This window comes from Vanellus vanellus (genome assembly GCF_965231255.1).
Source record: "Vanellus vanellus genome assembly, chromosome: 22".
NCBI classification, from domain to species: Eukaryota; Metazoa; Chordata; class Aves; order Charadriiformes; family Charadriidae; genus Vanellus; species Vanellus vanellus.
The window spans coordinates 8,771,722-8,842,333 of record NC_138927.1 but is presented as its reverse complement, the minus strand read 5'-3'; the positions used below and the strand labels follow the sequence as shown (position 1 = coordinate 8,842,333).

General features: G+C 46.3%; 3 protein-coding genes and 1 long non-coding RNA gene across 4 annotated transcripts; 3 read left to right on the top strand and 1 right to left on the bottom strand.

Annotated features, from left to right (window-relative positions):
- Positions 1-15,890: 15,890 nt before the first annotated feature.
- Positions 15,891-21,326, bottom strand: LOC309680672. Its single transcript, XR_014269968.1, has 3 exons — positions 21,223-21,326; positions 17,904-18,002; positions 15,891-15,989 (listed from the first exon to the last, which is right to left on the bottom strand). It is a non-coding gene; the product is annotated as an uncharacterized lncRNA (long non-coding RNA).
- An 11,324-nt stretch (positions 21,327-32,650) lies between these two features.
- On the top strand, positions 32,651-34,213 carry GJA9 (gap junction protein alpha 9; the record flags this gene model as incomplete). The annotated part of the gene is made up of 1 exon (XM_082494129.1): positions 32,651-34,213. One exon carries the CDS (start codon positions 32,651-32,653, stop codon positions 34,211-34,213), a length of 1,563 nt encoding a protein of 520 aa, XP_082350255.1.
- Positions 34,214-36,851: 2,638 nt separating this feature from the next.
- MYCBP (MYC binding protein) lies at positions 36,852-42,185 on the top strand. The gene is made up of 5 exons (XM_082494013.1): positions 36,852-36,899; positions 37,083-37,155; positions 38,841-38,889; positions 39,646-39,775; positions 42,092-42,185. The coding sequence occupies exons 1-5, from the start codon at positions 36,885-36,887 to the stop codon at positions 42,134-42,136; spliced, it is 312 nt and encodes a 103-aa protein (XP_082350139.1). The 5' UTR covers positions 36,852-36,884; the 3' UTR covers positions 42,137-42,185.
- A 2,009-nt stretch (positions 42,186-44,194) lies between these two features.
- Positions 44,195-56,299, top strand: RRAGC (Ras related GTP binding C). The gene is made up of 7 exons (XM_082494287.1): positions 44,195-44,467; positions 49,577-49,780; positions 50,485-50,684; positions 51,541-51,655; positions 53,159-53,301; positions 54,649-54,797; positions 55,823-56,299. The coding sequence occupies exons 1-7, from the start codon at positions 44,210-44,212 to the stop codon at positions 55,972-55,974; spliced, it is 1,221 nt and encodes a 406-aa protein (XP_082350413.1). The 5' UTR covers positions 44,195-44,209; the 3' UTR covers positions 55,975-56,299.
- The last annotated feature ends 14,313 nt before the right edge of the window (positions 56,300-70,612 follow it).

The window sequence follows — 70,612 nt, the reverse complement described above, 5'->3', positions numbered from 1 at the left end:
ATTTCAAAAACCTTACAGAGCATAGACATTTCACCTCTGTATCAATTTACACACAGACATAGATATATTTAGGGTAAATATAAGCCTGAGAAATACCAGAAAGCCTCGAGGAGCTGAAGAGAAGAGACAGAGCAGGCAAAGAAAAGGGGGGGGGGGCAGCCCGGCAGAGTTAGAACGATAGAGACAAAAATGGGCTCTAGGACACACCTCTTTATAGTCCAAAATCCTTTATGTAACAGAGTAGATCTAGGGTTTTATTTTGAACTCCTCCTATATAAAGAAATGAATATCCATTTATTAATAGAGACTAAAATGTGAGATTTTTCTTTATTTCAATGCCTCACGCCCATATTCATGGGTTTTAAAGTTTGCTAATCCCCCCCTCCCCCTGACTTTTCAGACATTTTGGGGCTGTGATCCGCCTCTTTTCCGGCAACCCCTGCGTTATCCCCCACTCACCTGCTCCTCCGCCGCATCATCCCCGCTGCCCCTGCAGACCCTGGGCTGCCCCAAACGACATCATCACCCACACAGACACACACGCACACACCCCCTTTTTATTCCCCCCCAAAAAAAGGCACAAAGCCACCGGACCCAGGGCTGGCCCCATCTCCTCTGGGCACTCAGCCACCGGCAGGCAAACCTGATGTGGGATCATTACTGGAGGTGACTTAGAAATTCAGTTATATTCACATTTTGAAGAAAAGTACAGCATGGATGAAACTTTCTGGGGCAGAGTGCAGCTGGTGTGCAAAGGACACATTTCACAAAGGCGCCCGAGGCAACCTTAGATGTTAACGACACTGGGGGAGGCCGGTGCGCTAACTCCAAGGAAAAACACTGTAGAGGATGGAGCGCAGTGGAGACACGGAGGCCAAACTCTGCGATTAAATGGGAACTTGAGGGTCAAATGGAACCCCTGAAGGTCTTACGGAACTGATAAGCTGCCTAATTGTTACCCTGAGCCAACGATCTGTCATTTTTGGACAAAATGCTATCCTTTGGGTGAACTTTGCTCATTATAATGTCGTTATAATACCAAGACACACCTCCATCCCAAAAGCTACCCATCTCCAAGGTGTGACCGCTCCTCACGGAGTCCACGCTCTGAATTTTTCATAGTCTATACCTTTAAAAGCCAAGCGAGAGAATTTGACACCGATCATAACACAAGTAGGTGTGACTAGAGTCCATCAAGCTCCACCTGAAAGGAAAAAAACAAAAAAAACAAACAAAAAAAAGTATAAAAATAGCTTCAGAGAGGAGGGATGTCAGGGAAGATACCAACACGGGCAGGGAAATGCCATGGCTGACCACCCGTGACTGCTGCTGGGGTCCGTCAACGGGCTGAGCCTCTCCTCCGCCCCATAAGGACACATGTGGGGAGGACTCGAACACTTGGCTATGCCAAGTGCTTCCCCGGGAAACTCAGAAATCTCTATAGAGTTGTTTTAGAACTTAGCGCATTTGTAGCCAGGCTGTATTACTAACATTTTTAGTATTTGCACGTGCTTTGCAGACAGTCACTATCACCGGCGATCCAGAAGAACTTGTGCCTCTGTTGCTTCAATAAACTACACTCTTCACTAATCTAGACGTGGGAGTTCACAGTGAACGCCACCCAAATCCTTACGCGTGGCCGTGCTGGTTCACGGGACGCCGCTCGATCAAATTGGGTATGGTGCTATTAGTGCATCTGTAATTGTGATAGTTCAATATACATATTGAACACCAACGGACTTTAAACGCCGAATTCGGCGTCACTCAGACTCTAAGCCTCGCCGCCCTCAGCCCCTCTGATACAGGCTGGAACGCAAGGGGGTTTATTTTCTGCCAAATTACTTTGCCCTTTAACACAACACCAGGGCAGGGGGGCGGTCTATTGAGCATCGCCAGACCCGTACGGCGAGAAACCCGAAACACAAAAAGCCCCAATTATATTTCAGCAGATTAACAAAGAGCACAGAAGAAAGCAGAGGAATTCCCTCACACTGAGGGACGGGGCAGCAGCTGAGCTACAGGAGGACTCCAGGGAAACAGCTCAGTGCGAAATACAGCACAGCCTTTCAAAGCCAGAGCAACTGGAACTCTTCCAGTCAGTATTAAGACTAAGCGTTGCCACTCTGAACACGTTCTGAGCACGCCAGTAAACCCTCTGGCTGGCCCTGGGAAACCCCTCCTCCCTTCCTCGCAGCGCTGCCGCGGGGACATCCTCCTGCCAGGCTGCCGCAAAGGGCTGGGCCGTGAACAGAATCGATGCAACGGACACCCCCACCCCCCCCCCCCCAAACAGCTACAGCCCTCGCGCCGCTGCTGCCGCCGCTGCTGCTGCTGCACACCTTGCTGGGTCAGTACAGCCGGAAGGGAAGGGTAAAACTCTGAAGAGTGCAATGAGCAAGAAAGAACAAAGCTCAATCCTTCACTCTATGCTGAAGAGGTGCACGTATGCTTAGAGAGATCTATCTCTATCTCTCTCCCCAATAAAAATACTTACACTACAAAAGTATTTGACTTTCCTTTGGCACTAAATGAACTTGCCCAGCTGTCAATCCATACCATTAAACTAGCCATCTCCAAAATACACAGCTATAATTTGACTCGGGGGTTTTTGGGTGCCGCACGATTAGCGGGGACATCTGGCCAGCTGCCCGGCCCAGGAGAGATCATAGAATGGTTTAGGTTGGAAAGGACCTTGAAGATCATCGAGTTCCAACCCCCTGCCACAGACAGGGACACCTCCCACTAGACCAGGTTGCCCAAGACCACGTCCAGCCTGGCCTTGAACACCTCCAGGGATGGGGCCTCAACAACCTCTCTGGGCAACCTGTTCCAGTGCCGCACCACCCTCAAAGTGAAAAATTTCTTCCTAATGTTTAATCTAAACCTGCCCTCTTCCAGTTTAAAGCCATTCCCCCTCCTCCTATCGCTACATGCCCTAGTAAAAAGTCCTTCCCCAGCTCTCCTGTAGGCCCCCTTTAGGTACTGGAAGGCCGCAATAAGATCTCCTCGGAGCCTTCTCTTCTCCAGGCTGAACAGCCCCAACTCTTTCAGCCTCTCCTCATAGGAGAGGTGCTCCAGCCCTCGGATCATCCTCGTGGCTCTCCTCTGGACACGCTCCAGCAGGTCCATGTCCTTCTTCTGTTGGGGACTCCAGAGCTGGATGCAGTACTCCAGGTGGGGTAGAGGGGCAGAATCACTGCTACAACTGAAAACCCAAAGACCGGCAATGCCACTAAATTCGGAAGATAGGCTGTGGAATTTAAAAAAAAAAAAAAAAAAAAAAAACCAAAAAAAAAAAACCAAAAAAAACCCCACACCCCCCAAAAAAAAAAACCAAAGAGAAAGACAAAGAATGCAAAGACTTAGTGCCGAAAAAGGCCATTAGGGAAGCAGTAGCTCACCAAAAACACATCGGGACTCGCTGTCACCACTTACAAGGCTGTCAGTGCTTCTTGGCAAAGCCTGGAAAACTCACAGAAGCCACGCCGCCTTGTCCCTGTCTCTTCTCTGACCTCGATTGCTTTGCGTACAGAGGCCAGCATCTCAATAAGGTTTTCCAATACTACTGGAAGACATTTTAAAAACTTGTGGACTGAAAAAGCATAGAGCTTTTACCACGGAAACAAAGTCTCTTTCTTTGGAACATCTGAACCCTTGCAAAGGCTTTCTTGCCTCTTATTCTCACAGTGCCAGTTAACTGGCACGGTAAGCACACAGAAAGAGAAGATTATGCTTTCGGGAGGAGAAAATAAGCGGAGGGAAGCAAGCTTTGCATGGGCGCAACGTGCTCCGGAACACACCTTATTTCTAGTATTCGTGTTCAAATATTTCATTGAAAAATTACGGGAGGAGCGTCGGCACATCCTTCACGTTTAGCTTCAAAGCCCACACGACAAGGACCTCAGGAAAAAGGCAGATGCACAGGGGAGACATACCTGGTCCTCGCAGACCACTCTGGATCCTTTCCGTCTGTCCCGTACCGTCACGGCAGAAGAAAGGGCGACCGCAGAGCAAGGCTGGCCGTTGACAATCTGCCGAGAGAGGAAAAAACCCTTTAGCGTAAAGCTGGGGAGGAATCTCAAGCTGCCTTCTCCATTAAGGTTTGCCAAGACAACAGCTGAGCGGAGGGAAAAGTACTTGGCATCACCTTTGGGACGGTTCTTGGGGCAGGCCACGAGAGCTCTTGCATTTTTCAGACAACCCTACCTTTCGTTGACTCACTGGCAGCTTCAGTTGCACTAGAGCCACCTTCCCGGCTGCACGCAGGTGACAGTCACGGACAGGTACGTTTTCTCAAGCCTACGTACAGCCAAGGTTTCCTCACCCTAGACGGCCCAAAGTGAACATTTTTGTTACAGGGTACAGCAACCCACCGGCCCGCTGAACCGCCTCCTGCCAAAAAGGCAATGATTTTTTCCAGGCTCTTTCTCCAGATGGTCACGAGCTTTTAAAACTGCCATTGTGCCACCAAACCTGCTCAGGGTCCCTGCCAGCTTGCGACTGCCCCCGGCCTTACCGGGCACACGCTCTCTGCTGTCTCCCAAAAGCAGGAGTACGGCACGCGCCCAGACCCCAGCCGTGCCGGTGCCCACGCGCACCTCTCTCTTTGCACGAGGAGCCCCCGAGCACCCCTGCGGGCGCTGCCGCACACGCAGGATCGGCTTCACCTACTCTGATTTCAGGGGATGCTATTTCTGAAGCTTTAAACCGAAAACCGCCTCCTGACACTCGGCCACAGCAGAAGTCATCCATAACGAGAACTCCACAAACATGCAGCAACGCAAATTGCAAACCAGCAGCAGCAGCTTCAGAGATATGTAGACCAGAAACAAGGGAGAAAAATAGAACAGCTTCATCTCGTGCACACAGGAAAGCCGCAGACAGAGAAGAGGGTCTGCCTGTTTTCTGTCAGGGCTGAGAACGCTTTCTCCTTCCCTTCCGAAATCCTTCTGTTAGGTGTAAACATCTGTTACGGTTTGAGAGACCCGTAACAATTTTCTGCCGTTGAGACAATCATTCTATCACCCGATGACCCCTCCCCACCCGGGAAAGGGCATCGGGAAAAACAAGGAAACCCGGGAGGCGAAGTATAAACAGATTTAATAGAGTAGGATTCAATAAACAGCATTAATAGCGCTAAAGAACTAGTATTGATCCTGATACCCATACAGAATACGCAAAAATTATACTCAGCCCATTCTATCCGTAGGAAGCTGTGCACTCCCAGCAGCGGACAGCAAACATCAGACACTGCGAGTGCTATGACTGCAGGAGGAAGGGAAGGCCTCGGGGCTCCGGCACCGGGGCACAAAGTTCTCAGGGTCGCAGCCATCAAGGGAGAGAGAGAACTTCCAGCCAACTTTCTAATTTATAGGGAATGTGACGCTGATGGTACGAAATAATCCTGTTGGCCGGCTTGGGTCAAGAGCCCGGCTATCGCTCCTCCTCATCCTCGCACCTGGCGAGCTCGAAAACACCGAGACCTTGAAACCCACACCACCATAGCTGGCTAGACAGTAAATATTTTCACAAACTCAGACACTAGAGTCTTCTAAAAGTGCAGTCTTCCCAAGTATTAGAAGATAAATTAGTCCCGTGTCGCTCAAACCAAGACAATATCGTAGCACCACCGTGCCAATACCCAGAGCGGGGACCGACCGCCCCGCCGCCGGACGTTTGTGGAGCGGGGCACGCAGACAGAGGGACGCGTTTTGCCACACACAACCCTGAATCTCCTGAAAATTTACGTTTACCAAAGAGAGCCACTTGGAAGGTACTGCCAAACAACACTTGGCAACAAAACTTTCACGGGTTTGACGCGCACACAATTCGGGGGGAACTCGCTCTTTGCTTCCTGCTGCTGTTGCTGTGCTGCCTTCAGAAATCCTACTTGCAGCCAAGTTTCTCACTACCGGTTCAAGCACTTACCTTCCTGCTATTAACAGCACATTTACACAGGCAAGTTACTTCATTGCTCTGCTCAAATTAGCCAAAGGAAAGTTACAGCCCTGAGAGAGGAGTGAAAAAGGGGAGGTCAGGCAGCAGAAGAGCTCTGCAGGCTGCCACCAGGCAACACCGTGCTCTGCTTTGGAAACCACGTGCACGCCCCACACAAACCCACACGCCGGCAAGAAAATAAAAAATAAAATAAAATAAAAAAAAAAAAATCCCAGCCCTGAGGGAGCTGGGGGGGGGGGGGGGGGGGGGGAAGCAGTGAAAGGGAAGACCAGCAGCTGCAACGTTAAGTGACATTTGGCTTTAACGCTGACCGTGTACTTCAGCAACTCTCCGAGCCTACACCCCAATCTTTTTATATATATTTTGAGAATAATCATAGAATGGTCAAAGAATAGATGTAATTGTATAAGGTCAATTAACAGAATGCAGGTGCTTAAAAACAGTATGACCATTGTACTACAACTTCAGAAGAGGAACTGAAACGGAACGACAAGAGCCAGCTGAAAATTAATGAACTTTTGGAACTACTGAAGAGTGAAGAACCGGGAGACTTTAAAGAAACACTGAGAGCTTGCCAGACAGAAGTATCAGTTATGTAATGTTGTGTAGAATCGTATCTATAGAAGATGTATTTTGTTAGCCACTCGCTGAGGTGATGGCCCAACTCCGAGTTGTTAATAAAGCCAACCTAGATGTACCCACAGGCTGGCGAAATTCTTTAACAGTTTTGGCGACCCAGATGGGACTCTAGGACACAGGAGAGGAAAAGCCAGGTATTCCTCTGCACAGACCTGTTACCAACACTCGAAATGCCGGCAGAAATATATCAGGTGAGTTCACCTAAGAGGCTTGGGCACGGGTAATTCCAGATGGAATTATACTGGGAAACTCTTGTGTTTAAAAACTTGCATAAATTCTTGAGGAACGGAATTGAAAAGACGGGGTCAGCACCCAGCGTTGAAAGGGGGACGCCCCTTGCTGAGGTCTTAGAGAATTGGAAAAAGATACCTCTGGCACAAACATTACAGAAAGGCAAATCGATCACGTTGTGCCAGGAGGAATGGCCATTCCTGACAAGAGTTAGAGGGGGAGGACCAGTGGATTTATGGCCTCCCAAAGGAACTTTTATACCCCATAAGCAACATTTCTTGAGAATAACTTTGGAGGACTCGGGGAGTCAAGATATTGATTATTGGTGTATTTGGTATACTTGGGCACAACAAAGGAAAAAGGCTGCTTTGTTGAAAACTGACAGGAATCCCTTTCCCTCAGCTCGGGAAACCGAGTCTCCTCCTACTGGTATTGGAATGTATCCATTGCGATTGGAATACATCCCAAACCCAAGAGCAGGCCCTGGCGCACCTCCAGAGGTTCCTGCAGATACTGCAGTTACGAGGCATGAGCCTTGGAAACAAGGTGATTTAGTGGCCTGGCAACCTAAAATGCCTCGCTTACAAGATGATGCTCAAAAATGTGCTCAATTACTACTACTACTACTACTACTACTACGGGAACTGTCACTGATTATACCCCTAATTGGAATGATATGCGGACTCTGCTACGAGAGTTATTCCAAGCAGAGGAGCGAGAGAAGATTTTTCAGAAAGATAGAGAAATTGCCCAAAGAGGTCAAGGGCTAAATCCCTGGCCGGAGCAGGACCCAGAGTGGAATCTGACAACCGCAGAAGGGATAAGAATCTATCGGGCTGCGATCCAACAGCTCACAGAAGCAGTTCGGCAAGCAGGAGAAAGAATAACTAACTGGTCAAAAGTTTCAGAACATAGACAAAAACCTGATGAACACCCAAGCGATTATTGGGGCCGATCGAAAGATGCTTCATTGAAATATGGGGGATGACCCGTGACAATTTCCAAGAGCCATTAGCTATTGGTGGATTTGCAGATCAATCTGCGCCTGACATTAATAAATATTTCAAGAAGCACGTGCCAGGCTGGCAAGGTGAAACATTAACTAAAATTTTGAGTATCGCTGCTTTTGTTTTCAACGGAAGAAATGAAGAGAAGCGAAAACAAGACGACGACGACGGGTTAAAACTTGAAAGAACGCGGGAGCGGAAAGAGAAAGAAAGAGAAATTGGGTTGCTAGCTGCTGCTGCTCTCACCCAGACACATAACCCGAGAGGAAGAGGTCAGGGATATCGCCGAGGGGAGTGCAGGGGAAGAGGGGCGAGAGGCAGAGCCCCTCCTATTTCTCGATATGCTGATTCTTCAGAATGTTTTTATTGTGGAAATTTAGGTCACTTGCAGAAAAGCTGCCCACTGAGGCCTGTTGCAACACCGGGAAGACCTTCACCTGTTTAGACCACCTCGACCTCACTCGCAGTAAGAGGATGATACTCTTTTTCTCTGGGAACTGAAGGTACAACGGAACCCGTCAGAATCAAGGTAGATGAGTACGGTCAGATTTCCGCAAAGGTAAACTGTATTCATGTTAACTTTGTAGTAGATACAGGAGCTACTCTGTCTTTACTAAATTTTGAAGCTCCCCAGATTTCAAATGATGTGGTTAAAATAAGGAGAGTACTAGGAGAAGAGATAAAGTATTTATCTACCCCTTTACCCGTAGTTTTAAATGAAAAATTGGTATGGGGGAAGGTTTGTGATCTCCCCCGATTCTCCCGTTTCCCTTTTTGGACAAGAGCTTTTGCAGGAATTCGGTACGCTTATCTCCTTGACTCCAGCTAGGATTCAAGTGGCGGTGATAAGTTCTGCAATAATTTGGTGGGCTAGTCAAGAAAGAAACAATCTGAATAACGTACCACTTGAATGAGCCGCAGTCCCCAGAGAACTTTGGAGTACCTCGGGAGATGAAGTAGGATTGTTGAAATCTGCTGAGCCAGTAATAACAGGAACAAAAGGAGGGACTCCTCCTTCAGTTCGACAATATCCAATTATTGATGAGGCCATGCCCAGTATTGAAAAAGAAATTGTGCGTTTTCTAGAGAAAGGAATTTTGAAAGAGTGTCGTAGTCCCTACAACACTCCAATTTTACCTGTGAGAAAACATAGGTCGGATAAAGACGGAGACCCGTAATATAGATTTGTGAGCTGTGAATGAACACCTAACTGTTCCACATCCCGTGGTACCCGATCCTAATTTAATTTTGACACAAATACCAGTACGGGCACAGTATTTTACAGCGCTCGATCTCACGGGAGCTTTCTTTAGTATTCCGTTTGCCGAAGAAAACCAGTTAATCTTTGCTTTTACTTGGCAAGGAAAACAACTGACCTGGACCAGGTTACCACAAGGATTCATCAGCTCTCCAACAATGTTTTTCTCAAATTTTAAAGAACGATTTGCGAGATTTAGTTTTTCCAAGGAAGTCTGTTTTAGTACAATACGTTGATGATTTACTGTTGGCTAGCAAAACTGACGATGACTGTATAAGAAACACTGAATATTTGTGAATCCAACTTGTTAAAAAGGGACACCGTGCATCTCCATCCAAATTGCAATTTTACTTGCTGTTTACAAAATATCTTGGATATATATTAAAGCCAGGAAAATGGGAGGTGGATCCTGAAAGGGTTAAAGCAATTCAGGAGATACCTAGACCTGTAACTAAGAAGCAGTTGAGAGGATTTTTAGGACAAGTAAAAAAAAAAAAAACAAAAAAAAAAAAAAAACCCCAAAGAAAGACATTCCTAACTACCCAGGCACCAATTTGGGAAGGAGGCGCGCTCTGTTCACTGCAGTCCTGCATCAGTTTTTCGGCGCTGGCAGCAAATTTGCCTTCTCTGCCCGCTTGACGCGGAGTACCTGTAGCGCCCCCAAACTCGCAAACGTTTCTCCCCGCTCCTCCAGCCCCACGCCTGCCCTTACCTGAGCAGCCGGCGGAGTCAACCCGGCAGGATTTTCTTCCCGGGACACACAAGGGGACACTGGGAAAAAAGGAGACAAGAAATGACCCTGTTTGCCACAGCCAGACAACGGGCACAAGCCGGGGGACCCCCACCCCACCTCTGCCCTCGGGAGCGCATCCCAGACAGGCGCCTGGCATGGATTTAACCCCCCAGGGAAGAGGACGGGCTCCCCGTTGGCAGAACCACCACTTGCCTCCCCGCTGCTCCGAGGTCCTCACTCATGACAGCCCGGCCTGCGTCCGGCCGCTCTTCAGCCGTGCGGGGAGTGCAGTCCGGCGCGCGGGTGCTCCAGCCAACACACACTCCGGCTAATTGCAGCTCCTGCTCATTACCGCTGCCGGGAGTCTTGCCTCTGAGTAATGCACGCTCCGGACAGAGGACACCCCGTCTCCCTCCAGCTCCAAGCTCTGCCTAATTGAAGCCGCGGCTCTGCACTGAAGCTCCAGCTCCTCCGTATGAGCTCCACCTGTTTGCGACAGGCTGGGCTTTTGACCAGGTCGTCAACCAATCAGCATCCTGACTTGAGTGTTAGGCTTTACACGGTACAAATATCCATACGTTTCTATGACTAACTACTTAACGACTGTGCTAAGCAATGTCCAAAGAAGAGCTGGATTCAAAGAGGAGAGGGCGCGCCGCGTATGAAAAGCACCTTCCCCCCCGCCCCGAGACCCCCGCAGACACTGAGTTCAGCCTGCTGCACGCCGGCCTCCTGAACTCAGCTTCCCACGGGACCAGACCCCCGCCTCCGGGGAGGGACCACGCACCTTGCCCACCTCGTGCTTTTCCCCGCAGCCCCCAACGCCCTCCCGCCCCTCTCTGCCTCCCCCCTGGCCCCTGCAAAACCAGCCAGACTGGGATCCGCTCTTGGCCCCCAAACCGGCTCATTTAGTGCCTCTTTCTGAGTCCAAAACCTCAGCTGCCGGGGCCGTTCTCAAGCCCCCAAAGCGCAGGGCTGGACCCCCTCACGCCCCCCGTTCCCCCAGCCTCCCTCAAGGCCGCCGCTCAGCGCCCCACCCCATCACCCCTCAGGGTCCTCTACAACCCCCCCGCCATGTTCCCTCGGGGCCCCCTCAGGCCTTCGCGTCGTTGCCCACCGTCCCCCGCTCACCTTGACGCGCGCTCAGGTGCCTCACGACGGCCTCGCCACAGAACCCGCCCGCCGGGCTGCGCTTTTCCCCCAGGCCTCCCCGCGCCGATTTCGAACTGGGCGCCATTTTCCCCACGACCACTCGGCTTCCGGAGCGTCCCGGCCCGCCCACGCCGCGCGCCCATTGGCCGCCGTCCGCACCCCAGCTTGAGAACCCCCGTTCCATTGGCTCGGCGCTGCCGTCAATCCTCACCGAGCCCCTCCCTGGCGAGGCAATCCGACCAATCGAAGCGCGGCTCCCGCGCTGTGATTGGCCCGCCCTCCCGCCTATCCGCCCGCGAGCGGTTGCCATGGTGACGAGGCAGCGGCGGCGGCGCGCGGCCGTTGCCGGGGCGACGGGCAGGTGCGGCCGCGCCTGCGCGGCCCGGAGACGGGGGGGGGGGGGCGGATTTACCAAACCCCGGCTTTTTCTTCTTCAAAACTGGATGGATTTGTGTGCGACAGCCCAAAATAAATCCGTTGCGCCTTCTTTCCCTCTTGTCTTCTGTCAGCTCTCGGGTAACGCCCGGGGGCTGCCCGGAGCCGGCTCGCCGCCGGCGGACCGGCAGCCTGCCGCGGGCGGCGGTTTCAAGCCCCCGCCCCGCCACCGCCGGGCGGCCAACGGGCGGGAGACACCCCCGCACGCGCCGAAGGAGCCCGCTCGGCTCCCCGGTGGTCCTGGCCCTCCCCCGCCTCCCGGGGCGGTGCCCGGCAACGGCCCGTGCGGAGCTGGCGCTGCAGGGCGGGGCCGAGGCGGGCGGGGAGGCGAGGCCAAGACCTGCGGAGAGGCGCGGCCGAGGCGGGGCGGGAGAGGGCAGGGAGGAGGGGCCGAGGCGGGCGGGGAGGCGGGGCCGAGGCGGTCGGGGAGGCGGGGCCGAGGCGGCCGGGGAGGCGGGGTCGAAAGGAGCGGGAGGCGGGGCCGAGGCGGTCGGGGAGGAGGGAATGGAGGCGGGGTCGAAAGGAGCGGGAGGCGGGGCCGATGCGGGAATGGAGGCGGGGTCGAAAGGAGCGGGAGGCGGGGCCGAGTCGGGAAGGGAGGCGGGGCCGAGGAGGGGCGGGAGGCGCAGCAGAGCTGGGCAGGGAGGCGGGGCCAAGGCCTGCGGAGAGGCGTGGCCGAGGTGGGGCGGGAGAGGGCAGGGAGGAGGGGCCGAGAAGGAGCGGGAGGCGGGACCGAGGCGGGCGGGGAGGCGGGGCCGAGGCGGGAAGGGAGGCGAGGTCGAAAGGAGCGGGAGGCGGGGCCGAGGCGGGAGGGAGGCGGGGCCGAGGCGGGCAGGGAGGCGGGGTCGAAAGGAGCGGGAGGCGGGGCCGGGGCGGGCGGGGAGGCGGGGCCGAAAAGAGCGGGAGGCGGGGCCGGGGCGGGCGGGGAGGCGGGGCCGAAAAGAGCGGGAGGCGGGGCCGAAAAGAGCGGGAAGGCGAGGCCGAGGTGGGAATGGAGGCGGGGTCGAAAGGAGCGGGAGGCGAGGCCGGGGCGGGCGGGGAGGCGGGGCCAAGGCCTGCGGAGAGGCGTGGCCGAGGTGGGGCGGGAGAGGGCAGGCAGGAGGGGCCGAGAAGGAGCGGGAGGCGGGACCGAGGCGGGCGGGGAGGCGGGGCCGAGGCGGGAAGGGAGGCGGGGTCGAAAGGAGCGGGAGGCGGGGCCGAAAAGAGCGGGAAGGCGAGGCCGAGGCGGGCGGGGAGGCGGGGCCGAGGCGGAAACGGAGGCGGGGTCGAGGCGGGATCGGAGGCGGGCCGAAAGGAGCTGGAGGCGGGGCCGAGACGGACGAGGAGGCGGGGCCGAGGAGGGGCGGGAGGCACGGCAGAGGCGGAGAAGGAGGCAGGACTTGAAAGAGCGCTGTACTGCGCGTGCGCTGCCGCACGGCTTCAGTACTGGCTTGCGGACGCCAGCCGGCAGTTGCGAGCAGAGACCGTCGCGCTGTAGCGCGCACGCGCGGCTCCCCGGCTGCAGTACCAGCGTTCGGTCGCACGGTGGCGGCAGGGAGCGCACAGCAGCTCGCTGTACTGCGCACTCGCGCCTCCCGCGCCGCCGCAGAAGCTTTCGGCCCCATTTGGCTGCAGCGAGCGCAGAAACAGCCGCGCTGTACGCGCGTGCGCCGACCTTCCGCTGCCGTACCGGCAGGGCGGCAGGAGCGCGCGTCAGCGGCTCCCCTGATGCAGTAGTGGCTTTTGGTCGCACGGTGGCAGCAGCGAGCGTGCAAAAATGCCGCTGTACTGCGCATCAGCGGCTCCCCGGGTGCAGGACCGGCTTTTGGTCGCCCGGTGGCTGCAGCGAGGGCACGGAGACGCACGCTGTACTGCGCATGCGCACTACCCCGCTGCAGGGGCGGGGCCGAGTAGGGCTGGGCGGTGCCAGGGAGGTGGGGCCTCGGAGAGATGGAGGAGGAGCCGCGGTGGGAGGCGGCCAGGAGGCGGGGCTATGGCAGAGGGAGGCGGGGCCAAGGCAGGCCGGGGGTTCAGCCAAGCACGGGAGGCGGGGCCGAGGAGGGGTGGGAGGTGGGGCAGCATAGCGAAGGCGGGGCCTATGGCAACAGGGGGCGGGGCCGAGAAGGGCTACAATCCCCCTGCGCAGGGGGGAACCCCCCGAGGAGACCCGGCCGGGACAGCCCACAGCCGGTGACTCACTGGGGGGGGGCACCTCAACCTCGCTCTGTGGAACTCACCCACGCTGCAGCCGGCCCCGCAGCAGCCACCAAACTGCCGCTGCTGCACCCACCGCTTCCTCACACTGGGGTGGGGGTTTCTTCGCTTTTCCATAATGCTCAGGTTTGGGGCTTTTCAGCGCCTATCCACCACGTAAAAATTGGCGAGTTTTGCTTCTGTGTGTGAAAAAGGGGTGGGTGTTTTTGCCGTACGCGCGTGCGCCGATCCCCCGCTGCAGTACCGACGTCTTTGCAGGGCGGCAACAGCGAGCGTGCAACATCGCACTGGACTGCCCATTGGCAGCTCTCCTGCTGCAGTAGTGGCTTTTGGTCGCATGGTGGCAGCAGCGAGTGTGCAAAACTTCCGCTCTAGTGCGCATCGGTGGCCCCCTGGCTGCAGCACCGGCTTTTTGTCGCCTGGTGGCAGCCGCGCCTCGTGCTGCGCATGCGCACCTCCCCGCTGCAGGGGCCATAGGAGGCGGGGCCGAATAGGGCTGGGCTGTGCCAGGGAGGTTGGGCCTCTACAGACAGGAGGTGGGGCTTCGGAGAGGATGGAGGAGGAGCCGGGGTGGGAGGCGGAGCAGCATGGGGGGCGGAGACAATGGAAACAGGGGGCGGGGCCAGGGAGGGCTACAACTGCCTTGCGCAGGGGGGACATCCCCTCAGGGGACCCGGCAGAGATAACCCACAGCGGGTGACTCACCGGGGCGACCCCACTCTCCAGCACTCACTGACACAGCAGCCGGCCCTGCCACGGCCAGCAAACTGCCGCCACTGCACCCACCTTTTCCTTGCATCGGGGTGGGAGTTTCTTCACTTTTCCATAATGAGACATTGCCAAGGGCAGCTCCTGATAACGAATAAGAATATGTCTTTACCAAAGAAGAACTGAGTCTGCGCAGGGATGAAAGGTTACTTGTGGTGATGAAGAGGAATCAGCAGCCTTCATCCTCAGCAACCACCACCAGGAGGCATTGCACAAGTGCAGTTGGGAGGAGTTTTTGAAAACGACTTCTTAGAGCTAATTTTAATAAGAAGCAGGGACAGGTTACGCATATGTATAGGTGTATTGGTAAGTTTTATGATCATGCAATTAAGTACTATATATATTCGAGAAGGCCACTGCATTGGGCGTGCATGATTGTGGTGGGGCGACCCCCCCTGCTGCCCAGCGCCAAATAAACATACCTACTTTACAACCTTCTCAGTTGTGGAGTCACCCGAGTCTCATTTCCGCACGTCAGTAATGCTCAGGTTTGGGGCTTTTCAGCGCTTATCCACCATGCAGAAATTGGCGATCTTTGCTTCTTTGCACAAGAAAACGGTGTAGTTTTTTTGCTTTTCAGCTGCGCCAATCTAGGTGGATGGGGCTTGCCTAAGAGCCCCAAATTGGGAATTTTTTTTCAAAACAGAAAGTGTTTTGGTTTGTTTTTTTTTCTCCCCAATGCAGACCCAGAAGCAGGGCTTTGTGGTATTTTTGTGCCGTGGCAGCAACTCCTGCTCTGCGTGCACGGCCTGACAGGGGAAAGCGGCCACAAACTGGGATGGGAAAAGGGGGAGAAGGGGAAGGGGGAAGGGGCAGCTTTTAAAATTGCTTTTACATCTTCAAAATAAAGAGTGGGGAGGGGTGCAGGGTGGTGTGTTGAGAGTTTAAGTGCTTTCTATAAATTGGCTTTCCTTGCATTTCAAAAACCTTACAGAGAATAGACATTTCACGTGTGTATCCATTTACACACAGACATAAATATATTTAGGGTAAATATAAGCCTGAGAAATACCAGAAAACCTCAAGGAGCTGAAGAGAAGAGACAGAGCAGGCAAAGAAAAGGGGTGGGCAGCCCGGCAGAGTTAGAATGATAGAGACAAAAATGGGCTCTAGGACACACCTCTTTATAGTCTAAAATCCTTTATGTAACAGAGTAGATCTAGGGTTTTATTTTGAACTCCTCCTATATAAAGAAATAAATATTAATTTATTAATAGAGACTAAAATGTGAGATTTTTCTTTATTTCAATGCCTTAGGCCCATATTCATGGGTTTTTAAGTTTGCTAATCCTTCCCCCCCCCCCCGAATTTGCAGACATTTTGGGGCTGTGATCCCCCTCTTCTCAGGCGACATCCGTGTGACCCCCCCATACCCCAATCACCTGCTCCTCCACCACATCATCGCCGCTGCTCCCCCGGGGACCTTGGGCTGCCCCAAACGACATCACCACCGACCCCCTCCCCCTTCTTCCCCACCCCCCCCTTTATTCCCCCCCCCCCCAAAGAACAAAGCCACCGGACCCAGGGCTGGCCCCGTCCCCTCGGGGCGCTCAACAACAGTCAGGCAAACCTGGGCAGGGGGGTCTACTGAGCATCGACCCGTACGGCGAGACACCTGAAACACAAAAAGCCCCAATTATATTTCAGCAGATTAACAAAGAGCACAGAAGAAAGCAGAGGAATTCCCTCACACTGAGGGACGGGGCAGCAGCTGAGCTACAGGAGGACTCCAGGGAAACAGCTCAGTGTTAAATACAACGCAGCCTTTCAAAGCCAGAGCAACTGGAACTCTTCCAGTCAGTATTAAGACTAAGCGTTGCCACTCTGAACACGTTCTGAGCACGCCAGTAAACCCTCTGGCTGGCCCTGGGAAACCCCTCCTCCCTTCCTCGCAGCGCTGCTGCGGGGACATCCCCCTGCCAGGCTGCTGCACAGGGCTGGGCCATGACCAGAATTGATGCGACGGACCCCCCCCCAAACAGCTACAGCCCTCACACCACCGCCGCTGCACACCTTGCTGGGTGAGTACAGCCGAAAGGGAAGGGTAAAACTCTGAAGAGTGCAATGAGCAAGAAAGAACAAAGCTCAGTCCTTCACTCTATGCTGAAGAGGTGCACGTATGCTTAGAGATCTATCTCTATCTCTCTCCCCAATAAAAATACTTATACTATAAAAGTATTTGACTTTCCTTTGGCACTAAATGAACTTGCCCAGCTGTCAATCCACACCATTAAACTAGCCATCTCCAAAATACACAGCTATAATTTGACTCGGGGGTTTTTGGGTACTGCACGATTAGCGGGGACATCTGGCTGGCTGCCCTGCACAGGAGATGCTACTGAACCGCCGGGGAAACGCACCGCTGACAGCCAGACAGAAATCAATATCTCAGAGCGCTTCGTCTCAAGATCGGCAATAAAAAACTGCTCACATTCAGTTGCCTCTTTTTAAGTGTATCCTTTGTTTAAACATTTGGTTTTAAACATTGCCTTTGTTAAACATTTAAATGTAATTTAAAAAACGGTCCTGCTTTTAAAGCTTTAGAATAAATACCTCATTGCCAAAGTACACCGAATACATTGTATGCTACAGCCATTTGGCAGTTGCAGTTTAAACAACGCAAGTCCATTTGTAAATTCTACAATTTTAACCTTTTCTAAAGTTTAATTTAGGATAGAAAAATCAGAAAGATCAAAAATCCCCCATATGGTTTTACTGGGGGGGAGAGAGGGAAATCAAAGCCCCACTCCTGCCATCCATAAGGCTACCAAAAGGGACCGGCAGGTGGGCTGATGCTTTCAGCTGTGCTGAACGCACAGAGGAACGTGTTTTGATATCTCTCACCTGTTACAACTGAAAACCCAAAGACTGGCAATGCCACCAAATTGGGAAGATGGGCTGTGGACTTTGTTTTTAAAAGAAAAAAAAAAAAAAAAGAGAAAGAGAGCAACGTCTTGGTGTCGAAAAAGGACATTAGGGAAGCAGCAGCTCACCAAAAACACATTGGGACTCACTGTCACCACTTACAAGGCTGTCAGTGCTTCTCGGCAAAGCCCACAAAACATGCGGAAGCCACGCTGCTTTGTCCCTGTCTCTTCTCTGACCTCGATTGCTTTGCGTACAGAGGCCAGTATCTCAATAAGATTTTCCGGTACTACTGGAAGCTATTTTAAAAACTCGTGGACTGAAGAAGCATAAAGCTTTTATCACAGAAACAAAGTCTCCTTCTTTGGAACATTTGAACCCTTGCGAATGCTTTCTTGCCTCTTTTAGTGAAACATTTTCACAGTGCCAGTTAACGGTAAGCACACTGAAAGAGAAGTTTATGCTTTCGGGAAGAGAAAATAAGCGGAGGGAAGCAAGCTTTGCATGGGCCCAACATGCTCCAGAACACACTTTGTTTTCAGTATTCACGTTCAAATATTTCATTGAAAAATTACGGGAGGAGCATCGACACACCCTTCAATTAACCTCAGAGTCCACACGACAAGGACCTTAGGAAAAATGCAGATGCGCATAGGAGACATACCTTGTACTGGCAGACCACTCTGGATCCTTTCTGTCTGTCCCGTACCATCACGGCAGAAGAAAGGGCGACCATGGAGAAACGCTGGCAGATGACAATCTGCTGAGAGAGGAAAAAAACCTTTAGTGTAAAGCTGGGCAGGAATCTCAAGCTGCCTTCTCCATTAAGGTTTGCCCAGATGATACCCAAGTGAAGGAAAAAGTATTTGGCATCACCTTTGGGACGGTTCTTGGGGCAGGCCACGAGAGCTCTTGCATGTTTTAGACAATCCTGCCTTTCCTTGTCTCACCGGCAGCTTCAGTTGCACTAGAGCCACCTTCCCGGCTACACGCAGGTGACAGACATGGACAGGTATGTTTTCTCAAGCCTACATACAGCCAAGGTTTCCTCACCCTAGACGGCCCAAAGTGAACATTTTTGTTACGGGGTACAGCAACCCACCGGCCCGCTGAACCGCCTCCTGCCAAACAAGCAATGATTTTTTCCAGGCTCTTTTTCCAGACGGTCAAGAGCTTTTACAACTGCCGTCATGCCACCAAACCTGCTCAGGGTCCCTGCCAGCTTGTGACTGCCCCCGGCCTTACCGGGCACACGCTCTCTGCTGTCTCCCAAAAGCAGAAGTACGGCACGCACCCAGACCCCAGCGCAACCCTGCCGGTGCCCACGTGCACCTTGCTCTTTGCACGAGGAGCCCCCAAGCATCCCTGTGAGCACAGCTGGACGCACAGGATCAGCTTCACCTATGCTGGTTTCCGGGGATGCCATTTCTGAAACTTTAAACTAAAGGCCACCTCTTGACACTCGGCCACAGCAGAAGTCATCCACAATGACAACTCCACAAAAACATAGTAATGCAAATTGCAAACCTGCAGCAGCTTCAGAGATATATAGACAAGGAATAAGGGAGAAAAATAGAACAGCTTCATCTCGTGCACACAGGAAAGCCGCAGACAGAGAAAAGGCTCAGCTTTCACAGCCCTTACAGAAAACAGGTGTTCTCCTTCTCTTCTAAGACCCTTCCCTTAGGTCCAAATATCACAGCACCACGGTGGCAATACCCAGAGCAGGGACTGACAGCCCCGCCGCTGGACGTTTATGGAGCGGGGCATGCAGACCGAGGGATGGGTTTTGCCACAAACAACCCTGAATTTCCTGAAAAGTTACTTTTACCAAAAATAGCCACTTGGAAGGTACTGCCAAACAACACTTGGCAATAAAACTTTCATGTGTTTGACACACATGATTTTGGGGGAACTTGCTATTGGCTTCCTGCTGCTGCTGTTCTTCCTTCAGAAATCCTACCTGTAGCCAAGCTTTTCACTACTGCTTCAAGCACTTACCTTTCTAGTACTACAAGCACATTTACACAGGCAAGTAACTTCGTTGCTCTGCTCAAATTAGCCAAAGGAAAGTTACAGCCCTGAGACAGGAGTGAAAAAGGGGAGGTCAGGCAGCAGAAGAGCTCTGAAGGCTGCCAACAGGCAACACTGCGCTCTGCTTTGGAAACCACGCGCACACCCCAAACACATCCACACACCCACACCCCTGCAAAAAAAAAAAAACCAAAAAAAACAACAAACCAAAAAATTCCAGCCCTGAGGGAGCTGGGGGGAAAGTAATGAAAGGGAACACCAGCAGCTGCAACACTAAGCGAAATTCGGCTTGAACGCTGACCGTGTACTTCAGCGACTCTCTACGTCTACACCTCAATCTGCCCAACAACCAGTTCTTTTCTGGAAGGACAAACTTTTTTTTACTTAGAAACCCTAGATTGAAGGCTCCACGGAACAGAAGGTGGGTTGAGCCACAGGACAACATGCCATCAACACTGGAAGAAAAAAAAAATTGAGTAAAAATCAAGCAGCTTCCATCACGTTTCATTCATTACATTTCCACTAGCACCTAGGTGCTCAAAAGTTAACGATTCTCACACCACAGGTCCATAACAATTCAGTTACACAGGGGAAAATAAAAGGCCATTTGCAACTTGTCCATAAAATCAGCATGAACAAACTGAAGGGAAACACCAGACCCTAAAGAAGGTATCGGGCAGCTCTTAATTTATCTGAGAGGAAAGTTGGCTCTTTTACCCGAAAGGAAGGCATTCCTAACTACCCAGGCACCAATTTGGGAAGGAGGCGCACTCTGTTCACTGCAGTCCTGCATCAGCTTTCCTATGCTGGCAGCAAATTTGCCTTCTCTGCCCGCTTGACGCAGAGTACCTGTAGCATCCCCAAACTCTGACTAATGCACGCTCCGGACAGAGCACACCCCGTCTCTCTCCAGCCCCTGTTTGCCACAGCTCTGGCTAATTGAAGCCCCAGCTGTGCACTGAAGCTCCAGCTGATTTCAGCTCCTTCTTACCACCTCTACCTATTTGCAACAGTCTAGGCTTTGGACAAGTTCATCAACCAATCACCATCCTGACTTGAGTGTTACGGTTAAGCACCATGGCTTTACATGTTATAAACATCCATAAGTTTCTGTGATTAATTTCTTAATAATTATGCCAAGCCATGTCCAAAGAAGAGCTGGATTCAAAGAGGAGATGGCATGCTGGGTCTGAAAAGCACCTTCCCCCCCCAGAGACCTCCTCAGCCTGCTGCACGCCCGCCTCCTGAACTTGGGGGTCCCACGGCACTAGACCCCCACCTCCAGGGACAGTCTACACACCCTGCCCACGCCCTCCTTTCCCACGCAGCGCCCAGTGCCCTCCCGCCCCTCTCCGCCTCCCACCCCCCCTGCAAAACCAGCCAAATGGGAGTCTGCTCTTGGCTACCAAATCAGTTCACTTACTGCCCGTTTCTGAGCCCAAATGCCCAGCTCCTGGGCCTGCTCTCAAGCATCAAAAACGCAGGACTTGACCCCTGCTCCTCACCCCACAGCCACACAACTCCAGCTGTTTCTGAGCCCCCAAACCAGTCCCGGGAGCCTGCTTTCCAGCTCCAGGGTCAGAAAACCTGCCCTCCACTTCGGGCCCCAAACCAGCTCACCCTCTCTGCTTCCTCACCCCCCCGGCAGGCCCCGCGGGCGATGCTGAGGGCCGAGGGCGGCACAGCCTCCTCACAGCCCGCCACCCCTAGGGCCCACCGGCACTTTTGGGGAGCGCTGGGCAAGTGCAGAAGGCCCGGGCCCACCTCGCAGCGGGGCTACGCTAGCACGGCCGGAGTGCCGCCTTACTACCGCCCTTTCGGGCTTCATTTTTCCGGCACCACCAGCCCCGCACCCCCACACCCCCAGGCCGAAGGGACCCCGCGGGAAGTCGGGCTCAGTCACCCCCCGCTCCGACCCTACAGTGCCTCGCCTCAGGCCCCCCGCTCACCTTGACGCGCTCCAGCTGCCTCACGACGTGCTCGCGGCGGCACCACAGGCCGGATCCAGCCCAAGACCCGCCCGCCGAGCCACGTTTTCGCCCCGGGCCTCACCACTCCGACTTCAAGCTGGGCGCCGTTTTCTCCCGGCCGCCTTCGCTTCCGGAGCGCCCCCGACGGCCCGCCCATGCCGCGCGCCCATTGACCGCCGCCCGTAACCCCTCCTTGCGACCCCGCTCCATTGGCCTGATGTCGCGTCATTCTCTGCCACGCCCCACCCCGGCGAGGCTGCCCGACCAATCGAAGCGCGGCGCCCGCGCTGTGATTGGCCCGCCCTCACGCCCATGCGCCCCGGAGTGGTTGCCATGGTGAGGAGGCACCTGCGGCTGCGCGGGGCCGTTGCTGGGGCGGCGGGGAGGTGCGGCCGAGCCCGACGAAGAAGGGGGGGAATTCACCAAAATCCGGCTTTTGCTTCTTAAAAACGTTAGAAATTTGTGTGCCACAGCACTGAAAAAACCGGTTGTGCAGCCCCGGCCTCCACGCAGCGCTCCCTGGGGCCAGGCACTTCGTGGGGGGTCGGGGCTCCCGCACCTCGGGGGGCAGCGGCCACTGCGCCGGCGCGTGGGCCAGCAACTGCGGGTGGGGGGGAACACAGTGGTGGTGGGGGCACACGGTCCTAGGGGTGACAGGGGAGGTTCCGGGGCAGGTCTGGCGAGCTGGGGAGGCGCCCGGCGTCTGCACCTGCCAGGGGTGCCCGCCTTCTTCCCCTCTCGCCTTCCATCAGCGCTCGGGTAACTCCCGGGGGCTGCCGGGAGCCGGCTCGCATCCAGCGGACCGGCAGCCTGCCGCAGCGGGCAGTTCGAAGCTTGCCGCCCCGCCAGCCCCGGGTCGCCAGCGGGCAGGAGACACCCCCGCCCCCGCGAAGGGGCTCGATCGCCTCCCCGGTGCTTCTAGCCCCCTGCCGCCGCCGGGGATGGCGCCCGGTAACCGCCCGTGCGGAGGCGGTGCTGCAGTATCGCGCTTCGGCCACGCGGGGGAAGCAGCGGTAAGAACGAGGTGCAGCCGAAAGGAGGCGTGAGGCGTGGCCGAGGCGGGCAAGAGGCGGGGCGGGAGGCGGAGCCGAGACAGATGGAAGGCGGGGCCCGGGTGGTCGAGAGGCGGGGCCAAAGTGGGCAGAAGACGGGGCTGAGGTGGGCGGGAGATATGGATGGGGAGGGGCGAGAGACGGAGCCGAAGCGAGGCAGAAGGCGGGGCCGAGATTGGTAAGAGGCGGGGCCAGGAAAAATAGGAGGCGGAGCCGGGAAGATCGGAAGGAGGGGCCGAGATGGGGGGGGAGGCATGGCTGAGGAGGGGCTGGAGGCGGGGCACAAGAAGGCAGGAGGCGGTGCCAAGGTGCACTGGGAGGCGGGGCCGAGGCGGGCGGAGAAGAGTGGCTGAGGAGGGGCTGGAGGCGGCAAACAAGCAGGCGGGAGGCGGGACCAGTGTGGGCAGGGAGGCGGGGCTGAGACAGGCCAGAAGGCGCGTCCAGGGATGGCAGGAGGCGGGTCTAGGGAGGGCGGGAGGCGGGGTCGGGGAGGGTAGCAGGTGGGGCCGGGAATGGCAGGAGGCGTGGCCAGGGACGGCGGGAGTCGGGTCCGCCGGCGGCGAGGAGGGCGCCACTGATGGTGCGCGTCTCCCGGGCTGCAGTATCGGCTTTCGTCAACAGGCGGCAGGAGAGAGCGCAGCAACATATATATTTAGGGAATCTCGATTATCTACACATATATAATGTATGTTTAGAATTATATATTATATTTACACATATATATTTAGACTATGTCTAGAATATATATTAGAATAGAATATATATTTACACTCATATCTATTTACAGTTATATCTACTTAGATTTAGTTTTTTATTTTGAAATCCGTTTAAATACATAAATGAATAATATTTTTCAATATATATAAAAATGAGAGATTTTTCTCTGTTTTAATGCCTCACACCCATATTTACAAGTTTTAATTTTTTTTTAATCCCCCTATGAATGTTCTTACATTTTTGGGCTATGACCCTCTTCTTCTGGGGGGACCCACACGTGAACCCCTCATCCCCCACTCACCTGCTCCTGTGCTGCATCATCACTCCCTGGTGACACTGAGGTGCCCCAAATGACATCATTAGTCATCCCCCCCCCCCATGCACTCCTTTTTATTCAGTCCCCAAAAAAGCACAAAACAAGGGAAGTTGCGCCGACCGGAAGCTTCTTACTTTAATAATGCCATTTAGAGATGTACATGCCCCGCCCCCCTCGCAAAAGCAGAGCTTCGCTAGACAAAGAAAGGGGGGGCAGCCCCGTAAACGGTGGCAGCTCCCCAGCCCCTGTCCCACAGGCTGGTGGTTGCCCCACAGAGGGGAGTGTGCCAGGGGATGGTGCCACGTCTTTCGCTCGGGCTCTGCTCACCAATGTTCCCCCTCCGTTCCCACGATGGGACAGTCTCCCCAGGGCAACAAATGCCCCCAGCCCCTGTTGGCCTCAGACTGGTCCATGCAAGCCTTAGCCCTTAGCCATCACCACAGGACAACCATCTGGAGGCTTTGGTTTGCACCGACAGCCAGAGCACATGCATATGCATCCAGTGAGCACCATCTGAAGCAGAGCCTGGCTTCGCAGACTCCCAGCAATGCAAAACCAGCCTCAGGGCTCCAGGCTGCCTTCCTTTCATACGGCAATTGGGTTTTGAGAGCACTAAAAGGAAAGAGAAATGTGGAGCAATAAGGCTGAAGATTTTCCTGTCCTGCTTCTGCATTACAGTGCAATCCTCCCTGCTGTACCCTCCTGAAGGATGGCAGCACCTGTGATGAGCTCAGGAGAAGACAAAGGAGAAGCTGCGTGCAACCACACACTCCCCTGTGTATGGAAACACCAAGCAGTGTGCTGCCCATCTTCCTAAATGCAAACAGAGAGGAGGAAAGGGTGCACGGCTATTGTGCACAGAGTTGTTAAGATCTGTATGAAGCCCCATATGTGTAATTTAAACAGCAGCACCTTTTATAACCAAGTGCGTTCAGCTTGTAAGCATAGAATCACAGAATCATAGAATGGTTTAGGTTGGGAAGGACCTTGAAGATCATCGAGTTCCAACCCCCCTGCCATAGACAGGGACACCTCCCACTAGACCAGGTTGCCCAAGACCACATCCAGCCTGGCCTTGAACACCTCCAGGGATGGGGCCTCAACAACCTCTCTGGGCAACCTGTTCCAGTGCCGCACCACCCTCAAAGTGAAAAATTTCTTCCTAATGTTTAATCTAAACCTGCCCTCTTCCAGTTTAAAGCCATTCCCCTTGTCCTATCGCTACATGCCCTAGTAAAAAGTCCTTCCCCAGCTCTCCTGTAGGCCCCCTTTAGGTACTGGAAGGCTGCAATAAGATCTCCTCGGAGCCTTCTCTTCTCCAGGCTGAACAGCCCCAACTCTTTCAGTCTATCCTCATAGGCGAGATGCTCCAGCCCTTGGATCATCCTAGTGGCTCAGAGGACACAGTAAGTGCAGAAGGGGCATCCCATGGGTGCTCAGTTTCTGTATATCTGAGCTGCAGCACAGCCGCTATCACTGTGCCCAGTCCTACTGCTCCAGGGACCTGCACATCCTGCACTAAGCAATTAATTCAGCATCTCGCAAGCTCTCACCATCTTCCACCACTCTATGGACGAAAGAGAAATGTTTTCATCACCTTTATGTTTTGATGGCAGCTTGAGAAAGAGCTGGAGAATGTGCGAGCTTGTGAAGGAACTGAACCTGTAACCTAGCCCAAACCCAAGCCCCAGCCAGCACCCAATCTGCCAAGCTCTGCCTCCTTCTTTGCCTAGGAGCACAAGGAACCTGAAACAGCAAACCCCCTCTGAGACCAGGGAGCTCTGGTCCCTGTTTCAGTTCAGTAATTTGCTCTTTGACTAATGAACCCCCACACTTGGCCAGAGCACATGAGTGAGGATGCCAGCCTAGGGCAGCGCTGCGCAGCCCACATCACAAGTAGTGCTGGGTCACAGGCAAACATTGGCCATAGGCAGGGATGCAGGCTGGCAGCACAGTGCACTCACCTGCCCTGAGCCTGCAAGCTACAGAGCGCCATAGGCTACTTAACTCAGCCCGGTCAACAAGTCTACACCATGCTTAGCAGATGTGCTCAGGCTGCTAGGGGCAAACTCTGGAAATAAGTTACCTATGGGGTGAGAAAGCTTTTGATCCAATTTTACATAAAATATTAATCTCTCCTGTCAATACAAATGCTGTTAGGACTGAGTGTTGGGGCCATACGCAGCTCATAAGTGTTTTGGAACACAACAGGTGCCGAAAGGGGAGGCACAGATTGGTATTAAGACCAGTTTCCTTTATTGTGTATAGCATGGACTTGGAAGAACAAACATCAAGCACTGTGATTACGTTTACTGATGATTCAGAGTTGTGTGGGCTTCTCAATACACAAGAGGAGGACAGTAAAGTCCCCAACAACTGTGAGCAAGCAAGCACCTCGGGGGATAATTAAATTAATTTGAGCTATGGAAATACCACAGAACAAGCTAAAACATGAAGCAAGAAACATCAAAAAGGACTTTTGCACTCAGAGGCTGTATGAGACAACCCCAGGCTACTGCTTGCTCCTGGTTACCCACACAGGGTGCCAGGTGCTATACAAGCACAAACCCCACATTGTTGTGGCCATCAGAGAAAGCAGACAGGTGAAAACAGGTACAGGAAACACATGAAGCATTAAAAAAGCAATCACAGTGATACCAGTTGTATGTGTCACCCAGCCCAGCGCACTGTGGCTTTAGAGAGGGGCTGTTCCATGTGGGGACCACTGGCAATATAGCAGCACCTGGGCCACCCTGACAAAACAAATCCATGCAGGGAACCTCAGGCCACAGTGCCTGCCTCCCACCTTGCTTACCAACTCCCTGTCCCTATTATCAGCTCCTTTCCAGGCTCTTAAACATTGGTCCCCATTCCTGGATCGTGTACCTGGCCCTAACTGCCCCAGCAGCCTCACCACACTAACCAGCCCTGCAAGGCAGCTGCCTTAGGAGACACTGAGGCATCTTGCCTGAGCCACCCTGCCTGGCAAAAGGACTGTTGTCAGGGCGTCACAGTGAGTGCAGAGCCCTTTCCAGCAGATGGGCCCCAACGGCACGTCAGAGCGAGACTGGAGAACACACAGCATCTGGAGCAGCCACATGAGAAAGGACACAAGAGAAGTAAGAAACGGCAGAGCCTCAAAGGCAAGGAGATGCTAAATTTGATGAGGCTGAGGAAGGGAGCCAAAGGAGGAATAAATAGAGCTCATGAGAAAACAAGGCATGAGCATTTAAAAACCTTTAAGGCACTGCTAAACAGCAATTAAAAGGCAATTATAGTTATGAGATACATGGTGGGTAACTGCATGCACTATAAATAGGTGGTGGGAAGACTGTACTGCTCAGCAGGATCTTATTCACTTTTGGGGTAACTTCTGCACAAACAGGAATATTCTGGTGTGAGACAGAAGCTGACAGGAGAGAGTTTACGAAGAGATGAGATTAAAGGAAGAATTTGTATCATGCACATCCTTCTGCATGAAATACGGACCGAGAAGAAGCTTTACAACAGAGGCTTTGGAGGTCTGAGCTTGAGGAATTCCAAACAAAAGCTCAGCAGCAGAGATGTGAAAGAAACACCCATTTTATGCTAGCCAGCAATGTGTATGGTACTGGAGCGCAGGCAGTTCAGCGGCCACTACTATTGTTGGAGAGACTCACTAACCACGCCACTCTCTAGCGCCCATGGAGATCCTGCCCGGCTCAGCTGATAACCCTAGCATAAGCATGTGCACAAACGTGCCTGTAACAGCATTTAACAACAAGCAAAAAGAGACGTTTAAAAGTGGAATTCAAATGCCACAGCCACTTGAGCTTGCTCCTCAGGCTGCCACCAGCGTGCTTGTTCTGTTTCCTACCCGTGCCTCAGGTGCGCTCGCTCACTCATGTAACCCTCTCCCCTTGGCCTTGTGTAACCCCTGGGAGGGATGTCCAAGTCTTGGCTGTAGAGGTTCATAGCATCCAGTGCAAGCAGCTAGCTCACTAAAGATCAGGCTCTCTGACAGCATTCCCTGCCCAGCCTTCCCTCCCAGGCCAGCGAGGCTGGAGCAAGTGCACCAACTGCTGCAAGGCGCTCTCCCTGCGTGTAGCTCAGGCTGGAGGGGAACATGCTGTGAGAGATCCTGGGGAAGAAGGAGCCCTTGGAGCAGATAAAACCCATGAGACCCTGGCTGAAGGTAGGGCCAGGGTCTTTGCAGCGTCGCAACCAACATCTTTAAGAGCAGAAGGCACCACTGAAGTCCAGGAAACCCACCAATGTCCAGAAATCATACCAGGCAGATCCCTGGACAACATAAACCACCACTGCATGATCAGCTTGAGGTTTTTGAGGACATCATCTCTCTCTCAAGACAGCTAGAGGCTAGAAAAGTACTATTCCCCACCATCCCTGTGTGGCCCCAGGCAGTGCCTGCTGCAGAGCAAACAGAAGGTGGAACGGAAAAACACAGCCACACCTCGGAACTCCCTGCCCTGGCTCCTTCACAGATGCTCTTATGGAGGAGCAAAATCTGCAGACTGAAGCACCGAAGGCCTGAGAAAGGGAAGGAGAGAAGCTGTTGCTTCACAGCTCCAAACTCCCTTGGCCAGGCCTGGTGCCCTTCCCAGCTCCCCGCTCCTTCCTCCCCCAGAGCTCTTTTCCTCCTAAAAGCAAAACCACAAATCTCCACCTACTGATTTGTATGTGTATCTCAGCAATCAAAAAGCCAGTGCAGAAGACAGAAGAAAGTGAAGACCATGTGCCTCGGTCTTTAAATGGTATTCTCTGGTCTGTCTTCAAACACAGTACCACTGGATTTGGCAGTTCTAAAGACAATATTGGGTAGTATAGTTGTTCAAATTTCTCGTTGCAGTTTATCATTTGTGATCCTCTCTTCACTACTGAAAGAAAACTGTGGGAATGAGTTGACACTACCCTGAAAGCATGTAGGACACATAACTGATGTTTGTGCCTCTAGTTATCTAGCTGGCCTTGTGGGTCAGCCAAATACGGTAGAAAACAAAAATCAATTGTACACATAAAGTGAACATTATTGATGAGTAGGAATAAAAAGGTCTTGATCTTCAGAGAATATTTCCACAATTGAACGATTTTTGTGGTGTTTGACCCTAAGCTAAGGAAACATAATATAGTCGTTAAAGTTTGGGGGATGTTTTGCAGCAAATCCCCCATCAATGAAAAGCCAGTGAGGGAGCTTCTAGAGCTGGAAGAAAAACAAGTTTTCTCTCCTTATATCACTAAGTATTTTGTTACTAAACACTGAATGTTGGTATGACAGTTTGTGTAAATAGTCACATCTGCAAAATGTCTGGACTGATGTAAAGAGCAGCAATGGTGTTATAAAATTGCCATTGGCTCTTGAATTAATTTTCCCTCACAACTTGTTGTCATTTGACTGAAATACTATTTTAAAGGAGATAATGCATCCCAGAGTATTATGTGCAGATTGTTAAATGTTTGACTTAACATTTATCTTTTACAGAACAAGTAGATTCCCAGGCACTGTAGTTTAGTCTCACAGAATGCTCGGGATTTTCAAACGAAGCTTCAGCATCTTTGCAGGAGGTGGGGTGGGGGGGTCCATGGACCAGTTCAACGAACTTAGGATTTTTTTCACCAATAGCAGAAAAATGTTTAGAAACCTACTTTAGGTACTTGATAGAAGAGACATATGTTTAGAAGCCTGCCTTAAGTACTTAATAGAAATGGCTGGCTGTAGTCTGATAGCTTGCCAAAATGATCGAATACTTCCAGGCAACCTGTCATTTAACTATGAAATCGGACGTGACCTATTGACTGATCCTCAGCACCAAAATTAAAAGATAACGATTAGCTTTTTAGAGTTCTCAGTAGAGGAAGTTTAACCTATACAGGACACTTAGATCAGTGACACATTTTTGCAGGGTGCTGAGAAGAATCATCTAAAAGAGCATTACAGTCCTAGATATACTTCTTACCTCATATTGATCCTAGCGGTAGAGTTACACATTACCACCAGGCATGCCTAACAAGGCCATAGCCTTGGCCATTGCACTGCTAACGGTGGCTCCGGGACAATCTTTGTACATAAAACAAGCATACTTATTTCCCTGCCTTTCCTTTTCTAAAACAAGGTCTCTGTCTTCCCATCTCCCCAACATTTTTTGCAGGCATTTCCTAAAGTTTAGAGTGTTTGAAAGGGTGTTTCCCAGCCAAACATCAGTCCCCAAATACACTGTAGCAATCCAATCGGCTCAACCCCCCCTCCCCATTTGTGTAGATTTTAAGCTCTCTTAAATAATTTTCATGCATCAGCTCATTTTACGAGCTGTGATCTATCCCTGCATGCTGGAGGGACTTTTTAAAGACAGCATTTACTCTTAGAATCTTTATGTAAGCAAAGGAAGAAATTAATTACGATGAGTGTGGTGAAACACTGGAACAGGTTGCCAGAGAAGTAGTGAATAGCCCATCATTGGAAGTGTTCAAACTCAGGTTGGATGGGGCTTTGAGCAACCTGATCAAGTGAAAGAAGTCCCTGCCTGTGGCAGAAGGTTTGGACTAGGCGATATTTTGAGGTCCCTTCTGACCTAAACTATTCTATGATTCTATGTATCTTTAGCCTGTAGAACTTCCAACGCCATTCTTCCACTTTCTCCTCCTCCATGTTAACCTTTCCTTTTTTTAAACTCAGTGAAGGGTAATTTAGGATAGGGAATATTCATTCTGTTCCAGTAGCTCCATCTTTATCCTCCTCTAGGGAGACACAGAGAATGGTAAGTTTGGGGAGTACAGGTGCAACTGTGGGTTCCATTGCTAATTCTGCTATGCGCTGACATGGGGAGGATGTATAGTGTATAGCTTTACCGAACCTTTTACTGAAAGTAAGCAGATTCTTCAGTAGAACAAACCCATTTATTCAATTTATTCACCTGAGTTGCAGGGTGACTCTGCTGCAAAGATCAGTCTGATGTAAAGAATAAGAAAGGAAGGAGTTTTAAAGAAAAAGTTAACAACGTAGGTTATAAACTGTGAACAATTATATCAATTAAGATATGTGGCCCTTGAATTCCTAAACACTTAGAAAATCCCTGTTCTTTGAGACTAGGCAGTCCATGCACTCTTTTATACTGGAAAATATAATAAGGCCTGGGATAAAAAGGGGACTTGTGTCTCCTGGTCTGTTTTTACAGGCTATAGATAAGTATTGCTATCAAGAAGAATGACTGACATTTTTAGTATGTCCAACACTTAGACTGGAATGATAATGAGTCGCTCCTAAAAAGAAATACTGAATTACACAGGCGGGGAAAATGTTGTAAAAAAGTTGGCATGTTCATGATGTTTTAAAGAAGTCAGTACTGCAAATAAGATGGTGTAAGGAGAGTAGAGAGGTGCAGAATTGTAGAATATAAGGACAGATGCTGTCTATGAAGAGGGAGTGAGTTTAGAGGGGCCAAAAGTACTATCATTGAATTTTTACATCAGGAGTGTGGTGCTAAGCCATTCCAGGAGAACAGACTGTCTGCAGAAATTTACAATTATAGTATTTGGGAAGATTTACCTTCTTGGCTTTGGCATAGGCAAGCCCAGTGTTTGCTGCTACTGAGATATGTAAACTAAAACTCAATCTGAAAGTTTTATTTTATTCTGTTTGTCTAAGGCTGATATTGTTCTTAAAATTTGGAAGGTGCTGGAGAGGGGAGGATAATCTGAAGGAAGTTCTGCTTAAAGCTGCAGATTTTTCATTTCTAGCCTTTTTAAATGAGATCCTTTCACCGGTGATAGTTAAATTACTCTTGGAGCAGTAGCAGACTGGACCACAGATTGATTTTCTCCTCCCTCCATCCCTAGCAAATATAAATTCAGTGTGCAAAGCTCATGCTCCATCACTTGCTCCTGTAGCAAAATAAACTGCTTATAATGTGAAATTTACTCACATGGACGGAAGGTGGCAGGGGTTGTAACTTTATCGGACACCACAGTTCTTCAACTTTACGCATTTTTGTAAAGAAAGGTATGTTTTATTTTTAATTTCCCATTTATTTTTAATTTCACTGTTTTTAAAAAATGTCTACCTTTCCTATTTGTATATCAATTTGCGAGAGTATTTTCATGTTTATTAGGCTGCCTTAACATAAAGGTTCCTCTATAGTCATCAGTATTGCGGCCGTAAGACTGCAGCTTCCATTTGATTTCTTAATACTCCTGTTTTACAGGGTGAAAATGAATCCCATTTGAACAGAAAATACTGTGTTAAACCACCTTTATCCTAAAAAAAAAATAAAATCAGATTATTCCAGTTTTAGTGTAACTGAATTCTGTTGAATTTTACTGTACATAAAATGAAAAGGTAAATCTACAGACGTACTGGTTATCCCTGAACATAAAAAAGAGAAAGATTTTCGTTAGCAGACACAATAACATGAACATGGAAAATTAATTTAAAATCCTGTAACGGAGAAAGAAACAAACATATGAAAGAAAGGTGAGACGTGTGATTACACACATATATTGCCAGTTTATCAGTACTCAGATGATGATAATTTAGGAAAATGCAGGTAGAGAAATTCTGCATAAGTAATTTATTTTTCACGGAACATGGGCCAAAGGTAGCAACGCTTGTCACCTAGGCACTCTGTTCTGTATTTCAAATGCAGGTATCATTGATCAGAGGAAATTGGACTGACTATGGTGATTCTATTTATTTGTTGATTGTTGACATCGCAAACTAAAAGCAATTGTCTGCGCCAAACTATATGCTTAAACATATTTTTCAATTTAACAGTGCAATTTTAGCATGATGTTTTATTCCCTCTCAAGTTCCTTCGTATAACCAATTTTCACTGCAAAACAGTAATTGGACATTACTGTAGCTTCAGCTGTGACGTGGCACCCTGAACATCCAAAAAGGAGGACTGGGAAATATTCCTCTACCTTCATAAGTGTCCTAAACATGAACGCACTGCTCTTACACTGCTGTTGGATGATGGTTCAAATGGACTGCACAATGCTCTAAAAATCCTGCTACAAGTCAGGCACCTTAGCTTCCACTGATTTGATGCAGACTGAGGGTGTTTAATACCTCATAGCGATGTGCTTATCAGGATGTCTTTTACTGGTAAATTGGACATGGGTGGATGAGGTACTTCTCCATCTTGTAGATGAGAGAGAATAATACCTAGATTATCAATGAGCAGTGGGGTCATGTTGCCATGGTTACAATGTGAGATATGATGGTTTTTCCCACAGTAATTTTTTTCATAATCTGTTAAGGACTGCAGCTTTTACAATGACTGATACTTTTTTCTCCCATACATTGTAGTGTTAAGATGGCAGAATAACCATGGGAGACTGGAATTTCCTTGGAGGCATTTTAGAGGAGGTCCACATTCATTCCACTATTATTGGAAAGATTTGGCTAACGATCCTCTTTATATTTCGAATGCTTGTCCTTGGAGTGGCAACTGAGGATGTTTGGAACGATGAACAATCAGAATTTATATGCAATACTGAGCAACCTGGTTGCAGAAACGTGTGCTATGATGAGGCCTTTCCTATCTCTCTCATAAGATACTGGGTCTTGCAAGTTATATTTGTGTCTTCCCCTTCCTTGATGTATATGGGTCATGCCTTATACAGACTAAGAGCCTTGGAAAAAGAAAGGCAAAAAAAGAAAGCTCAAGTAAGAGTGGAACTCGAAAGCACTGAATTAGAAATGACTGAAAATCGGAAAAGGCTGGAGAGAGAACTCCGGCAATTGGATCAAAGAAAGCTAAACAAAGCACCCCTGAGAGGTTCTTTGCTCTGCACTTATGTGATACATATTTTCACAAGATCTGCAGTGGAAGTTGGTTTTATGATTGGGCAGTATCTTCTTTATGGCTTTCATCTAGATCCCCTTTATAAATGTCAGAGAGATCCATGTCCAAACACAGTTGACTGCTTCGTATCTAGACCAACAGAAAAGACAGTGTTCATATTATTCATGCAATCAATAGCGACTGTATCATTGCTTTTAAATATCCTAGAGATTATCCACCTAGGATTCCGAAAAATTAAAATGGGAATCTGCGGGCAGAATAAAAACAAGGATGACCCTGACAAATTCTATGTAAACAAATCTAAGAAATACTCTGTGATACCGCATTCTTCTTTGGCAATATCCACCACCCCTCAAAAAACTGTTCCTTCTGCACTTAGCAGTTATAGCTTTTTAATGGAAAAGCAAACTGACACTGCTGTCTATCCAGTTCTAAATTCTCCTCCCGTGTTTCAGTCTGTGCAAAATAACCGTACAGAAAGCAGCAGCAGCTACACGCATCACAATCAGGAAAATAAATCACCAAAGAAGAGGCCAGCCACAAATGCTTTAGACAATCAGACTCAAAATACCAGCACAAATAATAATGAAGGCTTGTTTGGCAAGCTTGGGACTGAAGTGCGTGGTGCCCAAAAAGAAGCCGAAAATAAACATTTCCTTGTTGGTACTCAGAATGCAGATATAGCTTTGAGCACGTGCTTGAGAAGCTTTGCTGAAATGCCATCTCAAACATCGCTGCAAGCTGATACAACTTTTCCTGTTACTGGTTTCAGAAGACATCATGGAATCGGTTCATCTTGGAACTGCTCGGCAATGGTTGAGAGCGCAGGATCTTCAACAAATTCTCTTCCAAAAAACAGCAACAGAAGACAAAGCAGTTTCAGTGCAAACAAAGCCCAACCTCCTTACAATGCTGATGTAAAAAATTCTAGCCGGCCAGACACTCCTGACTCGACAGGGGAGGTGAGCTCAGAATCTAAACATAGTAGAAACTGTGATAGTTCTAAGCCCTTCTCTCTGTCTAGGCGATTGTCACTGTCAAGTAATGCCAGCAGCAGGCGTGCCCCCACTGATCTTCAAATATAGTGTGAATTGCACTAGTCAATGCTGGGATAATTACTGAACATTGTGACATAAGAAAGACCTATGTATGGGAGTAGCCAAATCTTTCAACTTTAACCAGCTGTTTCACATAGATAGAAAAGCTGTGTATCCCTTTGAATATTAGCTAAGTAACTTTTAAAGTCTCTTTACTTCCTTTGTAATGAAAGGGTGGCTTAGACCTCAGCATATAACTTCTGCACTACCCTTTCAGCTAGAAAGGAAAACATACATCATATAAGTCCACATATTAGGAAAAATCAGGCATAAAATCACAGCTGATACTATTTAAACTGAATAAAAGTAGAAGACAAAATTTACAGTCGAACCATATATTTTACAAAGACCAGTAAATGAAATTAGGCTAAATACGGGACTGGGGCTCTCAGGAGAAATTAATTATTGGTTAATACGTTTCTGCTTAATCTCTCTGAGAATTCAGACATTTGATAGCTGTCTGAAAGCAGAATGTCAAACATATTCTGCTGTTTGAACTGTGTTAAATACAAAAAGAACAAAACATTTGATACATGTATCACTAATTCTCTGACTCCAGGGTACACATTTTTTTCAGTGTATCACAACCAACTTCCTCAACAGAAAAATCAGAGTGAATCTCTTATGCTATACTATTACCGTTAAACACACTATTACATTTTTAAAGCATCATGAAATACAAATGAGTTGTGAGCTTTAATTCTGAGAATCTGCACAACACTAATAAGCCAGCATTTTTTTTTCTTTTTTTAATCAGAAAACAAGTTACTGAAATTTTCTAATCAGAAATTTTGGATTCCACAAACCAGAAGGCTTACTATCTTAAAAAAAAAAAAAAAAAAAAGTAAAAAGAAAAAATGGTAGCACAATGTAAAAAAAAAAAAACAACAACCCATATAGAAGGTTTATCGAACTGTAAAACTACTCCTTTTCTGAATGCTATGGGTTCTATCTGTCCCCCGAATTCTGACAAACTTTTAAATCAAAGAATGCTTATAATTGTTTAGAAGGGGCATTTCCATTTATGCTTTCTAGGGGGGTAATAAAATGAATAAAGGACATTCATCCACTTGATGGTGCAGTCCGTATAGTGTAAGGCAAGTTCCATGAAACATCTTGAAATAATAAAGGAGGGAAAGATGAACAAAACTCTGTGTTACATTTGTAATTGAGACTTCTATGAATGAAATAAATTTACTTGAGTCGCACAACACTGACAGGCTGCAAATACTTGGCGAGGTGGTCACATCTGGAATGCATTAGTGTATACAAGTATATTTTTTACTAGTGGATTTGACTTACTGTACATGTACTGGAAAAATAATTTGTGAGATGTAGAATCATGATGTTATGACATCATTAAATTCTTCATGTGCATTATCATTATGGTTACAAGCCAGCCATGTTTCAGACTGGCTGAAGGCTGTACAATATTAGGAAAAAAAGGATCCAGAAAACCTAAAAGACTCTTTGGCTTGCAGCAGCAGCATTAATTTGACCCTGTTCAGATAAGAAATACACATCAATACTATTAGAACTGTTCACTGTAGACTTCCTGCCAGCAGCTGTTCTTCTCACTTCTAGTATTGCTGTATGTATATACATAAATACAGCCTTATGTAATTCAGCTTACACTGTAAAATTTAACATTGTGTAATATATAGAAACGTATGTAAATATAACACATGATTTAGCTGAGTTAATGCTGCTACTGTGGCTTTACTTATTGCCCTTCTTGATGCATAAGTTTCTGTGGGCAATAACTGTGCATTTTTTGCATGTTTTGCGTTTAATGTGTCTGTAATAAAAAGCCTAGTATTTAAGGCACTCCACTCCCAGTGTCTAAATAATAGCAAATTAATATTTAGATGCTCACATACGGCATTTGCACTTATGTTAATTCGACAAGATACAAAAGAATTTGTTTTCCTGCTGCTAACAGGGTTTTTCTTAACTTCCCTTTTGCGTGGACACGGGCCAAACGTTCTATGTCATCACAGCACGTTGCCAACAGAAACGTGTAACTTAATCCCTGTGAGGACTGAAGACACTGCAGAAGAGCGCGCAGAAAAAGCGGGGAAAGACCCCAATCCGGCAGGTGCGGGATTATTCGGTTGCTTCTTCTTTTGATTTTTATAATTAACAAATCTTACCGTTCAGTAGATACCACAGCGTTTCACAGAAATAAACCGGTGTAACCGCTTCCGTTTTTTAAAAGCGGCGACGGCAAAAGGCTTTATTTTCAGCGCGAAGGTTCCGCCGCGTCTCTCGGGAGCGCCTCGGCCCGGCGCCTCCGCTGCGGCAGCTCCTCTCCCGGCGCGTTCTCCGGCAGCTCCAGTCGCTGACAGGCCGCAGGCTCCACCCGTGGCTGACCGGACCCGCCGCGGCGGCGCCGCCCGCCCGGTAGCGCGAGCTCCGGGACCGCCGGCGGCGGAGCGCGGTTGTGTGCCCGGAGGCGAGCGCGGGGCGGAGCGGGACATCCGCCGCAGCGCCGGGACGTCTCCGGGCGCGGGGGGGGGGGGCCCGGCGGGAGGCGGCGATCCGGGGGCGCGGCCGCGGGCGGCACCGCTCGCCTGTCGCTGTGGTAACGGGTGGAAGCCTCGCGCCGTAAGAGAGCAGGGCGCAGGCGCGAGACTGGGGCAGGCGCGGTGCGGGTTAGATGGCGCATTGCAAGGTAGGAGGGAGCGCGCCGGCGGCGGGGTCGGCGCGGCGGGGCAGGCCGCGGACTGGCACCGGCTCGGCTCCTCGTGCCGCCCCCGCGGCGGAGAGGGCGGCCGGCCGGCCGGGTCTCACCAGCCGCCTCCGTAGCTGAGGGGGGGGGCGCCGCCGATCTGACCGTGTGGGCGTCCTCCCTCAGGCCGCGGACTCCAAGCGGGAGCAGTTCCGCCGGTACCTGGAGAAGTCGGGGGTGCTGGACACGCTCACCAAGGGTAAGTCTCCAGCCCGCGTCGTGCCGCCCGGTGGCGGCTCTTCCGGCGCTTCCGCCGGCGGGGGCCGTTCGCCTCGTGGCGCGGCCGCCGCCCCAGCACGGCTATGGTGCGGCCGCCCCTCGGCGCTCTCCACCGGCTCCCCGGGCAGCCGGTCGCTCTTCCTGCGCCGTATGCGCGGCGGCGGGCAGCGGGGCCCGCCCCGGCGGCGCGGTGTGAGGTGGGGGGCGGTGGGGCCCTCTGCGGGCGCCTTAACCGCCTGCCGGCGGCGCGCGCGGCCGCTGCCCGCGGTGGGGTGTCGGGGTCGCGCGGGGCACGGGAGCGGAGGAGACACGGGAGGAACGGGGAGGCGGAGCCGTCCCCTAGCGTGGTGTGATGGGGACCTCTCGGCCGAGGCGCTGTTCTCTCTTCTCGCTCTTGGAAACAGCTGGATGTCTCGGGGGCTGTTATTCTGCCAGAGCTCTCCAGAGAAAGTAAATGCTTGAGACGAAATGACACCAAACGTGCACTTAAAAACACTCTGTTTAAAAAGGACCCTTTGTTGACTAGAGTTTGGCACTTCTCCTAAAACTAATGAACCCCTAAGTTTTCTGAGAGTGACAGTCCATGCTGGAATGGGGAAAAGGATGATGCTAAACTTGATGCATACTTTGCCTTTCTGTATGGCTTAGCATCTTTAAATCCTTCTGAAGTCTTTTTGAGAACCTTCCGATTGTGTGTGGAGAAAATCTATCAATATTCCTGCTGGAAGAATATGCTGTTTAAAGAGGGAGCGGCAGATCTAGGATGTCAAGCGAATATGTGCTGTGCTAAGACTCTTGGCCTGGTGTGTGGGTACTATTTGATTTCTTTCTGTTGCAATACTAAGCATCCTATGGGGTGGCAAAACAAGTCTTCCAAGCAGTGTGGTATCCTAATTTTGTTTTTAACTTAGGTGCTTAGCTTAAAGCTGTGCAATTTGGATATCTGAAACTGGGAGAAGGGCATCTAAGTATTTATGAAAGCAGATGTCTTCTGTAGCCATGTGTGTAACCCTGTGAAGAGAGGGAGGGGTTAAGTTTGGGAAATTTCTGAATAGTCATGTGACTGAGTTCTCCAGATACAGAGTTGGTATGTTTATGGCTAGTTCTATTTAAGCTGTCAGGGTACTGCTGCTTGTGCCTGTCCTCTCTGGCACTCTGTTGGCTGCTAGAGCCCCCATCCGTAAAGATTATCAGTGTCACCTGCTCTGATGGTAACTAGGTGTTCAATGGAGGTTTGCTTTTATGCTGAAAGTTACGGAAGTGCTGATATTGTCCTGCAGTTCAAAGATGCTGCTTAAGTGGAAGTAATGGTTTATAAAGGGAGAGTCTCAAAATAGTTAGAATTTCAATTTTGCTGATGAAAGCCAATACTAGGGTAGTGTGTGGAATATGTAAAAACTGTCCAGGCTGTTTTGTGTTACATGCTAGAATAACCAAAGACTGTGGTCAGGGGATCAACAAACCTCTGTCTAGCTATTACTGGGTGGGATGCTTTGTTCCCTGTTCTTTACAAACAGCAGGCCTGTTCTTTATGTTGAAGTATATAGGTGAAAATGTGCTATAAATGTGGCACACAACTTATATGCCTTCTGACTGTTGGAACATGTTTTAAAAACTTAGAGTTGCATGAACTTCCTGCAATTGCTGAATATTTTCTATTTGCAGTGTTGGTAGCCTTATATGAAGAGCCAGAGAAACCAAATAGTGCGCTGGAGTATCCTTTTTCTCTTCTGTGAATTGTTCATAGAGACTTGACATGAAACAGCAGTCCTGCTTCTGACTCGTAGGTGAACTGGAGAGGCTCATTTACAAGACTTATGTTGAGAATGTGACTTTTATGGATGCATTTTAGCTAATAATTGCATTCTTACAACCTAACAGAAAGTCTGACGGGATGCAAGAGGACTGCACATGTCAGAATGCCAGCAATTATGAAGTTAAGTTATAGGCCATTACAGAATGTCATAGACCTGCAGCATTAGATTTGAGTACTTATAGTATCTGTGGCTTCTGAAGTTGGCTTCTTCACATATTTTTTTTCTTTTAATAATACAAGAGGGAAAAAAAAATTAACATCTTTTGGTTCTTGCTATTTTTAAGCAGCCTCCCTTTTTGGCTATTCCTTCTGTTTTTTTGGTTACTCCTTTTAACTCTTCAAGACTTCTGTGTTTAAGAGGGGAAAAGAAGAGGAGGATGCAGTAAAACACAAGTATTTGTCCTGTGTATACTGATGTCTTGTTTGTGGTTTTTTTGGTTGTGGGGTGTTTTTTTTTAGGAATATGCCACTGAACTTGAAAAGCTTTCTTATTTTTATAACTTCATCCTGCAGGACGAAAAGCACTATAGTAATCTTAAGTGGTTTGATGCAGTTTTGGTCACATGTATTGCAGTACTAACTTCATCATAACTGTTAAAACTAAAATGTGGTTACGCTATCTAACTGAAGAAATACTTAACATCTAAATATCAGCTTTCTGAAGCATCATCTAGGAGCTTCGGCTCCTGAGAATCCAGAAATAGAGGCACTTCGCTTGGAAGTGGCAGAGATGAAAGAAAAATATGAAGCTGTGTTGGAAGAAAATAAAAAACTGAAAACCAAGGTAACAGTCTACTTAGTGTTCCTCAGTAGTTCCATGTCACAGTACAAGAATACCTTAATACTTAAGAATACAGATAACTTCTTTCTGTTAGTAACTGATAAGTGTTGTTGTATTGTTTAGCCTGGTGGCTGAGGAATGCTGATAGAATTCATCGTAGTAAAGATTATTTTTTTTTCAGATGGGATACTTCTCATATTCTATAACACAGAATAGTATTGCTAAACTAGGGATTTTATTTATTTAGTGAAAGTATATGTTCTCAAGGCTAATCCCATGTCTTCATTCAGCCCTGTCTGTCTGTAAGTTGTCTGATATTATGTAGCTCATGTTTCCACATGAGTTTTGAAAAAAAAAAAAAAAAAGCTAATGTATCTATTATGAAGGCTTTCAAAAGGCAGACTGAAGGAGGAGTATTATATATTAGTTTCTGTGACCTGGCACACGCTTGCACATGACAGAATCTTACTAGTGGAGGTACTCGTATCCACTTTGAACAGTAATTTGCACTTTTCAGCTAAAACGACCCTGGTATTCCTCTGTCAGCAACAACAGTGGGTCTGAAGAGCTAATTAAGGCAGAGCCATTCTTTAATGGGTCTACAGGCTGTCCAAAACAGCTCTGAGATGTGAGCAACTTCCCTTTACCTGAGGGCATTGACTGTAAACCTGGCAACACTGAAGAAGGAAACTTTTGAGAACCTTAATAAGCTAGTAGCTTATGTGCTGCTACAGGCTTCCATGCATTTGTTGGAAGAGAATGGCTGTTGTTACATGTGAAGATCCCTATGAGTGTTTTTACCGGGAGACAACTACCCCACCTTAGTTCTGGGAGAAGGGATTCTTGGGCATTACCCCTTTGTATTTCTCATCTGGAGTGCCCTCTTGCTGTCCTAGTAACTCTCCTCCTTCTCTGTTACCCACTGTGAGTTCTTACAGCTACATTTGTTATTTCTTACTAGGAAATATGGCAAAGAGCAGAATTTTAGGGACAGTAGCAATAGACCAGCAGTACACTCGGTGTAGCCGACTTAAAAATGCAACCGATAGTAAGTAGACACATAAAAGCAGAGTACCTGAGTCCTTGTTTAAAGAAAACTTAAAGAGGTCAAAACTTGTTGCAGGAAAGTAAGGCTTTCTATAATCATTGGGGGTTTTGTGCTTTCGCCTTCTTCAGCCTTCAAATGATAACTCTTACTTTGCATGTTTTTCAGTACTAATGTTTTTGTGTTTTTTCCATTCTTTCCCCTACCATCTTCTGCCTGTCATTAATGACATACTGTAGAAGTTCACAGGGACAGAACGCAGGGAGAACACTACTGTTTAGCTCTTTTATATATATATTTAGCAGTTCTCTAGCATAAAATACATGCCTTTAACTGTGTATTTATTTGTAACTTGAATCATGTCCAAATAGGTGGTGTTCTTCTGTTGCATTCATCTGTGAAGACTTCTTCTTTTCCTTACATTTATTGGTCAGAATGTCAGGTACTTGGGTGGGGTAGGAGCAGGAAGTCAATAGTTAGGCCTTTTGTAGAAACAAAACTGATTTTGGGGTTGTGTACTGGCCATCTTTTGTGGTAAAATCTACAAGGACAAAATGCTATTTTAGTGGTTCTTGTTAGCGGCATAGTGATTGCTGTAATTTAGTATTGCTATGAGAAACACATGAGTATTTTGATTATTTTTTTTTAACATACTTTGTTTATTTTTAACCTACTCTGCAATTTGCAGAAGGGAAGAATCTTAATTAAGGAAACTGAACCGACATATTTCAGAGACTGAGTCCTAATGCTTGAACTGTTTTTGAAGCTTGAGCTTATCTTTAATGTATCTGAGGTCAAGTAAACACCTCCATATGTTTATTTGGAAATAACTTTAGTGCATAGTTGCCTAGGCCATACTCTCCAGAAGGCATAATGAAAGCTAGAATGATTGCAGGAAATGTAAGTTTGGGTATTGATGCTATGACAATGACTGCTTTATTTAATCATATTTCAGTGAAATCAAAGCTTATAAGGCATTGATCATTATCAGCTGCAATTTGAGATGAAAAGTACTTAATGAGACCTAGAACAAGTGCATTTAAAAAGGACCCTTGTTATAACTGCATGATTATACAACGTGACAAATTAATGTTTTGAGGGAAGGGTTACTTTGTTGCCTCACTTGAAAATGGACTTGCATAAATACCAATGATGGATTAAAATGCACAAAGTAAATTGAATGCTTCCAGACCAAATGTTTTCCTACATTTCTTAATGTAAACAGTGTCTCTGAAATGTTGCAGCTAACTAAATTCCTCTCTTTAAATCCACAGCTGGCTCAGTATGAACCACCTCAAGACGAGAAGCACGGTGAATAACAGTAGTTTCTCCTTTAATGCCTTGACTTAATAAAGGGCTTCCTAAGAATTGCAGTCCTTTTTTTTTTATTATTTTTTTTGTTTGGGTTTGTGTGGGGTTTTTTTGTTGTTGTTGGAGATGCAGTACTTACTAAACTTACACTTTTTAATTTGCATGGGGTGTACCTATTTCCATGGAGTTCATGTCTCTGATCCTGTTTTAGAATCTGGGCCTTGAAGAGTTGATCCAGATACTGCCTGGACAGTTCTGAACAGAATACAAAATTTGTACTTGTAACAGATGTCCTGTGTAATCAGAGTAGTGCATGTAAGAATACGATGTGGAGAGTTACGCTTTCTAATTCATCTAATGGGGGAAAGGAAAATCTAGGCAGGGTAAAAAATCCAAGAGGGGTGTGTGTGTGTGAGACTTGTTATTTGTAATTTCACCTCTATGTTCTGTGGCCCTTGTTTCCCTGAACAGGCTTCACAATTCTTCTGAAATGCAAAGTTGTCCTTTACAACAAAAAATATACATTTTGAAGAGCTGCATTTGTCTCCTATCCTAAAACTAGGTACTTTAATGGCAACTGATGACAGGAAGGGGAGGGGGAAAGAGTGCAGTAGCTGTCTTGTGTGCTGGATATTAGTTTAACTTATTTGTTTCTAAGATAGGTTTTGCAGCTTATTTTACAGGTGTGGTAGGATAGATCAGAACTTTTGCTAAAGGCAATGTACCAACTGAAATAAAGGGCTAATGAATGTAATGGTTGCTTACCTTACTACTCTACCTATTATTGATCTAAAGAGACCAGAAGAGGGCAAAATTGGGGGAATATACTCTGCTAAATCTTTAAAACAACAACAAAAAAACCCCACTCCAAACAAAGAAGAAAAACCTGGAAAAAAAACCCAAACATAAAAGGTGCCCCACCTTCTGTGTTAAAGAGGTTTCTTCACCCTAGGTTTCCCATAGTAGAGTCTCAGGCAGTAATCCAAAGGAAAAAAAAAATTGAGTGGTACAGCAACAAGGACAGCTGCCTCTGGAGAGGAACCAAGAACAAGGACATTTGTGGGTGGTGATACCCTTACAAATCTCACACGTTCTTCATGTGCCTTGCATGCATCAGCTGGTTCAATGGTAATTTATGGTCTGGGGTTGTCTTGTTCTTCATTGGATTCTTTTTGTCTCTAGGTGGGCTGTTAACTATTCTTATCTTGTTGAGTTTCAGCTGACCATATCTTTCTTATCTCCCCATCTCAGGGCCTTCCTTTATGTAAGTAAGTAGAAGTTCAAAATAAGTTGAACTTACTTAGGTGAAAGCTCCCAGCTTGCGGCCTAAGGCCTCAGCAATTTCAGCTACTAACGCTAAGTGTGTTCTATGTAAGTAGTATGCCACTGCGACCTAACACTAAGCGACTAATTTTATTTAAACTGAACCACTAATATTCCATGTTCCTTTACATTCTGCGACAAAGGAGAGAAGAAAGCTCACTTGCAAGTTATAACCTGTACCTAGTGTTAGGTTGCCGCAGGCAGAAGCGGGAGAGGATACCGCTGTGGAAAGCGCCTGCGGGCGGCGGTACCGGCCCTGGCGGCGCGGCAAAGGCGGCGTTCTGCAGGGCACGGCGGGTCCCTCGGCCACGGCGATGGCAGCGACGCACACTCGCACTTCCCTTGCGAGCGCTCAGTTAGGGTGTGAATGAAGTAACACTAATTTGTTAAAGCTTCGGTCGAGCTGCCTGCCCGTACCAACGACGCCGGCAGAACATTAATGGCCGCGTAACGAGGACGAAGAGTGCCGCTCCCCCGGTAACGCTGGTCGAGGGGAGCGCTCCCACCCGCGCTTTACGGCGGCTTTTGCGCCACCCGCCCCACGCGCCTGGGCCGCTGCTCGCCCCGCCCCTCCCGCTCACGTGCGGCACCGCCGTCAGGTGACTCGAGTCGTCTGACCGGAGCCACCCTACCTCGCTGCCTTCCTGAGCCAATCGGCGCCGCGGAGCCCGGTGCCAGCCAATCCGGTGCCGGGTTGGGTTGGGCGAGCAGGGGGAGGCCGCGGGCTGTCGCTGGTGGCTGGAGGGCGGCGGGCGGACATGGCGCTGCAGTTCGGAGGGGCGGGTGCGGCGGAGGAGCCGGCCTTGGTGGGGGGCAGCTTCGGGGCTGCGGACTCGTTCCCCAAGGACTTCGGCTATGGGGAGGAGGAGGAGGAGGCGGAGCTGGAGGGAGGCCCAGGGCCCGGCGGGCCTGGCGGCGGCGCGGGTGGGCCCGGCGGCGGCGCGGGCGGGGCGGACTCCAAGCCGCGGATCCTGCTGATGGGGCTGCGGCGCAGCGGCAAGTCCTCCATCCAGAAGGTGAGGGGTGGCCGGCGGCTCCCCGCCCCCGTTCTCCCGTTCAGGCTGGTTCTGCTTTTTAACGCGGGCGCGTGTGGAAAAGTTGGAGCGAAGGGGGGACTTAAAGACACCTTCTTCCCAGAGCGGACCGCGATCCGCTGCAAGGTTGTGTAACATAGTAGTAGTTCTTCACTGTAACGCATCAAAAATAAAAAGTGAAGACATTGGCGTGGAATTTATTATGTTTTCTTAGGGGCGTGAGAGCACCGTGAGCGGTACAGGTGTGTGGTGGTCCGCTAGCGCTCCCGGTCGGAAGAAGACTTGAGCTGTTCTGCGTTTTGGTCCTTTGAAAGAGACTTCTGCTTTTGTACGAGCAGAAGGGCAGCCTCTGGTTTCCTTTGGTGCGCTAGACCGAGCAAACGAGGGTTGCTGGTTGAGGAGGAAATAAAACGGTTTCGGTGTCTTAGGTTTGTTGGTAGCTTTGTGAAGTCGCTAGTTTTTCTTAATTAAAAAAAAAAAAAGGCAAAACTGACTATTTTCATTTGTCACGTAGCTCAAGAGAAGTGTAGCACTAATTATGATCTCCGTTCTTCATTGCAAGTTTTGTATTTGCAGTCCCTATTACAAAGGTTTTAGGTGATATCTTTATGGGAAGGTGTTACTAGTGAAATGCAGTGGTTCTCAAGCTCTAGACTTAGGGGACTCAAACTTTCTCAAATCCAAGTGTGAAATCCTTCAGAGATTTTCGTGCAGAACTATGACTTGTGTAGCTGGACTTACTGTATCGTCCTTATGTAATAGGAACCTGGAAAGAGTTCAAACAGAGTACCTGATTTGGGGTTTTGTGGGGATGTGGGTTTTTTTTGTTAGTTTGTTTGTTTTCTTTTTGTTTGTTCAGTTGGTTGGTGTTTGTTTTGTTTTGGTTTTGTGTTTTTTTTTTTTGTTCTGTGGTCACCAGACTTGCTGGTCTGCCTTAATAAGATTAACATAAATGTAATACTGGGGCAGGACTTTGTGTGTGGTAGAACCTAAAGCAGCAGCTTGTTTGGAGCTGCTGTAAACCTTTCATTTATACCCATTTTTCTTTAAAGGTGTTAAATAAGTGAATTGAATTGGGTGAGTAGGGAGTCGGAACCAGCTGTCTGTCATGCTTCTGTAGCAAGCTCTAATACATCAAGATGTAATGCGGTGCTCCTAATAACCAGCAAATATCTTGTCTTCCTTTTGCTGTACTTACCCTCTTCCTTTATCACCCCCCACCCCCCAAATCTCTCCTCTGGAAAAAAAGACAGCTGCTGCTTCTGAGACCATCTCATTCATTATCACAGCTTAAGAAATCCACAAAATTAAAGCAAAGATTGTGGAAAGCGTGCAAATGACAAAATGGTTGTACATCTTACTGCCACTAGGGAATCCTTTGGAATTTGCTTTTCATTGTTACCTGGGAAGCAGTTGTTTGCTTCCAGTTATTAGGTTCTCAGCACAATCTTGCAATACTGTACCTTTTCTCTCTCTTTTCAGGGACCTCCTTTCATCTGCCTGCGCAAATTCCTTTCTGGACATCAGGGCAATAGAAATAATCTAATATTATCTCAAGGGAAAAGAAAAGGGTTTACTGTGACTGGGAAAAAAATTGGAGTATGAAAACCCATTCTGTATTTGGACTTATAGGTAAAGGAACCTATTCTTATGTGCAGAATGATCCTGTGCTGCAGTGGGGAGAGTGGTTGTTTATGAAGGGCAAACTGCCTACTTTGGCTGTACAGACTTCATTGCAGCGTGCTTTGTGGTGGCCTGGGACAACTCCCAGTGAAGCATTCTTACCTTTGGATTACTTGCATTGTGAAGATTCTTAGAAAAGTTCTCTCTCTGTTTGTTTCCTTTCTGAGGAAAAGGATGTAGATTTCTCAGATATAAACCAGTTATTCATGTTTGCAGACAAACTGTCAAAAAAAAAAAAAGAGGGGGGGAAACTATCCTAGATTTGTTACTTTCTCGGAAACTTGCAATTCCTGCCTTAGATATTCTTGCAGTTTATTGTTGTTATGCAACAATGTACCCTATAAGGTGCCTTGTGGTGGCAGGTTATATTTGATCATAAGCTCTTGTAGTAGGGATGTTGTGGAAGTCATGTTTGTCACTTGATGTGTCAGATTATTGTTTGGTGGTCTGGGAAATTTTTGTTTGTATGGATCAGGCCAACATTTCAGCTGGAAGTGAAATTCCGAATATGGCTGTTCTCTGGTTTGTTAAAAAAAAACAAAAAACCAAAACCAAAAAAAAAACCCAACAAACCAAACAACCAAAACCAACCACATGCTTCCCTAGAGAGTCCATTCAAAGTTTAAGGTAGTGGGAATGAACATGTTGGACAAACTCAACTAGTGGATCCAAGGAAGAGTAACTACTCAAAAATTGAGACAGAAATAGTGAGTTTAAAAAAAAAAAAACACCAAAACAAACAAACAAAAAACTATACAAGAAAAGGGCAGACCAGAAACGTGGAGGCGGTTCAAAAATAAAACCAAGTGCAGCTGTAGAGAAATTACTGTAGAGAAAAGGTTGACACGTCAGGAAATAAAAAAAAAAAAATGCTGAAAACTCAGAGGGCATGACAGGTGAGCTGTGAATGGGAACTTCAGAGAGATAAAAAAGAAATCTGAACGAGTGTAGTGCTAAGAGTACTCAAGCTGACAGGGAAAAGTTTTTAAAATACTGTAAAAGCAGGAAGTCTGCCAGGAAGCTGATGAGACTGTTGGATGTTGAAGGTGTAAAAGGAACACTTGGGAATGATAAAAGTCATAGCAAGGAAACTCAGCAGATTCTTAGAATTTTACTAGCTTTGTCTGCTCTGCCTGTGTATGTCTAGTCAAAATTGCTTGGCATCAGTGTTAGCTGTGCGCTTCCAATCAGATGCTTCCACAGTCTTTTTATTTGCTTTATCGAAGCTGTGTAAAGCAAGTAAGAGTGGGGGTAGATGCTAGGCGATAGAAATAGAATTTGGTTAAAACTGTGTCCTGGTTCCCCTATTAGTGTGAAAAAACATATGGGGAACACCAGTCTGATGAAATGTGCTGCTTTGGGAAGAAGGGGAAAGGGGGATGATGGCATTGCTTCTTAGAGACTCATCTGCTTTAAACTGGATTCACAAATTCTGTCCTGCTCCCTGTGGGAGACTCTGAGTTCCAAAGAGGAAACGCTGATTTCGGAATGCTTTAAAACTGTGCTGCAAACCCTGAGGAATTTCTAGTCCTTGCAATACAGCAGCTACGTACCTAGAACTGTTCTTACTTTTCCATACAAATGTCCTGCTGTTTAAACCCCCATTTAGATCCTGGTTTCCTCAAGCATTTGCCTTGAGGAGCTGCGTTTTTTTCCCCTCAGTCTTAAAAATCTAGGCTGAGGTACAACTTTGAACCTGACTAAACAATCCATTAACTATGCTGGGTGTGGAGTTGTTTGTCTTGCAGTTTTTTTGACAGAGTCTCCTTAATGGATGACTTCTGTGACTGTGAAACGTGAAGAAAAAAATAAATTACAAAGTGCTATATAGAAACATCTTTCTTTTTGAAGTCCTAGTGTTTGACCACCTTAGTTTGTAGTAACTTCTGTAATATATGGTTGAGTCGCTTTACCACAATGTTTGCTGTTGAAACTGACTGTTTTTGCTACAGGCTGCTTTGCTGTGGGGTTACATGTTAGTTCTATTTGTTCTGGGAAGGGCTAAAATCCCAGCGGGGCTTTTTGTTTACTAGCAGTGAGTATGTTTTTCATCACTGCAGCTAAACTGTTTACCAACTAGCACAAAAGCTTTCATGTTTCTTTGGGGTACTTGAAAGGAGAGGGTCAGCAAACATAATGTAGTTGTTAATAGATGGCAAACTACCTGGCTATTTGGGTCTCTAAAACTGAGATATTTTTGTACGCTTTTATTGTTGTTTAGAACAGTCTGATTATATTGGGTCATAACACTTGACACCAGACTAAAAGCAATGTTTCCTTTAGGAATTTCTAAGACTGGAAAGGAATAGTTCTTAAAAGCTTGCAGTTGCTTAATTAACACGGTGGCTTTATACCAGATCTGAATTGGCCAACATAGCAGAATTTGAAAGTACTGTGTTAGACTTGCAAGGAAGAAAGTGTAACTGGGATGCCTGTGCCTTTAGGCAGTAGTGTTATTTAGACTTGTGACAATGTTTAACTGTATTCAGAGAATCACAGAATAGTCAAGGGTTGGAAGGGACCTCTGGAGATCATCTAGTCCACCCCCCCTGCCAGAGCAGGGTCACCTACAGCAGGTTGCGCAGGACAGCATCCAGGCGGATTTTGAACATCTCCAGAGTGGGAGACTCCACAACCTCTCTGGGCAGCCTGTTCTAGTGCTCCACTACCCTCAAAGTGAAGAAGTTCCTCCTCATGTTAAGATGGAACTTCCTATGTTCAAGTTTGTGCCCATTACCCCTCGTCCTATCAATGGGCACCACTGAAAAAAGACTCCTCCCATCCCTCTGGCATCCTCCCTTTAAGTATTTGAAAGCATTAATAAGATCCCCCCTCATTCTTCTTTTCTCTAAAGAGACCCAAGTTCCTCAGCCTTTCCTCATATGAAAGATGTTCTAATCCCCTAATCATCTTTGTAGCCCTTTGCTGGTCCCTCTCCAGCAGATCCCTGTCTTTCTTGAACTGGGGAGCCCAGAACTGGACGCAGTACTCCAGATGCGGCCTCACCAGGGCAGAGTAGAGGGGGAGGATGACCTCCCTTGACCTGCTGGCCACACTCTTTGATGCACCCCAGGATGCCATTGGCCCTCTTGGCCGCCAGGGCACATTGCTGGCTCATGGTCATCCTGTTGTCCACCAGGACTCCCAGGTCCCTTTCCACAGAGCTGCTCTCCAGGAGGTCAGCCCCCAACCTGTACTGATGCATGGGGTTATTCCTCCCCATTCGGTTGCTTGGTTCCGGTTGAGGGTAGGTGTTTCCTTAGCTGATGCAGGAAGCTGTCTATTTACTGAAAGGAAACTGTACACTTTAGAATGGACAAATCTATTTGTAAGATTCAAGTCATAGAACTTTTACCAGTCTTTTCTAATTAGATAAAGTTGAGACTATTATTTGTGTTCTTTTAACAGGTGGTGTTTCACAAAATGTCTCCCAATGAGACTCTGTTCTTGGAAAGTACCAACAAAATCTACAAAGACGATATTTCCAACAGTTCGTTTGTGAATTTCCAAATATGGGATTTTCCTGGACAGATGGACTTTTTTGATCCAACATTTGATTATGAGATGATCTTCAGAGGAACAGGTGCTCTAATATATGTTATTGATGCCCAGGTAAATACAAATCACTAAGAATCACAAGAAAGTTTTCTTTTTGCTTTGTGTGTGAGAGGAATGATTGAGAAGCTAATAATTTGTGGTTTTAGATAAGTTCGTATAACATCTGTTATGTATGAAAGGATGCGTTCGCAGTCTAACTTTTGGTGTGTGGTTTTTAGTTTTGTGAAGTGACTGGAACATACGCTCCAAGTGGAGAGAGTTTGAAAGAAATTACCTTTTCTACTATAATAGTGAGACCCTGCTGTGCTAGGTGGCCTGAATTATCCCTTCCATCTGCTTTTGGCTGCTATGGAGTTCATTTAGTAACGGCACACTGCTGACCTTAGTTTCAAGTACTGGTACTACTGGATATCTGGTAGCTTCTAATAAACTTAGGAATTGCACCGTGGAAGATTACCTGGTTATCAGGACTGTCTCGGAGATTTCTGCCGCCTTTTGCTGGAGTTGAAGTGTAACCTGCCCGTTGCTCTGAAGCCTAGTTCTGTGCAGCTAAGCCTTGTATAGCTAATGCAACTTCATGTATGTAACAGAATCTAAACTACTCGGATTTCTGACATTCCAAGGTATTATCTTCTCTCATACTTCTGTTTAGTTACAGAAATGAAGTTCTTGCACTGAAATATTTTGTCCTTGTGCAGAATGGAATAATTATCAGAGATAAAGCCTTGTGATTCTTTCCTGCCAAAACTGATTTACAGGATGACTACATGGAAGCCTTAACAAGACTCCACATTACAGTTTCAAAAGCCTACAAGGTCAACCCGGAAATGAACTTTGAAGTTTTTATTCATAAAGTTGATGGTTTATCGGATGACCATAAAATAGAAACTCAGAGGGATATTCATCAGAGGGCTAATGATGACCTTGCGGATGCTGGGCTTGAAAAACTTCACCTTAGGTGAGTTAAAGATTGTGGCATATATGATTCTACTGTTGCTAATATGCATACAGACTAACGGCTTTTAGATTTAATAGCGGATGGACTGGAGCAAGGCCTCGTTAGTTTCTTAATGTTGCACAAACTCTTATTATAAAATACAGTGCTGAATTTATGGCCAAGCCTCAGCTGTTAGGCTGACTAGAATAAGGCAGGCTACTGTATCAGATTCCAATCAACAGATTTATTCATAAACTCACTGATAATTCAAGGTCCTTTTGCATTTCATTCACGCCGAATTTGTACGTGTTGCCTGGAGGGGCAGGGGCAGGGGAAGGAGAGGGGAAGCTGCCTGCCTTCTAGTTCTGGCCAGCACTGACTTTTCAGTGCGATTGGTTTTAAAAACTTAGTCTCTTACTTGATATTTGGCTTGCTTTTAAGGTGTCTTTTACTGACAACTTTAAAACAAGTTATCTTTTCTGTCTTTTTACTGCCATTTTGATTCTAACAGAGCCTTTAAGTATTGCCAGTATCTCTCAGCATTAGTGTGAATACAGTGGAAGGCCAGAAATGGGACTTGAAGAAATCTAGTTGAGTGTTTAATGCCTTTGTGATAAGCATTCTGTAGGCTAAGTGTGTTGTGAAAGCATGTTCAGGTTTTTCTCTCTGTTCTCCTGGAGATGGGGGAAATCTGTTTCGTGTTTACTCAGAAATTAGGTTCTTAGTGCAATGGCCATCCATATTTGTGATAAAGGCATCCCAGCTAAATTGTCTGGCCTTCTTGTTAAAAACATAGCTTTAACATTTCCACTGGAATTCTGAAATGCTCTTGAATCTGTGTTCTTTTTAATTCCTTTCCCCTCTCTCCTCATCTCAGCTTTTATTTGACCAGTATCTATGACCATTCAATATTTGAAGCCTTCAGTAAAGTGGTACAGAAGCTCATTCCACAACTGCCAACGCTGGAAAATCTACTAAATATCTTTATATCTGTAAGTGTTAATCTAACAAAACTTTGAGTGAAATAAGTGGAATGGTAAAGCAAGTCCTGCTAAGAAACGCTGGCTAGATCTGCCCTTGAGAGATGTGGGTAGTGCTCATGTTGGTGTTCTCTGCTGGCCCGGTTGTCTGCCTTAGAAGCTCTTTACAACAGCTAAATTGTACTGGTGTGTGCTTTGTGCACACTAAATACTGACAAAGTGTAGTTTGGCTGGTTATAACTTGATAGCCAGCACAATATACTGATTAGTCTGCTAAGACACTTAGTAGTCTAATATAGCTGAACTGGCAAGAGACTTTTTCCATAATAGGAACTTGGCCTTGAACTAAACTGTCTATTTCATGTTGTCTGTGAGACTTTTGCCCTTATTCTTTTAGTGTTTGCGTTTCTTACGGAATTTGTGACATAGGAATTTGCTGCTGTAGACGTTAAATCAAATCAGGTGTCATCCCAGAGACAAGGCTGAAGTAGCTTGTCTTGTTTAAGGCTGTTGCAGGCATGTCAACAATGTAGAAAGAAACAGTTGTGATTGAGATGAGCTGTGTGGGTCAGACATGTTGCCCCATGCTACTGTATAATGCTTGTTTCCTGTGTTGGTAGAGGACTGTCTGTAATAACTTGGCCCAGTGGATAAAGGACACATTAATGGCTCACCCTGCTCAGTGCCACAAGGGTATGGAGCTTGGCTCTAATGCCAAAATGATCATCTGGATGTCCTCGGGACACTGCCTTGTGTATTCAGACTAGCTAGGAAGAAGCTATAAGAAATGCTTCTGGTGCATAAATAGAAATTAAGCTTTGCCAGAAATCCATAGTGTATATGTGGTAACTTGCTTAACAGCAGAAGGCTTCTGAATTTGGTATGAGCACTTACAGTACGCCAAAGTGCTCAGTTACAAATGGGATGGTACGATTGACTTTGTGCTTTTCCATACCTATAACTGCCAGAATGTGATACTCTTCATGGAGTCATAATTTTAGAAGCTGACTATATTTATTCTCATGTTAAACTACACGGCAACTGCCTCACACAGAAACTGAACTGCCAAGATGCTACAAGTGTAAAATTTAAGTGTCAGCATACTGCTGTGAGGTAACTTGTCTCTGAGCCTGGTCCATCAGGTGGAAGTGAATGTGTGGCTCTTCTGGAGTTAACAGAACCACAGAAGAGGAAAACTACTGAATTTGAGTTCTGGAAGCATAGTAAAATCTAACCTCAATTATGATCCAGTATATAATAAACTGAAAAGAATTCTAATCGAGACCCCAGCTTTAGTTTTGTCAACTAGAAAGTAATATTGATATGTACTATGGCAACAAGGGTATTGCATTTATAAACTATATGGTCTAAATCTTGATTCTGTCTTAAGCCTCTAAATTGGTTATGTTTAAACCGTTTCCTGCTATTAAGAATGTGAAAGTGTATGAATTCTACTTGCGATTTTAAAAATGTAGTTATTTTAAAAATTCATCCAAATTCTTTTTCTTTCTGAAGAATTCAGGCATTGAAAAGGCTTTTCTCTTCGATGTAGTCAGCAAAATCTACATCGCAACAGACAGTTCCCCTGTGGACATGCAGTCATATGAGTTGTGCTGTGACATGATTGATGTAGTGATAGATGTTTCCTGTATATATGGGTAAGTGATGAATACTCTTAGGAAAAAAGTCCTTGAAAGTTGTAGAATAGGTTGCAAACTGTGCAAGTGGTGCTGGCTTTGTCATAGATGCTATTGATTGGTCTGTTGAGCACATTGATTCTGTAAGCAACTAGAATAAAGCCAAATGGTTTGGCAGCTGGGCTGAGCATTTGTACTCAGTTTGTTTCCCTCCACTCATGGCCTTAGACAGCCATCTGACATTTGTAAAAGTCAAGTGTTTCATGTAAAATATGAATACTACTGTGTCTTGTTTGGCATAGTGGGTGCTTCTAAGTGTAACTTGCAGTCACGTTGCTTTAAGACTTGCTGCTGTCTGAACAGAATAGCTTTTGCAAGGTCAGCTCAGCTCTTGCTGACTTTCTCCAAGGGATGCATCTTGTGCTTGTTTCTCACAATTTACGGCTGAATTATACTTTGCAACGGATTTTGGAAGTGGCTCTGGAGAAGCCTAACCTACTTTAGAACTGTGGTTGTAGCCTGGAAAATACAGTGCTGCCAAGAAATACCGCAACATTTAATGGTTTGTCTCCTGATGGGTCAACCCAGGGTCGTGTAACTGTTTGCTTTGTTTTTTTTTCAGGAGTGAATGCTTAGAATTAGCTTGCGATACATCTTTTGCTTCTCCAGTAATTTAACTAACACTAATAACTTGCAGATAGAAAGCAGCATCCTAACCTTTTCTTGTAAATGCAGGCTGGTTTAGCTTAAGACCAAAAGGTGTCCTGCTCCCTGTTGCACACACCACGCTCCCCCCCCGCCCTGCCCACCCCAGCCTCGCTAAGGAAGCCTTTCTATTAATTTACTACAAGTAAATTTGCTGAGATGTCACTCCATCGACCTTTCTATGTCGAAGTGCTGCATTAGAATCTTCAAACCAATCACCTGATACCTTACTGTGGCATTGTAAACTCAGTGAGACAGTGAGTAGCAGTGGCTCTTTGGGTTGAAGGTAAACTATGCTATAACTAATGTACTATACTACCTTCATTAAGAATGCACAGCTGTAAGCTGAAAACAGTATCGACTAAACAGCCACAGCTCTTCATTTGATATCAAAAGAATGCATGCTGATAGCTTGCTCTTAACTGCTCATCTAAGATAGATAGGATCTAGTGAAGGCCTCTACTCTGTTTAGGTCTAGCTTTCCTGAGAAACTTAAGGTGTGATAATGGTCTTTCTTACAATATTATTAAAACCTGCATTGCAGGTTCTTCACTTGCTCACCATTCAGGAATATTCTTCTAACTGCATTCAACGGGTATTTGTCTTGAAGTTATATATGTATGCCTACTAGATTATGTCTTGGGTTAACTCATTCTTTCTTAGGTTAAAGGAAGATGGGACTGGAAGCGCTTATGATAAAGAGTCAATGGCAATTATCAAGCTCAATAACACAACGGTCCTGTACTTAAAGGAAGTAACAAAGTTTTTGGCATTAGTTTGCATTCTTAGAGAAGAGAGTTTTGAGCGCAAAGGTAAGGACTCCCCCCCCAATTGAATAGCTTTTATCTAATGGTTTTTATCAACTGTAAAATATTAATATGACTTTACAAGTCACCTTGTTTTTTGCGTAACTAAATCTGTTTATTTTTTTCTGGGAGGTATTTTATCCTTTCCTATAGATAGGTATAAAAGGTCTTATTTTTATTCTTGTGAATCATTGCTTTAATTGTGGTCCTTCTGCTGTAGGGACTTGTGAAGCTAATGTGGCCTGTGTCACTACCATCTGCTATAGTGGAATCAGTAGAATGGAGTAATGCTTATTATGTTCTGCTTGACAGCTGCTGTATTGTGAATAGCCATGTTCTCTATCATGTGTTGCACTGATGTAACCTTTTTAATGTATGACTGAAGAAATGAACAGTGGTAGGCTAGTACAGTACGTAGTAGGAACTTAGAACAAAATGGTTAATACATTGCAGGTCTAACCAACTATAGTTGCTTGGACCTGCAGGAGGTGATGGTATGAATGGTCTTGCATATGTTAAGAGGCAGAAATGACAGTGTAGGCCCTAATTTCAAAGTATTTTACTTCAATGGTGACAGTACTTACCTTGGCACTTTAAAAAGAGAAAAAGCAGATGTATTATTTTAATAACTCTACTATATTTGATCTCAAAGTTTTTCTGACCAGAGTTAGGATATATATCAATGACATAAAGTACAAGGTAACATTCAAGTGATGGTCGTCGTTCTGTACTGGCATGTTTTTTGGGGGTACGGTCTTGTGTTGTCCTCTCACCTGCTGTTTAATTATGAATATACACCTTGCATTCCAAATGAGTACTTTTTTTTGGGTAAAAACTGAGACAGTCTAAATAAATACTGGCATCAGTAAAACTTTGTTAAATCTTCTGAATCCAAATTAATGCTAAAATAAGTGGCAAAATAGCTGTTGGTTAACTGAAATATTTTATATTTATTCCAGAGCTGTGTTGATTACGTAAATGTGCCGAGCTGAACACAGTTTTTCCTCTCCCTTCCCCCTCCTTCTTGACAGGTCTGATAGACTACAATTTTCATTGCTTCCGCAAAGCCATTCATGAAGTGTTTGAAGTAGGTGTTGCCTCCCACAGAATCTGCAGTCATCAATCAAGCACCTCAAATATGAAAGCAGTGACTCACAATGGCACACCTAGGAATGCAGTCTAGAGGAAAACTAAAGACATTGAATAGACTTGTCAGCTCTTCACTCCAAACTTTTGTGGAACAAGAGAAGAGTAGTCTGAAAGCCTGAAGTACGTTTCACAGGAGAAGAGTGGTGCTAATTGTGGAACAGCAGCTTGTAACTCATGTTGGACAACTGAAACTACTGTAAAAATACTTTGAGGCCAGTGGACTTAGAAATACCGGTTTGAAACCGGCTTTATTGCAAATGCAGTGGTTTTTCAGTTTGGAGTCCTATTTTAACAGTCTGTCTTGGACTGATTGCCTGGTCAAAACTTATAAATGATTGAGTTGAGTTTTGTGTTTTGTGTAAAACTCTGAATAGTCACTTGCTCGACTCTTTTTTTTTTTTTTTTTTTTTTAAATTAATCTGTAGAATATCCACTTTTGCTTGAGTTTATCCTTTTGTTATAAAAGAAAAAAGGTCATGTTATTATTTAGGCTTGTGAAACTCAGGCTTTTTGTTTGGTGAGGCTGGTCTCACAAATCATTCCATAAAGTAGTTTTTGCTCTCGCCAGTTTGCTCAAAGTATTCTTGGGAATTCTGTACTTGTTAAGTGGATGCAAGGTGATTCTACGTTTGTTTGGAGAGCTGACCTGGAGCTTCATTTTAAGAGATCGTGATACTTTGCTTTCAGACCGCACTTCTTGGTATGCCCCCTTTGATGGAAGAGAAGTATTAAAACCAGAAATAAACTACCTGCTCTCTTGCAAAAACATGGATGTCATAAATCTGTGTGATTAATCCTATTCACAAAACAACTGCATGGCTAACTAAACTGAAATGTCTGCCATCTGTTGGAATAAAACAACCACTTTCAGCTATTCCCAAGCAAAGAAATCACAAAGTTACTGACTTTTGATGGTGAATCTCTACCCTCTGACTGCTAACCAAGACAGTTCCTAGGAAAATGTCTGAGGGTGTTTATCCTTGCATGGCAATTAAATATCAGTGTGCCACAACCTACTAATAATACTGGACATTGAAAGTGTGTTGATTCTGTACTGTGGCAAACACCTTGTTTGTCGCCATGCTATCTGAATAGAATAGTGTTTTTTTCTGATTTTGTGAATCCTGGCTTTCATACTATGGGAGGTATATCTGAATTGTTTTAATCTAATTTATTGGTATTGGTATTATTACTGCAGATGTCATACTGTACATCAGCCTTGCTATGCAGTAAGCTCAGCTACTGGCCGGTAAAGATCTTACGTCTTTTTACCTGTCCCTGTGTATGTATAGGTGTTGCGAAGCCACCGGACCAACTGACTATACAAGTGCCACTGTAAAAGTTTCTGCAAGAAGATCTGTAACTGTAAGCGATCTCCACAACTGATGTATTTATGTGGTCAGAAATAACCACAGGATTACTTCTGGCCTTATAGAATGGATTTTCATTGAGCTGTGTAAAAATGAATATACATTAACATTAGGGTGTATGCATATACTGTCTGAACGCTTTTCCTTTGTTTTAAAGATAATGTATGATACTAAATACATAAAGGATCTGCTCAAAAAGTTACCACAGTCAGCAGGAGACTTGAGAATTCAAGTACTCTAGTTCAGTTCTGTTAATAGCAGTAGCTCTGAACCTAGACCGAGCCCCTTTTTTGGTAGTGGAACTGCAGGGTGTTTTGTTTTTTTTTTTTTTTTTAAGAAAATGCTGCAGGCTTGTAAGATTGGGTTTTGTAGCTTGCAAGCTCTATGACACTGTTTTAGTACTCAAGGTGAGAGGAGAAGTAATTGGTAAGATCACAGGAAGGAAGAAATCATTCCCATTTGTGCTGTGAGTTTTCCATGTTCTAAGTACGCGTGTATGTTCCTCTCTTTCTCTTCAGTCGCTACATGATTTTGTGCTAATAAAATGAAAAAAGGTCAAACATAACACTGTTGTTTCTGTGGAGGGTAAGACAGTTCAACAAAAGTCTATAAAGGCCTATATGGTTAAGCAAATTTTAAAAAGCCATGTTATCTTCACAGTATTTCTAAAAAAACATAAATACCACCTTTCTATGTAAGGCTTTAAAAATTTTAGTCAACCTTAGCTTTCTTTTCAATTAAAAGCTGACTCCAAACTGAATATGCAATTTTCAGAAGGTGACTGTAGACTTACAGTAGGCAGATAAATGGTGCAGTGACTTGTTCTCTTCTTTTGATTAATGGTGAGCTTTAGGCTGTGTTCTGAAATTCTGCCATCTGGTGCGTGTGCTGTGGTTTTTTGGTGGTGGTGTGTTTTTTGTTGTTTTTTTTTTTTTGTTTGTTTGTTTGGTTTTTTTTTTGGTCAGCATTACCTTACTCTTGAAAGGTTGCATTTACTATAAAGGTTAATGGTAGCATCTCATAACAGAATACTGATTATTTTCACTATTACCTGAACAATATTAGCTTTAGAAGTTAAATTTGTCTCTAGTAAGGAGCACGATGTTTCTTTAGTTTACTAGAACTAGTCTTAATGTCTTTGCTAACGTTAGTCAGATGCTGCTGTTGGAATGTTACTTAACCCGTTGCAGCTTTAGTGAGGCAGTTTTTAGTTTCTGCTGAAATCTTTCTGCTGCTGCGGAGGGAGGGGGAAAGGATAGTAATTATGCTTTATTTCCTCTCGTTCAGGGACCTGTCTCCCCTTACTGTGCTGATCTCCTGAGGGAGACGGGGATTCCCTGTTCGAGGTAAGGGAAGGGTAATATCATCGTCTCTCCAATAAAAGGACTGAAATTGTAAGGGGCACTAGCAACCCGTGCTTCACCTCTCCACCTCTTGTCCCCTCTGAGCCTGCAGTGGTAGAGGTGCTTGGCAGTTGGGGATTTCTTTGCAAACAACTGAGGCTGCGTGCTTCTAAACAGAAAAAAGGTGCAGGCAGGGGAGGGCATGGGGGAAAGGTGACCAGTCTGCAGGGAGAAGGAACAAAATCCCTTTCTACTGAAGACTAAAGCCTTCCCGTGTGCGGTACCTTTCCAGCCGGGAGGTGCGTGGCGGCAGCCGGTTGTTCATGGCGGCTTCTTCCAGTGGTGGTCACGGCACGTGAAAGGGGAAGGCCCAGCCCAGGAAGAGGGGGCGGAGTGGCGGAAGATAGTGTGTGCGTGCTGTCCTGAGGGTGGAATCCGCCCGTCGCTGGGTGGAAGAGTGAGGGGTCCGTCGTGTCCCCCCCCCCCAAGTCGGGCCTGGCCGAGCCCCTCAGCGCAGGGCGGAAAGTGGCGCCGGAGCGCTCCCGCGCCGGGCACGCGCCCTCGCCCGCGGTGTCCGCCCCGGACAGCAGGGGGCACCCGAGAAGCGCGAGGGCAACTGTCGCTTGTCTTCCGGTCGGTTTCGCGCGCGCTTCCGTTACCTCCCGCGGGGGCGGGGGCGGGGGCGAGCACTGGCGCTGTTATCGCCCCCGCATTCGCCCTCTGCGCGACCGCTGCCCGCGGGCTCTTGGTACGGTGCGGCCCAGCGCCAGCCCAGCCGCCCGAGACCGGCGGATCCCGCCCGTCGCGGCGCTGGGGCCCGGAGGTGCCGTGGGCCCGCGCAGGCGCCGCGGTGGGCGCGGCCCGGCCTCGCTGAGGCGCTGTGCGTCCCTTCGGTGCCGAGCGGCGGGGCTGGTTGGCTCCCAGAAGCCGCTCGCGGCAGATGGCGCTCTTGTACCGTGTCTACGAGAAAATGTGAAAGAGCGCTTCCCGCCCCAAAGCCACCTGCCTCGGTGCCTCTCTCGAGGAAGCGCTACTCGGAACCAGCGCGCACCTGCTGGCGGTGAGTCCGGGGGTGTTTGTAGTTCCTCCTCGGAGACCGAGTTAAGGAAAACTGCCTTCTTTAAACTATTCTGTTTTGTCAAGTGGTGCTGCTGTATCCCAGGTAAAGTGTTTTATTTTTTTCTTGCTTTATGTTTCCACCGACTCCTGCTACTGTGCCGGTGGCCGTCTTCTCCCTTCCTTTCCTTTTCCACTATGCTTTGCCTTTCCGGCAGCGGTTTCTGCCCTGAGAGTTGGGAATGGATAGCAGGTGAGAAGTATCCTTTTAAAAGGAGTTCTAGAGGTGCTTTTTCTGACTGCTGGAGTGTTTTTTGAGTGGTAAAATTGGCTTATGCTGTCTGGATAAGTAGGATCTTCTACCAGTTCGTCAAGTGCACAGTAAATGTTTTTTGCCCAAGATTCATCACATTAGGATTTTTCCTGTTGTGTTACGAACAGAGTGTTTTTCCATGTCTACAACTATTGTTATATTTCCTTATGTTCATTATGACTGTTCACCTCGTTTTTGCAACTACATGATACCCTTTTTAACCTCAACATTTGTTCTCACCACGTATGTGTAAGTGGACCATCAGAGAGGAGGTACAGAGATGACAGAGCCAAGCTATTCTTGGTGGTGGCTGATGGTATGATGAGGAAGAGTAACATCAAGTTACAGCGTGGGCAGTTCAGATCAGATACTATGGAAAAAAAACTGAGCTGAGAAGGTGATGCAGTGTGCGGAACAGGTTACCCAAAGAGTTATGGGTCTCCATCCTGAGATGTTTTCAAGCTTCAGCAGGAAAAGCTAGGGCTGACCTGATCTAGTGTTGGCGATAGCTTTGAGAGATCAGTTGGACACGATGATGTTCAGCAGCTTCTTCCATCCATCAGCTCTGGCATGCTGCAAAATATTTCCAACTCTGTTAGCTGAAGAGCATAAGCAACAGATGAAACGTTTTCTAATTTGCAGTACGTATGCGGTTCAAAATACAGTATCACTGAAGAGAGATCGGTTGTAGGACCACCAGACATAGATATGTGGTCTGTAGTGTGTAATGTGTTTTAAAAATAGTGAGAAAAATACTTTTTTCCTCTCTGTAAGTAGTTTAGTATTACTCCCCGAGGGAATGTGATGTAAGTAAGCAAATGCGTGGTTACTGTTGGGAGTAAATCTTCGTGTTGATGCAATCATTGCACAGGATCAAGCAGTAAAAGTAAAATAAAGTGTGTATCTTTGTTTTAACTAGCTTTGTAGTTTTAAAGGATGAATCGCCTAAGTTTACTGGGAGCCAAGCAAAACTACTGAGCTTTTCTTAAAACATGGCTATATTAGCCACACTTTTGTCTGGATTTAGGTATTACTTGTCATTCTTTGCTGCTCCTGAGCTTCGAAGCTGTACGTTGCTGCCCAGTTTGGTCTTAGTGGGTGAACAGGTATCCCTTAAGGATGAGAAGGAAAGCAATACCAATCTCTTCATTTTTAGTTAACCCTACCTTGTTTTCTGGGTATGCTCTGAAATCCATGTAAAGATGGTGCTAGTGGTGTTTGTGCACAGCTTTATTAATGGCACCATTATAAAAACGCAGACATTGTAAAATAGGAGGGAGAGCCATATCACAGAGAAGATTGCATGGTCTTGGTAGGATTTTTTAAAATTTGTAAGTTCTTCCTAGTTTTAGTCAGGAAGTTGATTGCTTTTTTAGTAGGCGAGTTTGGTTTGAGTGCAAGCATTTTTGTGGTTCTAAATAGAACTCAAAGTTGCTACTTTGCAATTTGGATATTTTCCTTCTTCACGCTCTGTTCTGGTAGTTGTTTTGAAAGCCGTGATTTTTCTGGGTATAAGCAGCTACTGGTTTGTTTCTGTGATTCACCTTCCAGATGATTGTGTTTGGGCTGACATATTAGTTAAAGAATTTATAACAATATAGTATATTCAGCATGAAAATAAATGTCTCTGAAACAGCAAATAACTTAAGATGTGCTTTTTAAAAATTCAAGTTTCATTATTTCACAGAGGAATGATAAATATTCCATCATTTAACAGTTGAGTTTAAAAACCTGCTGTGAAGTGAAGCAATATGTCTTATATTGGGTGTAAGCTACTTTGATGTTAATTCCCTGGTTTTGTGTCACTTAGGGGCAAATAAGCCTTCCAGTGCCAGTCATGACTCATGTCTATAACATTCTTTGGGTCCTGCCTGGGAACAGTTTTCATGGTGTTTTAGAAATGTAAATAAAGGTACTACTGTTTTGTTTTTCATTGTTGCTGTTACAGCATTGATCCCAGAAAGAAAATGTGAGCTGTATCAAATAATAATAATAAAAAAACTAAACCCCCCAAAAAACCCCAATCAAAACCCTAAATATTTCATGATAATACAAATTGCAAAGCACCTCCTTCACTGTAGTGAAAAAAATCCACAACACCTCAGTCCTCTGCATGGCATGAGCATTGACTGTTTACCAGACTAAAGATTTCTGTGCATCATTTAGAAAACATTTTCCTCCAGGTATTCTTGAACGCATACCATCATGAACAGTTCATAGGTGTGTTAGGGGAGGACTGCCACGTGTCTCAAGAGAATTCCAAACTCTGTGTGCCTGGATTGGGATTACTTCTGCAGTTATATATGGCTGGACAAATAATTCAGTAGTTATGTTTCACTTGTCTTCAGTGTTAACTGAGCACAGCTGAGGATCTTAACCTGTCCCTACTCCCCACTCCCACTGTAAAAGTTCCATAAAATGGAGGAAAAAACAGATGAGGAGGGAAAGAATCTGAAATAGTCTATCTGGTGTGTGTTTCTTCAGAACTGAACTACACAGAAGGTATAGAGTGCTTGCTGTTTCACACTGCTAGCGTGCCCTTTAAACAAATCATATTCCTATGTATAGAACCTGTCACTGAAATAATACTGGTTTTTATTTGATAGTGTAATTAATACTGACGATTTCCCAGTGTTGTCCTGGGTGACAAATAGATTGCTCGTTATTCCCAGTCTCTGTGCATACTCAGAACGTAGTCTCTTTGAATGGTTGGGTAACATACTATTCAATCAAAAGCAATTACTGAGTAGGATACTTCATGTGAACTAGGAAAAGCAGCATAGTCACCAGACTTGTGCCACAACAGCCTTTCTCTGTAATCGTGCTCAGTGCAAGTACAGGAAGACTTGGCTTTAAAATAATTTGCTCAACAGCATCAAAACCTGGTTACTGTCTTACAATTACTAATTGTGTATAATTACTTCATCAAGTCTAAGAGGTATCCTGAAAGCATGTTCATATGGGCTCTGGGATGACAAATTTTATTTGAGTAAATTAGAAGCAGACTCTTTAAAACAAACCTTTGTTTTGTGTTGTAGGTGAAAATACTACAAATACATACAACAACAACAAAACCCACCAAAATACAAAGTGCACCACTGAGTACAAAGCACACCCAGTAGTAAGTCAAGAAAGGTCCTTACTTCCTTGTCTTCTGACCTGGGTCTAAATGCTGTACTAAGCGCACACAGGTGTAGCTTGTTACCCACCTCTCACTTGAGGGGAACATTTAGCAGGACTTTCTGTGTGAGCTGTGTCTCTTTCTACTGACATGGGCAGGTTTTTTTTTCCTCCTACTCTTTTAAGAGATCACTGACTTCAAAAGTTCTAGCTTGGACTAGAATAGTACCTACTGTATGCAAATATATTTTTTGTCTTTTTTGTTGTCATTTATTTAGGTAAGATGCTTTTCAACAGAGACGCAAAATTCTATAGATGTACATTCACAGCTAGTACTAATAAATCAGTCCAAGCTAAGCCAGACCAAATCTGTAAAGGTTTTTGTAGTTTGTTCCAGAGACAACAGGTTCGGGGCTGATGAAACCTGCTAAAGACTGGTTTGCTGCTTTCTATCTTTTACTGATCGTGAAGATATGATGGTTGGTCATGTTCTTTGGATAACTGAGGCTGCGATCAGGGAGTACTACTGAGTATTTAATTGTTACAAAATGCAGTTTGCTAATTAGGTTTGTGAGCAACTGGTTTGCCTTTGGTAGCAGGGAGTATGACCGCATTTGCTAGCCTCTTGGGCTTGATGGAGGACGGAAGACTGTTCTGAGTGCCCTCTTCCTCTCTGTCCTTTATTTTTGTGTTATGTTAGAAGATTCTAATTTCTCTTCCTGCTTTTTTACATTAGATAATGTCGCTTTTTTCCAGCAATCAGCTATGCAATTCAGAACTAATTATACTGATTTGCCTCTCAAACACCTGGTGAGCCAAGTGAAGAGAAGCAGTTGGAGACCTGTTCAGAAGGAAAAGGACCAATTAAGCTAAGCCTGTGTTTAAATAGGAGGTTAGAAAAATGCTGGAGGCTACAGGTGGGGCATTTGAAGAGTGGAGTGTTTGCAAGATCCATACTAAAGAGTCTGAATTGTGACTTTTCTGGAAACTCTTCTTTTCACAGCAAAATAAAGAATATTCCAGATGCAGGAACAGAGCTCAGCTTCTGGAGAGAAACTTTGTTTTTACCTAGACCTCATGAAGCCTTTTTAATAGGGTCTTCATTTATTTCTAGCAACTACAAATGTCTAAAGTTGCACACTTTGCTTTCATAATGGAATTGTCTGGGGTGAATTAACTCAGCTGTGCTCCGTTAACACTGAAGATGAAGTCGCTGAGCCACAAGCCATCAAATTTGAGAAGTTGTGGCAGTCTGGTGAGGTTCCTGCCGACTGGAAAAGGGAAAACATAACACCTATTTTCAAAAAGGGAAATAAGGAAGAACCAAGGAACTACAGGCCGGTCAGTGTCACCTCTGTGCCTGGCAAGATCATGGAGCAGATCCTCCTGGAAACTCTGCTAAGGCACATAGAAAACAAGGACGTGATTGCTGACAGCCAGCATGGCTTCACCAAGGGCAAGTCATGCCTGACTAATTTGGTGGGCTTCTATGAAGGGGTTACAGCAGCAGTGGACAAGGGGAGAGCAACAGATGTCATCTACCTGGACTTGTGCAAAGCATATCACACCGTTCCACATGACATCCTGGTCTCTAGATTGGAGAGACATGGATTTGACCAATGGACCACTTGATGAATAAGGACCTGGCTGGACCGTCACACTCTGAGTTGCGGTCAACAGCTCCACGTCCAAATGGAGACCAGTTATGAGTGGTGTTCCTCAGGGGTTGGTACTGGGACTGGTGCTGTTGAACATCTTTGTTGGTGACATGGACAGTGGGATTGAGTGCACCCTCAGCAAGTTTGCCGATGATACCAAGCTGCGTGGTGAAGTAGACACGGTGGAGGGGAGGGATGCCATCCGGAGGGACCTGGACAGGCTGGAGAGGTGGGCCCAAGCCAACCTCATGAAGTTAAACAAGGCTAAGTACAAGGTCCTGCACGTGGGTCAGGGAAATCCCATGCACAAATCCAGGCTGGGCGGAGAATGGCTGGAGAGCAGCCCTGAGGAGAAGGTCTTGGGGGCCTTGGTTGATGAGAAGCTCAACATGAGCCGTCAATGCACGCTCGCAGCCCAGAAGGCCAACTGTATCCTTGGCTGCATCAAAAGAAGTGTCCAGCAGGTCAAAGGAGGTGATTCTGCCCCTCTATTCCACTCTTGTGATACCCCACCTGGAATATTGCGTCCTGCTCTGGAGCCCTCAACATAAGAAGGACATGGACCTGTTGGAGTGGGTCCAGAGGAGGGCCACATAGATGATCCGAGGGCTGGAGCTCCTCTGCTATAAAGACAGGCTGAGAGAGTTGGGGTTGTTCAGCCTGGAGAAGAGAAGGCTCCGAGGAGACCTTACAGCGGCCTTCCAGTATTTGAAGGTGGCCTATACTAAGAATGCTGGAGAGGGACTTTTTACAAGGGCATGTAGTGACAGGATGAGGGTGAATGGCTTCAGACTGGAAGAGGGGAGATTTAGAATAGATATTAGGAAGAAATTCTTGACTGGGAGGGTGGTGAGCCCCTGGCGCAGGTTGCCCAGAGAAGCTGTGGCTGTCCCATCCCTGGAGGTGTTCAACGCCAGGTTGGACGGGGCTTGGAGCAATCTGGTCTAGTGGGAGGTGTCCCTGTGCATTGCGAGGGGGTTGGAACTAGACGATCTTCAAGGTCCTTTCCAACCTAAACCATTGTGTGATTCTATGAAAAGAGGAAACATTTTCATTTATAAGCCTATACATTTGTAAGTGTTTTGAGAGACTGATAGTTTTGATTACCATTGAAAGCAAGGAAAAATCTCACTTCCTCATAAGCACATTGACTCTTCAAAAATCTTGTAACCCTCCCTGTGTCACCCTTCCGACCCCAGTGGCTCAAGGCCAGCTTTTGTCACATGTCACATACCTGTTAGCTAGAACTCACCAGGATAAAAACGTGCTCCCAGGCTGATTGTACTCATTGTTCAGAGCACCTTCTGAGCTGTTGCAGTCACTCAGCTTTTGAAATCTCATGTGAAGATCAATCATGTGCTAGGCCAGACAGTTTTTCACCTGGAAGGTGATCTGATTTGCAGTCTTCCTTTCCCTCTGTCACACCCCCCCCCCTTTTTTTTTTTTTTTTTTAAATAGCTTTGATGGTATTTGATACAAATACCGATTTTAACGGCTTTTGGAAAATGGCATGGTATAGAGCAGGGGTTATATTACAATTTTGGACTAACAGAGGGATGAACAGAAATGTTACCTTTGTGTGGCATGATCTGAATGTTAAATAGACAATTATCTTAAGATAGTATCTTGGTCTGAGCTTGTAATTCTGGTTGATGGGACATGATTTTTTAAAGACTATTCAAAAACTGATAAGAGATTAAGAAAAAAAAAAAGCCACCAAAGATCAGAAGAACGCCTAAAATAGTCCTGTTTAAGGTGAAAGAATTTATTAAAAAAAAATAATAATGGGTAACATCTATCTTTTTCGTGTCATCCTAGTACAAGGTATACCCTTTATCAGACTGTCTGCTGAAGGCATGACCCTGTAGCAACCTATCATTAGCCGATAGGTCGAACTCCTACCTTTTATGCTTTATGAGGGAGTTTAACTTCTTCCCATTAAAAATTAATAATAAAATTTACAGCTTTCATCATAATGGGGTTAGGAGGAGGTGTTTTCTTTTTTATACCTATATCAGTGATTGAAAAGCTGGTTGAAACCATTGCAAGATTAGGGAACAGGTCATCATTAGAAGACCAGCAGCGTAAAGAGTCTTTTAAAGACCTCTATTGGATTTAATTCAAAGATTATTTCTTAACGGTATTGGTTAAGTGGGCCGTCCGTGCTTCATGTCAGATATGAAACAAAGGGAAGGTGTGAAATGTCTCAAGCTCATCCAGAAATCTAGGGGATGAGGTACTTCAGTGTGAACAGTCTTCTATAGACTTTTTCCTAAATCAGCATACAGTAGAATTGAATGTTCCTCCATACCCTGTGCGCCCCTCCCCCAATTCCTGACTGACAACTCAAGAACTTTACTCCATATTGTGGAAATGGCAGGAGAATTTTGTATGCGCTTGTCCCCATACAATGAAAAGTGTGCCAGGTACCTGTAATGGGCTTAAGAGACAGCCTGCAGTGGTCATAGTGGACTTGCTATGTTAAGAACAATTAGATCTCTGGTAGGGTAGAAAATTAGACCAACAAAAAGGAAATCCCTCCAGAGAGAGAGAAAGTGTTGCTGATTAATGATTTGTCTGACCCCACAATCTTCCTCTGCCCAATCTGAATCAAAACTCTAGGAATATTTTTCTCTGTACTTTCTTCAAATGATAATTCAGTTCTTCTGCATATTTTTCTTCATCTATAACATCTGTTCCGAAATAGCTACGCTAATAGAACTGCATTAAGCTTTCCCACTGCCAGGGATTGGTCTAAGTAAACAGTAAGAATTACCCAGAATCCTTTCCCACTGGGCTGTAATCCCCAAATTTATCCAATTCTCTGATGTACCAAGAAATAGCTACTTATAAAGATACTCTGCTTGGAACTCCCACTTCTATGACTTACTGTGAAGTTTACAATTTACCAGTTATGAACTGCTATGGGCATTATGGCCGTACATGCTGTTTTATGATACCGTAGTAAGGAAACTGCCAGTTTAGCTGCCTTTTGTTGTTGCTGTGTGGTGTTCTCCACCAGAGCCAGTCAGTATGGGAGAAGGAAATGATGAGTACAGTGATGTACTTAAGAAACTAGACAGAACTGACATCTTTATCCCTACTTATCAGTGCTTTTAATTTTTTAGACTTCTGTGCTGTATAGTGAAAAACATTTTACTTTTATAAAGATACATACTTTCTGCATAATTTATCATACCAAGTAGGGAAAATTGTCACTTTTGTGATTCAGGGTTATCGATTAAGTGTGTTATGTTGAAATACCAAGTAAAAATACATTTCCTGCTGGGTAACAGTAATGTGGATCCTTTTCACTTAGATTCACTTGTATTTGGCTGTTTTTTTTCCTAGCTTACAATTGATCATTCAGTGTTCCCTTGTGATCTAAAGGTAGTTTATTTTTCTTGCCCTCTAGATGGCTGTCTCGTTATCTTTTAAAGAATCTCTTACACAAAGAGTCTAGTGGAGCTGTAAGGGAGAAAGTTTATTTAAATAGTCACAGTTTTTACATGTTTGCATATTTGCAATGCACTTAAGCGTTTATGAGCAGAAATGTTGGTATGTGACTATATAATTGAAAACCTGCTGTGAACAACTGTGAGCTGATATCCCTTTTGCTACTGGGCAGGAGGAGAATAAGTACTAACTTGTTTCAGAGAATTGAAAATACTTCATTATGTCAAAACCCTGCTAATTTATTGTGGGAAGAAAAATTTTCTCGTGGTTCTAATGGGCACAGCTATAGTAGTATTTTTCCATCTGCTTAATTCTGTAGGAATTTTGCTTAATTCATTTATCTTAAAAACTTCTTTAAATCTTTTCACTATAGCCATAAGTGCGTGAGGAGTATAGTAAAGATACTGAGGGAATGTTCTTGCAGTATTTCTAATGTGTTTGAGCACAGGACATGTAAGAAGGGGGTTTTTTAATTTTTTTGTTTGTTTGGGTTTTTTTTTGTTTTTTTTTTTGTTTTTTTTCCAAAAGATTTCTAGCTTCATTTTGCAAATTTGTATTTAGATGAACAAAGTCTTCAGAAGGAAGTTGTGTAGAGGATTGTCTTTAGATGGACTATTGTGAATTAATTTTTAAGATGAGTAAGTGTCTCGTATGCTTTACACACAGGAAAGCCAACAATGTAAAAATGTCTTTATTTTGTAAGCATTGTTTTTAAAAAAAAAAAAAAAACCACACACAAAGCCAACAACAAAAAACCCAACAGCAACAAAACCCCCAAGATACTAAAAAAAAAATAACACAAAAGAACCCACCAGATGAAACCCCTGAAAACCTCCAAATGAAAAACTGATCACATGTCCTATGTCCGTTTTGTCTAGTTTAATCATTTATAAAACATAAGTGCTTTACCTATATTAATGAATGCTCATAACTCTTTGCAGCGTTTGGTTTATGTGGATTTATAGGAGGACAATATGTATAGTTGAGTGCCATGCCACACTCATTGCTCAAACCTTTGATTTATTGAATAATTGTAAATTTATGTAGTTTTGTAGAATTGTGATTGTTTGTTTGTTTGTTTGTTTTTTCACATAATGTGTTTTGAAGTATGCCCCGGGGTCCTTTTGCAATTACATGTGTAGCTTATGGCCAAGATTCTAATTAGTGACTCCTGAATCTAACTTTGTGGGACGTTTGGATGACTGAGATTATGCATTCCTAATCCAATGTATTTTTTGAATACTCAAGTAATCTCTTACAAGTCAGACATTTAACCGTATTTTGGGCTTTATAACTTCTTATAAATCATACAATAATTGCCAAAACACAGCTGCTTAAACCCAAATCTTCAGGAATCCCCCTTCAGGAGTGACAAATGAAAATTTCCCAAGGTTTTCAGTTCTTCATTGGTAATAAAACTAAAATTTTTGTTTCTTGAAGTCCTTAATTTATTTTGTTAGATACAGCCACTTACGCAGGAAGGAGCAAGTCCAATGTCTGCTATTCAATTGGCATTTATCTTTATTCATAAGTAAATCAACCTAGAACATGACCTTGGTATTTGCTGTATTTAAGTGAAGAGAGGCAGAAGGATCTATTCTACAGTTTCTGAATAGCAATGACAGCATTTAATTTTTACAGTGTTTCCTTTGTTTCTAAATGTCTTTATGTATATATTTTTTCTTGCTTCTCAGCTGCTGAAAATGGAGTTTTCTCAGTACGTGGCACACTGAACAAGCAGTGCCTTCCTTTTGACTGCAGTACCGATCTTTGGGTGTTTAGAAACAACTGTTTAGTCAATTGCTTTTAAAGACATTTGTTAAGGGATGATAACTTATATGATTTAGCATTGATTAGAATAATTGCTTTCTGGAAAAGACTCTCCTCTAATAAGTTAATGCTTCTGAAGGGGAGATGTTAAGATTATTAAGCATCCTTCTATTGTCATGAAGAAAGATGCCAGTTTCTGTAAGTGACTGTGCTAATTGTCTGATAGTAACTTGGGTTAGGAGGTGACTAGCTTAATCTGCCTCTCCTGCGTACAACAGGTCATAATGTGATAGATAAGCAGTTATGCTTACTCCATGATTAAGGATGAATCATGTTTGAAAATCATGATGTAAAGCATTCAGTGATCTTATCAGTTGTTCATTATAACTCCCATATCATGCAGACTTTTTATGAAAAAGAGCAAAGTAATTGGTATCTATCACATGCACTTCTGTTAAGATCACAATTTCCATGACGGTACTGTGCTTTAATAGAGTCTGTCAGCTTAGCCTGTAATGGCTCACATCACATCAGTCTTAAAGAATACATGAATCTATTAGTGAATAAGTTAACTGTAATTTTACAC

Excerpts from the sequence above, each read along its gene's own strand:
- MYCBP (XM_082494013.1), top strand. Across the intron at positions 38,890-39,645 it reads AAACCAAATAGTGCGCTGGA|CTTTCTGAAGCATCATCTAG; the intron begins GTATCCTTTTTC and ends TCTAAATATCAG. Across the intron at positions 39,776-42,091 it reads ATAAAAAACTGAAAACCAAG|CTGGCTCAGTATGAACCACC; the intron begins GTAACAGTCTAC and ends TTAAATCCACAG.
- RRAGC (XM_082494287.1), top strand. The coding sequence starts at position 44,210 with ATGGCGCTGCAGTTCGGAGGGGCGGGTGCGGCGGAGGAGCCGGCCTTG. Across the intron at positions 53,302-54,648 it reads GATGTTTCCTGTATATATGG|GTTAAAGGAAGATGGGACTG; the intron begins GTAAGTGATGAA and ends ATTCTTTCTTAG. Across the intron at positions 54,798-55,822 it reads AGAGAGTTTTGAGCGCAAAG|GTCTGATAGACTACAATTTT; the intron begins GTAAGGACTCCC and ends CCTTCTTGACAG.